Raw genomic sequence first — 72,089 nt, forward strand, 5'->3', positions numbered from 1 at the left:
TCAAACACCATAAACCACACTTTCAATGGATAAAATTCAACAAAATTGTAATTATCAAAATCTACAAATTCTGAATTAGTCTAAAACAAACTAGAGAACTAACCTTAGGCTACCAGGAATTATTATAAAACTAATTCTATTTAACCAACTAAACTTACCTACTGAAAACCTAAGAACAGAATTGCAGCTTCTCATTGCAGAACACAACTCCACAAAAGCTTAACACTACATCCAATTAATTGCATCAGAAATTAATAAATCCATTAAACTAACTAAAATCTATTAAATTGACTAGCTTATCATCTAATGGTTCACTAGAATAAAAATTACTAACAAAAACTTAGAATCCAGAATTGCAGGAATTTCTACTGAGCTAAACGGAACAGAACAGAGAGGTGAAGAATAAAGCTATGCAATAAAAAAATTAACAACGAATCTATAATATGAAGTGACGAATTCAGATTCAATTGCAAAAACAAAAATATCTACTCTAAGGAATCAAACTTTAATGAAACTAAACATCCCTACAATCCAAATCTCAGACCAATTCGTCGTCTCCTTGCCGTCGCATAAGGAACAGCAGAGAACGCTCCAACTGGTGTCGGAATGGTATCCTCTAGCTTCAAGATGAACTCAGATTCACCTGTATTTCCATGTAAGTCTTTAGCAAGTTCAGGATTCAAAAATTCTTCTCTGTCGCACGTTGGATTTCTGACGCTGGAATCGCGAAGCTGGAAGGAGAGCTATGAAGGATGGATTGCTGTCGGGAATGGTCCAGGATCACCGGAGGAACGCCGCCGGTAATTCTGTAGAGGAATGGAAGCTCAAACCAGAAGAATGCCGCCAGTCTGAGGAGGAAGATGTGATTCGCAGCTACAGTACTCTTCCCACGAAATTGACTCACTGATAAAGAACGACGATCGAAAACTGGTCGTCGGATGTTGAGGAACTCCACGCCAATAAGGACGAGTTGAATTGCAGATCTAGATGCAGAGAGGAGAAAGTGATCGAACGCAGAGGAAAATGACACGATGAACAGTAGCGCAAGCTCACTGTTCATCGTGCCAGATTTTTTATTAAATACTTACGGTTTTGGCTCAAATTAAGGTGTGACTTGGGTTCAGGTTCAGTTGGGGTCTAGGTTCGGTTAAGCCCACATGTGGTTTTGCACAACTTCACTTGGTTAAATAGACCAAGTCTTCATTTGAATAATGACCCCTTTAGTACCCTACAATATCAACTTCAAATAATAAGGAATAAATCATGCATTAGAAGGAAGAACATCATAAAGCTCATGAAGACTTTGTTTGGTAAACATGATCAAAATTGGAAATTAAAATGTGCAAATATATAAAGATCACCACAAATTAACCTAAAAATAATGTAGCTAATCCTAGCTTATCAAATCCCCCACACTTATTCTTGCACGCCTCGTGCAAGTGAGATAATTAAAATAACAACTAAAATGGTACCTCCTTCTCCTAACTATTCTAGATCATGTTCACAAGATAGTAAAGGGAAGTTACCTGAAATTATTAAGTTTCATAAACTCAAACATTCATGCACTCTATTCTTACCTTGGTTCAACACTTAATAATTTCATCCATTATGAATAAAATGAAAATGATAACATTTCTAATTCTCACAAGGTAATTTGAAGTGACTCTCATCCTAATCTCAATTCTTGCAATGGTAGAGATCACTCAAGTTACTCATAGCAAAACTACTACCATAAGCTTGCTTCTCATCTATTCTTTACCTCTATCACAGATATCAAGGTGCACAATCATGAAATTTACAAACTTTGTATAGGAGAACATAATAAGAGGTGAATGAAAGAATTAACACTAAGAAGGTAAATAAGAAAACAAATTTTTCAAAGGATAAGTAGAAGACATGGAACCAAGATGTTATGTAATGATGCATTTCGGCCAAGCATGAAATTCTGCATTTCTTCTTTCACTGCATCTTGTTGCTGATTTGATCTGAAAACATACCAATCTGCACTCATCCAATAATTCCCACTTCATTTCTAGCATTCAGCTTATCCATTTAGTGCAGATTAGATAGCCTTATATTTTTTCTTATCTTCAAATCCTCAATTTACAACACCAATCTCTCTTCCTCTTATTTCAGTTAGCAACTAAAATTCAATTTCTACAAATTTTTAGTTGCAGATTCTTCAAAATCCCCAATCGAATATGAAATTCTTTGATTTGGTTCATCACATGCTCTGAATTACATCCATTCCTCATCAACACTTTAAAATCCTGATAACTTATAGCTACTGCACAGTGGTGATATGATTCTATCCTTTAGTTTACTGATTCTATTTCAGTACATTTCAGCCAAATTTTCCTAGAGAGTAAACCTTGGAAGAAAGTTCATTAAATAATGAATCAAGTTGGCTTTAATTCCATTCATTTCAGATTAGAATAGCAAGAAAACTTGGCACAAATCAGCAATTACCTATGGCACAAAACTGGACTTAATTAGAATCAGAATTCACTTCCACTTGTAGCTGCATATTCCTTTCTTTCATTTTTTTTTAACATCCTCTTCTGCATTTGACTGGTAGTAAATCTTAACCTCTTTTCCTACAATGGCACAAAAATTCAGCTTGTACTTGAACTTCCTGCATGCTTTAATTAAAGTCCAATACCAAAGCTACAGATTTAGTTCAGTCTTCAGTCTCCAGCTTTATTTTCCTGTTTAGTATCAAATTTCTTGTCTAAAGGTCTTGTAAACTCTTGAACTCCAATTTGCACAACAAATTGCTGATTTCAGTTTCTTCATATTCTGGACTTTGTATCAATTTATCACTGTTTATTTCCAGAAGACTTCAATACTTCTTCATCTTGTCTCTTAAGACCCTTTACAATGCATATCCGTGAGCTTTCCAATTTCCAGCAGCTCTAACTCATCACAATTCTCTTCCTAAATTGGCACAGAAATGCCACATTACTTGTGCTGTGTAATTTTGCATTTTCTGAATTCTTAATCTCTGTCATCTCAGCAAACATTCCTTTTTGTTTTCATTTGTTCCATTTCAGATATGGAATTCCATTGCCTTGAATTCAGTATCACTCACAGCTTGAAGTCCATCTCTGTCTTCTTGAATTCAGTATCACTCACAGCTTGAAGTCCATCTCTGTCTTCTTCTATTCTTCTCATCATCTGGTATCATCCTTCACTGCTATCAAATTTCATTGCTCTTCATCTTTTCAATAAAATACAACTTATAGAAGTTAATGATACCTGAAATCCATTGTTGCTTCATGTTACAAAACTTCATGTAATCTTCTCCTTTTCCTGATTTCATTTCTGAATTTTTTTGATACTCCCACAGCTCTTAACTTTTATAGAATTTCCCAATTCTGCATTTATCTCACAGAATTCTGAATTCTAGATTGGTACACTTGATATCCACATTTGATGTTACTGCTTTCTCACTTCAAGCTTCAATAATTTATTACCATAGAACTTTACAATCATTTAATCAAATAATAGCTTGAATTCCCGTTTTGTCTCAGCTTACTGCAACTTTAGAATCCAGCAATTTGATACTTTCAGAATTCTGTCCAGCAAGTTTGTAAAGAATAGAAAGGAAGTAAACAACAATTGATGTTGGAAATACAAGAGTTTCAATTAATTCCCAAAGACTTCAATGGCTAGACACACTTGATACCACATGTAACTAAATGTTGTTTCTAGCATTTTCGCCTCACTATTTAAAGTACCCATTGCTGCCATTTTCTTCAACTTTCCCAAGTAAATGATACTATGTTCAAGTCTTTGTTGATGAAATAATAACCACCAATTAAATTCCCCATTAAAGTCCTTTGTGATCAAATTTCAATATCATTTGTTTTCAGCATATTTTGCAGATACAAAACTGATGCAGAATGCACCTCCATATTCAACTCTGCATTTCAATTTCTGCAACTTCCCCAAGATCTATAAAAACTGACCATAGCATCAGTTTCCGGAATTCCAATCTATTCACAATCAAATGTATCAATTATTGAAACAAGACACACAATCAACAACTTCCATTGAACTTCCTCTATCCAGCAGAATTCACTTTCTCCAACAAAATAAAAGAACTCAATCAAAGACTAAACACCTCCCCCACACTTAATCTTTTGTGTGTCCCGTCCAAAATAAAATCATCACATAATATCCAAGGTAACCACATCCAAAGAAGTAAGACATGAGAAAAGAATAAAGATATGATGATTCATGATAAGAAAAAATAGCAAAGATGATTGTGGACAATAGGATACTGGAGTAAACTTCATAAAAATGACTCAACACTACTTTAGTGGTATTAAACAGATTTAAAGCAAGTTCTAGAGTGATATAAGCTACAAGTGCATCACTCAAATAGGCTCAAACCTCACTAAGTAAATAAAAGTTATCAACACATTCCATTAATCAAGAATCCATCACTTAGTATTAACCTCATGCAATCCTAGAGTCCATTCATGCTATAAAGTCTCTAAACTCAATAATCAAATTTAACATTCCTTTTCAAATCTCTAAAAATGATGCAAAGAATTGTCAAAAGGAGGAAGTACCATTTATTCCTAAAACAAAGACTACTAAACTTAAGGAAAAGGATAATTAACCTAAAGTTCGAAAAAAAATAATCAAGCAAGCATAACAACTACTAATGAGACTACAATTTATTAATGCAAAAAGAGAATTCTAAATGAAACCAAAAACTTTATCTAAAGAAATAAGAAGACTACTAAAATCCTAAAATTTATTCATTTTCAAAGAAAAAAAATAGAGTGAAACTCCCCTTTAACTCGGGTAGATAGTATCAATATGGTCCATTTCCTCCACCACCAAACCATTAACTCCTTCATGAAACTTCTTAAGCCTATGCCCATTCACTTTAAAAATCCGGTCAGTAGACATTTCCTGAATCTCAACTACTCCATAAGAGAAAACATTAGTAACACAAAAAGACCCTTCCCATCTAGATCTCAATTCACCTTTTATCAATTTGAGACGAGATCGATATAGAAGTACTTTGTCACCAATTTGGAATGCTTTCACCTCAATTTGTTTGTCATGAAATCTTTTGGTCTTTTCTTTATAGATCCGTGAGTTCTCATAGGCTTCCAATCTAATCTATTCAAGTTATTGAAGTTGCAATTTCCTTTCTTCTCCAACCGTGCTGCTATCAAAGTTGCATGCTTTAACTGCCCAATACACCCTATGCTCAATCTCCACGGGTAGATGACAAGCTTTTCCATACACAATCCTGTATGGAGACATTCCTATAGGGGTCTTGAAAGCAATCCTATAAGCCCACAGTGCATCATCAAGTCTTTTGCTCCAGTCCTTCCTATCTGGTCCCACAGTCATTTCAAGAATTACTTTTACTTCCCTATTAGACACCTCTGCTTGCCCATTTGTTTGAGGGTGATAAGATGTAGAAACTTTGTCTGTAATCCGATACTTATGTAGCAAAACTTTCATGTGTCTGTTACAAAAATGAGACCCTTGATCACTTATGATCGCCCTGGGTACTCCAAACCTGCAAAATATGTGAGACCTAACAAAACTAACAACAACAGAAGAATCATCAGTCTGAGTGGAAATGACCTCCACCCATTTGGTAACATAATCAACTGCCAATAAAATATATGCAAATCCAAAAGAGACAGGAAATGGACCCATAAAGTCAATACCCTAAACATAAAAAATCTCACAAAATAATATGAATTGTTGAGGCATTTCATTTCTAAGTCCTATGTTCCCAGTTCGTTGACACCTATCACATGATAGATAAAAAGCATAAGCATCACAAAAAAGGGTAGGCCAGTACAAACCACATTCTAATACTTTCCTAGCAGTTCATTGTGGTCCAAAATGCCCCCCACACTCAGAAGAATGACAAAAAGTAAGTACAGACTGAAACTTATAATCATGTATGCATCTCCTAATGATCTGATCACTATAAAATTCCCACAGATAAGGATCATCCCAAACATAGAATTTTGAATTACTTTTTAATTTATCTTTTTGAGCTTTTGAAAATTGTTTGGGATAAACATATGCTACCAAGAAATTAACTAGATCCGCATACCATGGTGACTCACCATGCAGCTATAGAAGCTGCTCATCCCTGAAATCATCAACAATAGTCGTATGATCCAAGTCTCCCTCAATTCTGCTCAAGTGATCTGCAACCAAGTTCTCCTTCCCGCTCCTATCACGTATCTCTACGTCAAATTCTTGAAGTAGAAGCATCCATCTGATTAACCTAGGCTTTGCATCAGGCTTCTTGAGGAGATATTTCAAAGCTGCATGATCAGAAAACACAACAACATGAGAGCAAAGTAGATATGATCTAAACTTATCTAAAGCAAAAACAATAGAAAGAAGTTCTTTTTCTATCGTGGTGTAGTTTGCTTTAGCTGAATCTAAGGTCTTAGAAGCGTAGCAAATAACGTGTGGAGCTCCATCCACTCTCTAGGCAAGTACAGCTCCCATTGCATAATTTGAAGCATCGCACATCAACTCAAAAGGTAAGGACCAGTCCGGGGGTCTGATAATAGGTGTTGAAGTAAGAGCCTCCTTCAATCTGTCAAAATCCTTTTTACACTTCTGATCAAAATGAAATATAACATTCTTCTGAAGCAACTGAGATAAGGGCAGAGCAATCTTACTGAAGTCCCTAATAAATCTCCTGTAAAATCCTACATGGCCAAGAAAAGCTCTAACATCCCACAAGCATGCGGGGTAAGATAAAGAAGATATAGCGCTAACTTTAGCAGGATCTACTTCAATGCCCTTCCTAGAGACTATATGACCTAAAACAATGTCATGCTCTACCATAAAATGACATTTTTCAAAATCAAGCACCAAGTTTGTCTCAATACATCTATCTAAAACCCTAAACAGATTTTCCAAACATGCATCAAAAGATGAGCCATAAATAGAAAAGTCATCCATAAACACCTTCATGCAATGCTCTAATAACTCACCAAAAATACTCACCATGCATCACTGGAAAGTCCCTAGAGCGTTACACAGTCTGAATGGCATCCTACGATACGCAAATGTACCGAAAGGGCAAGTGAAGGTAGTCTTCTCCTGGTCCTCTCAGTCGATGCAAATATGAAAATAACCAATGTAACCATCAAGGAAGCAATAATGTGACTTTCCTGCTAGCCACTTTAACATCTGATCAATGAAAGGCAAAGGATAATGGTCCTTTCGACTCGCTTGATTTAACTTCCTATAGTCCACACAGACTCTCCAAGAATTCTTCACTCTTGTGGGCACTAGTTCATTCTCTTCATTAGCTACCACTGTCACTCCTGATTTCTTCGAAACCACATGAATGGGACTTACCCATTTACTGTCAGAAATTGGAAGCAATAATGTGATCAAAGGGCAAGTGAAGGTAGTCTTCTCCTGGTCCTCTGGGTCGATGCAAATATAAAAATAACCAGTGTAACCATCAAGGAAGCAATAATGTGATTTACTTGGCAGTCTCTCCAACATCTGATCAATAAAAGGCAATGGATAATGGTCCTTTCGACTTGCTTGGTTTAACTTCCTGTAGTCCACACAAACTCTTCAAGAATTCTTCACTCTCGTCGGCACTAATTCATTTTCTTCATTAGCTACCATTGTCACCCCTGATTTCTTCGGAACCACATGGATGGGACTTACCCATTTACTGTCAGAAATCGGATAAATAATACATACCTGTAAGAGTCTAGTCATCTCTTTCTTTACCACGTCCAAGATCAAAGGGTTCAGTCATCTCTGTGGCTGTCTCATCGGTTTCACATCCTCCTCCAAATAAATCCTGTGCATGCAACTGGAAGGACTGATCTCAGGAATATCTGCCAGAGTCCATCCAAGGGTCTTCCTATACTGTCTCAGAATCTCTAACAATCTTTCCTCTTGATACGGTTTCAAATTCTGAGCTATAATGACAGGTAGCTGCTGATTCTCTCCTAAATAAGCATATTTCAAATGTTGAGGCAATGGCTTCAACTCATCCTACGTTTGATCAATAGTAGGTGATCCTAGGGGTAATGCTGCTAAGCACTCCCCTACACATACTTCTTCTTCTCTGAGCGATTCTAGGGGTAATGCTTCTCCTAAGTAATCCCCTACGCATTCACCTGAACTAGCATTCACTCTCATATCTAAGATATCCTCGAACAATAAATAAAATTCATTACCTTGATTAACATCAGTAGTATCTGAATCTGAATCTATTTCCGAAGAAAAATCCATGCCATCCAGCTCCTCTGAGATATCCAAGCTAAGTATAGAATGATCTTCTCTACGATGCTTCATAGCCTCAAAAATGCTGAAACGAACCACTGTATCTCCTATCTCCATGGAGAGAGTTCCTGCATGTACATCAATCTTTGTTCTCACAATCTTCAAGAATGGATGTCTAAGAATAAGTGGAGACCTATTTGCAAGCACATCACCCTCCATATCTAAGATATAAAAATCTATAGGAAAAATTAACTCCCTCACTTTCACCAATACATCCTCTATCAAACTAGTTGGGTGTACTTGACTTCGATTAGCTAATTGAATCACTGCACCTGTAGGTTGCAGAGGTCCAATTCTTAATGATTGAAAAATTGATTTCGGCATCACATTTATAGAGGCTCCAAGATCTAACATTGCATCCTCAAAAATACAATCTCCTATAACACAAGGTACTGTGAAAACTCTTGGATCTTTACATTTATGAGGAACTGGCCTAAGTAATACTGAGACATTTTTCCCCATACTAATCAATTCATTTCCCTTCAATTTCTTCTTGTGCACAGAAGGATCCTTGAGGAATTTGGCATATTTCATAATTTGTTTGATCATGGTTAGCAAAGGCACATTCACTTCAACCTTGCTAAATAACTTCACCAAATCTTGATATTCTCTAGCCTTTTATTCCTCCATCTCTTTTCTTGGTTGTATACTTCTTCGAGGGAAAGGTAGAGGAATAGAAGGGTTGGCTACTTGCTGGTGAAGATTCTTGCTCAGATTATGTGCTGAAGTTGAAGCTGAATGGTCAACTGCTGTTGAATTAAATTCCAAGCTGAAATATGCTCTATCAGATTGAGCAAGTTCTGAAATTGCAGGTTGAGTAAAATGTTGTTGATCAACTCCAGTAATGTCATTCTATGTTGCATATGTTTGCTCTGGATTTGCTGGAGAATTCTGGAACCTTTGTGAAGTTGAATCTGTAGCTGGTCTAGGTAAGCTCTGCTGTGATCCAGCTGATAAATTTTGATTTGGTTCTAAAATTGTTTTACCACTTCGCAGAGTTAATGCACTTACATTTCCCTTAGGGTTTGGAGTAGGTTGTGAAGGTAATTTCCCAGATCCTTGGTTCTGCATCTGATTAATGTTACTAGCCAGCTGCCCAATCTGTCTTTCAATGGTTTGCAGTGTTGTATCAGTCCTCTGCTGCTGTTGCATCATTTGTTGCTGTTGTTGCAACATTTGCTGCTGTTGTTGCAACATTTGCTACATCAAATCTTCTATTTTTAAGCTGCTAAAGTTGTTCTGAAATTGCATTGATCTCGAGCTTGAAGAAGATGCCAATGGCTGCTGAAATTGGTGTGTGCTGGTTTGTATTATTTGGTTGTTGGAAATTCTGCACATGTTGCTGAAGCTGCTAAAAATTAGTTTGTTGATTCTGTGGGTTCTGAAATTATGGCTAGATCGCATTATGTGACTGCTGGAAATTCTAAAATGGTGGAAATTGTTGATTTTGGCTGAAATTTTGTTGAAATTGTGGTTGCTAATATTGCTAAAACTGTTGAGAATGAACTGCTGGATGACTCTGAAAATGATGTTGATTCTGCTGATGTTGAAATGATGGCTGAGTAATCTGATTTTGTGGTGGATGTTGATAAAATGTGTTCCCATACCTCAAATTAGGGTGATCCCTCCATCCCAGATTATAAGTTGAAGAATTGGGATCATATTTGTATTGTTGATATTGAGGCCTTGAAATGGTTGCAACAGATTCATCTTGATGTAGGTTAGGATAATAATCTGAAGAGTGATCTTGGCTTGAACAAATCCCACATACTTTCATCATTGATAAAGGAAAATTTGAAACTTGTCAAGAATTTTGCAATGCCATTTGCTTCACTAGAGAGGTCAACTCTTGCAAATTGTTCCTAATTTCTTATTGCTCAGTTGAGACCAAATGAGTTTCATTAACCACTCTAGTACTAAGAGCTCTACTCCCAAATTGCCGTGAATTTTCTGCCATATTTGAAATAAGTTCTCTTGCTTGATCTGGAGTCTTATTCACCAAAGCTCCTCCAACTGCTGCATCTATCATGCTCCTATCCATGGGAAGTAGACCCTCATAAAAATATTGAACAAGAAGTTGATCACTAATTTGATGTTGTGGACAACTCAAGCACAGCTTCTTGAATCTCTCCCAGTAATCATAAAGAGTCTCTCCCACTACTTGCTGAATTCCACAAATGCTCTTCCTAATAGTTGCAGCCTTAGAAGCTGGGAAAAATTTCTCTAAAAATGCTCTCTTCATATCAATCCAACTCGTAATGTATTCAGCTGGAAGGTAGTATAACCAGCCTTTAGCTGCTCCCGTCAAAGAGAATGGAAAAGCCCTCAACTTAATGTCTTCTTCTAAAATCCCCTGTGGTTTCATGGTCGAACAAACCATATGGAATTCATGTAGATGCCGGTTGGGATCTTCTCCTGATAAACCTTGAAATTTGGGAAGCAGATGAATAAGTCCTGATCTGAGTTCAAAATCTCCTGCCAAATCTGGAAAAGTGATGCATGAATACTTATAAGCCACATCTGGAGCTGCAAGCTCTTTCATTGTTCGATTACTTTATGTTATTTGATTGTCCATAGTTGAAGAATTGCTTTCAAGAAGTCTTGCTGATCTAGCTTGCTTCCTCAAGGCCCAAAAGGTCCTCTCAATCTCCGGGTCAAGTTCTAGCAATGTTGCAAATGACGACCTAGTCATGCAAGCAAATCAACAATCAAAATTGCAGTAGATAATCAATAAAATCAGTGACACTAAAGCTGAGAAAAAGAAAATTATTCACGATCCAAAACAAACAAACAATTCTAACAAGGCAATGTGTTCCCCAGCAACAACGCCAAAATTTGGTAGCTATCCAAATTAATGTCACAAATAAACTCCCAAATTAATGTTATGGTCGAAAACCCACAACTACACAAGGAAATGTTTTAGTATAAGGGCCGAGTCAAATTTTTCGAGGATTATGCTAGAAACATGCTTGTTTTGGATTTAGAACACTCTTTTTGGGTTTTCTAGTTATGAATTGTGGTTAAGCATTTAAATGAAGTATTAAACTAGAAATGAATTTGCAAACACTACAACTACCTACTACAAAAATAAAGTCTTACTTAATAAGAAACCAAACACCACAAACCACACTTTCAATGGATAAAATTCAACAAAATTGCAATTATCAAAACCTACAAATTCTGAATTAGTCTAAAACAAACTAGAGAACTAACCTTAGGCTACCAGGAATTATTATAAAACTAATTCTATTTAACCAACTAAACTTACCTACTGAAAACCTAAGAACAGAATTGTAGCTTCGCATTGCAGAACACAACTCCACAAAAGCTTAACACTACATCTAATTAATTGCATCAAAAATTAATAAATCCATTAAACTAACTAAAATCTGTTAAACTAACTAACTTATCATCTAATGGTTCGCTAGAACAAAAATTACTAACAAAAACTTAGAATCCAGAATTACAGGAATTTCTACTGAGCTAAACGGAACAGAACAAAGAGGTGCAGAACAAAGCTATGCAGTAAAAAGAATTAACAGCGAATCTATAATCTGAAGTGACGAATTCAGATTTAATTGCAAAAACAGAAAGATCTACGTACTCTAAAGAATCAAACTTCAATGAAACTAAACATCCCTACAATCCAAATCTTAGACCAATTCGTCGTCTCCATGCCATCGTACAAGGAACTGTAGAGAACGCTCCAACTGGTGTCGGAATGGTATCCTCTAGATTCAAGATGAACTCAGATTCACATGTATTTCAACACAAGTCTTTAGCAAGTTCAGGATTCAAAAATTCTTCTCTATCGCACGCTGGATTTCTGACGCTGGAATCGCGAAGCTGGAAGGAGAGCTATGAAGGATGGATTGCTGTCGGGAATGGTCCAAGATCACCGGAGGAACGCCGCCGATAATTCTATAGAGGAATGGAAGCTCAAACCAGAAGAACGCAGCCAACCTGAGGAGGAAGACGTGATCCGTAGCTACTGTACTCTGCCCATGAAATCGACTCACTGATGAAGAACGACGATCGGAAACTGGTCGTCGGATGCTGAGGAACTCCACGCCGATGAGGACAAGTTGATTTGGAGATCTAGATGCAAAGAGGAGCAAGCAATCGAACACCGAGGAAAATGACACGATGAATAGTAGCGCAAGCTCACTGTTCACTGTGCCAAATTTTTGATTAAATACTTAGGGTTTTGGCTCAAATTGAGGTGTGACTTGGGTTGAGGTTCGGTTGGGGTCTAGGTTCGGTTAAGCCCACATGTGGTTTTGTTAGAGTGTATACTAAAAGTCTAGCTTTTGTAAACATTTATTTTGAAATAAAGAATCACATTGGTCAAAAATATCTACATTTATATGCTAAGTGTAGTTGTTCAATTAATTTATATTGTAGATAATATGGTGTGTGGTGTCACACACAGAAGATTATGTTATCGGTTCTTTATAAATTATAAACAGTAGCTCACGACTAAAATAGAAAGGAACAAACCATTGGAATAGTTATAGTGTAATTAGGTATTAGTTTATCTTGACTAATAAATTACACTAGTACACTTTGAGTGTATTGAGCAGGACCATTTAAGGTAAGTTCTTTTTATACTGACTTAATAAAAGAACAACACCTTAGTTATTATGGAAGTTTGTGCTCTTAATCCTAATATAATAACAAGCACATATATTTAGTATTTATTTCTTTAACTTATCAAAGGGTGAGATTTAGTTCGATAAATTAATAGGCCCGATGAGTTGGGAAATGATATTACTTATTGTGTGTGTTGTTGATTATAGAAGGAAACTATGTCCTAGTAATCTAGGTTGATAATGTTTCTAAGAGGAGCTCATAAGGATTGTCATGTTAAACCCTGCAAGTGGACTTAGTCCGACATGATGATAAGGTTGAGTGGTACTACTCTTGGACTAAGACATTAATTAAAATGAGTTCTCAGTAACTCAATTAATTAGTGGGCATCCGATATATTAACACAGGGAGATTAACACACTCATGATAAGAAGGAGCCCATAATATAATTTAGGATTGGTGCAGTAGTGCAATAATAACTTTCTAGTGAAATGAGTTATTATTGATGAACTTGAGTTGTGTGTTTGGGGTGAACACGGGATACTCGAGCTCGTCGGGAGGCCAAAACCAATTTCTCCTCTAGGTCCCTGTCATAGCCTCAATGAAGCTCAAATCCACTCATGAAAAGCCCATCTTGGTGTCCAAGAGGGGGTCGGCCCATGGCTTGGTGACCAAGCCATAGGGTTGGCCACTTCCTTCTCAAAGGGGTCGGCCCCTTGCTTGGTGCCCAAGCAAGAGGGGGGGTCGGCCACTATAATTCAAAGTATGAGGGGTATTTTGAATTTTTAAAATCTTCTCTTTGTAGATATCTACAAGTTTTAATAGAGAGATTTTAAAATTATAAAACTTTCCTTATTTGAATTAGGCCACATGGTTTAAAAGAAAGTTTTTAAAAGTTTTAAAACTTTCCTTTTTAAACCATCTACATAATTTTTAAAAAGAGAATTTTAAATTTAAAACTTTCCTTTTTTATAACCATGTTAAAAAAGAAAATTTTAAATGAGAAGTTTTAAATCTTAAAACTTGTTTTAAAATTTTCTTTCCACGTTAGGAAATTAAAAGAGAGCTTGTAAAATATTATAAGAGCTTTCTTTCTTTGCTTATAAAATTTTTACAAAATATTTTTTTCTTCTTTTAAGGGTCGGCCACCCTTGCTTAGTGCCCAAGCAAGGGGGATAGTCATTCAATCAATTAAAAGGAGAAAAGGAAATTTAAAAGGAGAAAAGGAAAACAAGAGGAAGATTTTAATTTTTATAAAAAACTTTCTTTATTTACCTTGGGCAAGTATTATAAAAGAAGGGGAGGAGAGACCTCATGATGTATCAATTCTTATTCTATTGCTTGTGCTCTCTCTTGTAACCGACCCTCTCCCTTTTCCTTTCCCCTTGCTCTCTTTTTTCTTGGTGGTGATGGTGGCTGAATATTAGAGAAGAAGGAGGAGCTTTTGGGTGGTGTTCATCTTGGAGGATCGTCGCCCACATGAAGTCCAAGAGGAGGCGAGGAATACGGCAGAAGGTCTCGAGGTTATTAGCATACAAAGAAAAGGTATAACTAGTAATTATTTTCCGCATCATGCTAGTTTTTCTTTGTATGAATTCCAAACACAAGAGACATATGATTCTAGAGTTTCGAATTTGTGATTCGAGTTTGTGTTTTTTTTATTTTTTGAATTTGTGATTCGATTGTTCTTTTTGGTTAAATCTAGAGTTATATAAGGAAATTAAATATTAGCTTTCCTTAAAAGGCTTTGTCTAGGCGGTGGTGGATGATCCCATACCCAAGAAGGACTAGTGCCTCACCATGTAGTCCTAGAAGCCAATTTTGAAAATTAATATTTAATTAAATTTATAACATAAGTGGATTTGGATCAATAATGTTAAGCATCATTTGCGATCCAAATCTAAACCATTAAGAATAAATAAGTTAAATTTGGAATCAATAATGTTAAGTTCCATTTGTGATTCCTAATTTAATTTCTAAAGAACACAATAGGTTGTTTAGGAAAGGTTCGACATTTGTACAAAATTTTTGTACAATGGAGCCGGTACGATCTTCGTAGGACCAACCAACAATTGGTATCAGAGCTAGGGTTTACCTCTGTGTATTTTGGTTTTCAGTTAATTATGCACATGTCATACATAATTTAGGCAGGATAATAATAGGATGTGCTAACTTTGTGGTTGCAAGCTCCAACTATTATGGATTATGGTTGTTGTGTGTGATTGGACAATTGGACATGTCAAGGGCATTTTATTGTGTGTGCATGATTGTAATATTAAATATAGAAGGAGCTGTATTAGTTATTAGTATTTTACATTTTTGTTTCGATCTAGATTACATGTATATTCCCTTGTGGAATATAGGATCGATAAATGTAAAATTCTATTTTTGTCGCAGATCGTATCCTTACGAGGCGTGGTACTATTAGAGCACCAGAGACGCAGCAAAAAAGGAAGCAAGATGGATGCGGCGACTGGACCCAATTGCAGTGGCTAAAGATGGCAGCAGCTAGGGTTGGCAGCACACGGAGGACAGTGATAGAAAATGCCATAATAGTTGGAAAAATATTTTTCCATATTTGTTCCTTTATTAGCTGTGATGTGTGCTTGCATAGTTTAAAATTCCTCACCTTAAATAACTAAGTGGGAGAGGTATTTTTAAATAAATTCCATGGTCTCCATTATTGGTTTGTAAGTGATGCAAACAAACTTGCGCGTTGGCTCTGAGTGCCTTCCTCCATATCGGATGAGTTTGTTTGTGGATCACTAGATCAAACTTCCATTTTTGGATGACTATAGGAAATTAATTAGGAGTGTGTGATCTTCCCCATCGGAAGGGGCACAATCTTATTTAATGGACTAAGTGTCAAGTAATGGTATACACTTAAGCACATCTAATAGTATCCTCCCCATCGGAGTCACTACTATTATTTGTGTGACCAAAGGAAAACCAACTATTAATTTTATTTGTCATAAAGTTAGGTTGACAAGAATAAAATTAATGGGTAAAACCTCCTCTTATAAATGTTTGATTTTGTATACGTCCACACTATCGTGGCATGCAAAATTCATGATGATTTGAGGTGTTGGTTAATTTAAATAGTATTGTTTGAGGAATCAATATTATTCTAAATTTAGAGTCTTGACCAAAGTTTATTTTGTGATTCTTAGGATGACTTTCAATCCACTGGCCATTATTCTGAAAGAGAACAGACTTATTGGTCCAAATTATATAAATTGGAAAAGAAACCTGGACATTGTTCTAACTGCTGAAGGCTATAAGTTTGTACAGTCAGAGGCTTGCCCAAATACGCCTAATAGTGATTCTACCCCAGAGAAGATTGAGTATCATAAGAAATGAGTAAAAGCAGATGAGATGGTGCGGTGTTACATTTTGGCTTCGATGTTAAATGTATTGCAACATCAACATCAAGATTTACCAATTGCTTATGATATAATGAACAATCTCAAGGATCTCTTTGGACATCAAGATCGTGTTGGGTTTTTCAAGCCACGAAAACCGCTTTTCGCGTTGCGGAAACCCCGAAACCCCCAACCACGGATCCGTGCGAAGTAAAAACTTTCGAAAGCATACAAGTACGAGTTTACAAAAACCTAGATCTACTCTAGATCTACAAACAAGAAGAGCTTATACCTTCGATGCGTGCCCTTTTCGTATCCCGCTCGTCCAAGGAGATGTCGGATCTCAAGTTGTCAAGGTAGACAACTCTCTATGCGTATCCACACGAACAACTCGATGGAGGGAGAACCTTTGAGTGTGCTAGCATTCCAAGAAGGTCTCGGCAATGGAGAGGAGAGGGAGAGAAAAATTGAAGCAAGGAAGAAGATGAAGGAATCAATGAGAATAACTCACAAAAATGAAACTTATTCCCCCAATTGATGTGGCCGGCCACATTAAGAGGATGTGTAACCTCCATAGAATGCCAAGAGTCACAACTCTTGGTAACTCCCATGAGGTGGCATCCCACTTAAGCAACCATGATGATGTGGAGCATCATCATTGGCCCACTCAATGCCAACTCACCAATGAGGTGGCATAAAGTCAAGTCAAACTTGACTCTTCATCTTCCTCTCAAGTCAAGTCAAACTTGACTTAATCTCTCTCATGGTTGATCTAATCCAACCATTTAATTCAAGGCAATTTAATATAATGAATCTAATTCATTTAATTAAATTGATTCAATGAGTCCTAATCTAAATTAGACTCATTGAACACATGAATCAACTTGAGTCCAACTCAATTAGCCCAATTAGGATTACTCTTAATCCAATTTGATTCATCAAATGAATCTAATCCTCTTGGTTCATCATATGAACCTAATCTCCATCTAATTGTCCTTAGTGTGTGACCCTATAGGTTCTTGTAACGTTGGCAATGCCCCTAAACCCATTTAGGGGCATAAGTAATGAGCGGTATCTAGCAACACATCATCACTACCCAATGTTACAAGAATGTTGAGATCCAACATCACCTTGTGACTACTAATTGTGACTCCTCACAATATATGACAAGTGTCCTTCTATCCTAGACATCTAGATTGATCAATGTGAGGCATAGACCGTGTCATCCTCTGACCAATCTAAATCTTGAACTCCAAGTAGACTCACTCGATCAAATGAGCTCAATATCTCATATTGACTCATTTGGGCATGGCCATGCACTTCGTGGTCTCACTCTATCAAGAATATCGATGTCTCTCCCGTCATATAGGAGGGATATATCCCATCTACATCACTCATATCCCTCTGCATAATTCGTTACATACCCAGTAATCGCCTTTATAGTCCACCCAATTACGGGTGACGTTTGACGAAACCAAAGTACATAACTCCTTATGTAGGGATCCATGGTGACTTCAGGTCCAAAGACTAGTAGTCATACTAATAGCCACATGAGAAAGTATATGACACTCATTTAACGATCCATGATACTTTTTCATGACGGGTCATTCAGTATACATTCTCCAATGCATACCCATGTGTTAACTTGATATCTCTATATCCATGACTTGTGAGATCAAGTCATCAAGTTGACCTACATGCTAGTCTTATTGCATTAACATTGTCCCTGAATGTTAATACTCGACTAGGAATGATTAAGAGTAGTGTTCCCTATACATCTCACCATCGGTTCAACTAACCGATTGATATAGGTGAGAACCTTCTACTCAAGGACGCTATTATACTTAGTTTCTTTGGCACCAATACAAGTAAGTATAATAACCAAAACACATACCTTTATTTATATAAGAATATGATAGAACAAGTCTATAATACAATCATCAAATGATTGACTCTAGGGCTCTAACTAATAATCTCCCACTAGCACTAGTGCCAATCAGTGTAGGCTCTAAGCCCCAATAACCTAGTGTGACCATCATGCTTCCTCTGTGCCAAAGCCTTGGTCAAGGGATCTGCGATGTTAGCCTCTATAGGTACTCTGCATATCTTCACATCTCCTCTCTCGATAATCTCTCGAATGAGATGGAAGCGCCATAGTATGTGTTTGGTCCGCTGGTGTGAGCGAGGTTCCTTCGCCTATGCTATAGCTCCATTATTGTCACAATAGAGCTCAATAGGGTCAGCGATACTGGGAACCATCCCAAGTTCAGTGATGAACTTGTGGATCCAAACTGCCTCCTTTGCTGCCTTTGATGCAGCAATGTACTCGGCCTCTGTCGTAGAATCAGCTACTGTGTCCTGCTTCGAACTCTTCCAGCTCACAACACCACCATTTATGCAAAATACAAACCCTGACTGCGATCGGTAATCATCCTGATCGATTTGGAAGCTGGCATCACTGTAACCCTTTACAGCTAGCTCATCATTGCCTCCATATATCAAGAAATATTCTTTAGTCCTTCTTAAGTACTTAAGAATATTCTTGACCGCTATCCAGTGACTTTCACCTGGATCTGACTGGTATCTGATCGTCATGCTCAAAGCATACGAGACATCAGGTCGAGTACATAGCATGGCGTACATGATAGATCCTATGGCTGAGGCATAAAGAATCTGATCCATGCGGTCTCTCTCCTCTCTAGAAGAGGGACCTTGAGTCTTCGAAAGACTTACGCCATGTGACATCGGCAGAAATCCCTTCTTGGAGTTCTGCATGGCAAACCGAAGGAGTACCTTGTAAATATATGTACTCTGACTTAGGCCAAGCAATCTCTTAAATCTATCTCTATAGATCTGTATCCCTAAAATGTGGGATGCTTCACCTAAGTCCTTCATTGAGAAACATGTCCCTAGCCAAGTCTTGACAGACTGTAGCAAAGGGATGTCTTTCCCAATGAGAAGTATGTCATCCACATACAATATGAGGAAGACAACTATGTCCCCTACAACCTTCTTGTAGACACAAGGTTCATCTTCATTCTTAATAAAACCAAACTATTTGATTGCATCATCGAATCGAAGATTCCAGCTCCGAGAAGCTTGCTTTAGTCAATAAATGGACCTATGCAGCTTGCATACTCTGCTAGTATGTTGTGGATCTACAAAACCCAAAGGTTGTGTCATGTACACATCCTCGAGCAGGTTTCCATTCAGAAACGTGGTTTTGAAATCCATCTGCCATATCTCATAGTCATGGTAAGCTGCAATAGTAAGCATGATCCGAATGGACTTAAACATCGCTATTGGAGAAAAGGTTTCATCATAGTCAATACCATGAATTTGCTTGAAACCTTTAGCTACCAAGCGATCCTTATAGATAAGTCCATCCATGTCAGTCTTTCTCTTAAAGACCCACTTACACCCAATGGGTTTTACCCCTTCAGGTGGATCAACCAAAGTCCATACTTGGTTGGTGCACATGGATTCCATCTCGGATCTCATGGCCTCAAGCCATTTCTTGGAATCTGGTCTCATCACAGCTTCCTGATAGGTAGTAGGCTCATCCTCTATGAGCACAACGTCATCATGGTCAGACAAGAGAAATGAGTATCTCTCAGGCTGACGACGTACCCTATCAGACCTGCGAAGAGGTATGTCTACTTGAACTGGTTGTTGTTCCTCAACTCCTTGTGGAACAACATCATCCACAACACTTTGTGGTTCTAGTTCAACTTCCATCGAGGCTTCAGTGCTATTGTTCACATCTTGAAATTCTTCAAGATCAAACATGCTCCCACTAGTCTTTCTAGAAACAAAGTCCCTTTCTAGAAAGAGTACCCCAGTATTTGCCACAACTATCTTGTGCTGACTGGGAATGTAGAAGTAATATCCCTTAGTTTCCTTGGGTTATCTAATAAAGTAGCACTTGCCGGATTTAGGTCCTAACTTGTCTGAGACTTGACGTCGAACGTAAGCCTCACAACCCCAAATCCTCATGAAAGACACCTGGGCATCTCTCCCAGTCCATATCCTATATGGTGTCTTTATCACGGCCTTGGATGGAACTCGGTTGAGTATAAAAGCTGCCGTATCTAGAGCATAGCCCCAAAGGAATGTCGGAAGATCTGTGTGACTCATCATAGATCGTACCATATCTAATAGGGTATGATTCCTCCTTTCGGATACACCATTCCATTGTGGTGTTCCAGGAGGAGTGAGTTGGGATAGGATCCCACACTCAGCTAGATAGTCACGAAACTCATGGCTAAGGTATTCTCCACCTCGATCTGATCGAAGTATCTTAATACTCTTGCCAAGCTGGTTCTGTACTTCATTCTTGAATTCTTTGAATTTTTCAAAGGATTCTGACTTATGTGTCATCAAGTACACATAACCATATCTACTGAAGTCATCAGTAAATGTGATGAAGTACCTATAACCGCCTCTAGTAGCGACATTGAAAGGGTCATATACATCACTATGTATAAGTCCTAACAAATCAATCGCTCTTTCGCTGTGCCCACTAAAGGGAGTCTTGGTCATCTTGCCTAGTAGGCATGACTCGCACGTCTCATAAGATTCAAAATCAAATGAGTCCAGCAAACCATCCTTTTGGAGCTGGGATAAGCGCTTGTCATTTATATGACCTAAGCGACAGTGTCAGAGATAGGTTTGGTTCATGTCATTTGACTTGAACCTCTTGGTATTTATGTTATAGATAGGACTTTCAAGGTCTAGAATGTAGAGTCCGTTCATCAGAGGTGCACTACAATAGAATATATCTTTTAAATAAACAGAACAACATTTGTCCTTTATTATAAAAGAGAAACCTTTCTTGTCCAAACAAGAAACTGAAATTATGTTCTTAGTTAATGCAGGCACATAACAACAATCATCTAATTTTAGTACAAGCCCAGACGGTAGAGATAGATAGTAAGTTCCTACAACAACAGCAGCAACCCGTGCTCCATTGTCTACTCGTAGGTCTATCTCGCCCTTTGTCAATACTCTGCTATTTCTCAGCGCTTATACATTAGTACAAATGTGAGAAGCACATCCGGTATCTAATACCCACGATGAAGAAATAGAGAGGTTGACTTCTATAACATTTATACCTGAAGTAGAAATCTTATTTCTCTTCTTCTTAAGATCTTCCAGGTATCCTATGCAGTTCTTCTTCCAGTGCCCTGCTTGTCCTCTATACAGTTGACAAAGATGTTCAACCATATCATAAGCGCCCATTAACTCGTGTTGCTTCTGAAGCTCAGAGTTCATGGTCGTGAGCATAAGACAGGACACATCTAATGCATCATCTTGATGCTTCTTGTAAGCATCTCGGTCAGCTCGCATGGCAGTGGCAGGAGGAGCCTCCGGAATGGGCTGCTCCAGAACGTACAGTTTACGTTATTGGGTGAGAACTATTCTCAAGTTCTTGTACCAGTCCAAGAAATTTGCTCCGTTGAGCTTGTCCTTCTCAAGGACAGAATGCAGGGAGAAAGATTTCGTATTCGACGTCATGGTTATCTACAACAGAAAAATGCAGAAAAATAAATATCATATTCTTTTAAATCATTTAATTAGGCCTTTAACTAAATGATGCTCCCACTGAATTCTATAATTCATGTGGGACAAGATCCACATCATACTAACCCTTGAGTTAGCTTTGGCTAATACGCCCAAGACTTAGTATGATCGGTAGGTAATGATTTACCAATTACATCTCTATGCAACTCTTGTTTATAGGATCATTATCCGCAGTTATATTAAAACTTGAGTTAGCTTTGGCTAATACACCCAAGAATTAATATAAATGTGATTTATGTCCTATCTTTCCAACCGTTGGAAGAATGCCTATAGTTGTACTCGATCCAACCGAGTTAACTAGGAATACTCAATCTAATTGAGTTTGTACTCACCCATGCATTGATAAGCGGGACCAAGATTGTCCCTCCGTACCCTACCAAGATAATATGTGTTGCTCTGCTTTGGCAGATTCAACAACACATGTGATCGAGGTAGTGATAGGTATCATGGCACGGTAGGCATTTGAGTTGATACGATTTAGATCTAATCTAATCGACGATGTGTATCATATACTCGATTTAGATCTAATCTAATCATAGAGGAGGTGCATCATGTGCGCGACTTAGATCTAATCTAATCGTCGAGATGTATCATATACGCGATTGATCGAATCGAATCGAATCGTTAAGGCGCTAATTAACTACTTTACTAGCATGCATCAAATACACATACACAAGCAATTAATTATACTATTTGTGATTAGTCATGGCCCTACTACGATCTTCTCAAGCCAATGAGAAGATCGGATGGTCAACCTAGGGTCCACAGCTTCTCAAGCTCCTCCCTTTGACCACCTTGTGTTGCTCGCGCCCTCCTCGTAACTCCGTCTCGAGTGGACCTTCCACGGCTCCAATTTTGTACATTACAATTTTGAAACTCGAGTTATATTCTAGTCTAAACTAATTTACAACAAGAATAAATAGAGAAAGGCACGACGCGCAGGTCGCGTATCAAAAATACAGCACACACAATCACATGACGGCACGCAGGTCGTATTATGAATTACAACACAAAATATACCAATCCAATTGGGTCTTTTTGGGCCATGACTATCATAAATTATACATAATTCTAAATTATGTATTTTTCTATAATTTTTTGTAATTTTAATACTAATTTTTACAATTTTTATGAGTAAAATTTCCCGGCGGTCCCGTTTAGCAGTTTTCGGGCGCAATTGCGGAACGAATCCCCTTGTGGGGCCAGGGGCAGCGCCTCTACCCGCGATCTAACCATCGCGAGTGTCCCTTAGCGATCCAATAGCGCCTTAGCCTGCTGTCCCAAAAAGGTTTGGGGCGAAACCTTGCCGTTTTGGAAAAAACTTCTCGGTAATCGAAGCCTACAAGTGTCGAAACACTTATGCTTCGTTTCTACGAGAAAAATACCCATAAAAACTATAAAAAACCAAAATTTACAGAAAGTTACAGAACCTATATTTTTCATAAAAAATCAAATTAAACTCATACAAGTCTTCGCACGTGGCTCTGATACCACTGTTGGGTTTTTCAGGCCACGAAAACCGCTTTTAGCGTCGCGGAAACCCCGAAACCCCCAGCCACGAATCCGTGCGAAGTAAAAACTTTCGAAAGCATACAAGTATGAGTTTACAAAAACCTAGATCTACTCTAGATCTACAAACAAGAAGAGCTTATACCTTCGATGCGTGCCCTTTTCGTATCCCGCTCGTCCAAGGAGATGTCGGATCTCAAGTTGTCAAGGTAGACAACTCTCTATGCGTATCCACACGAACAACTCGATGGAGGGAGAACCTTTGAGTGTGCTAGCACTCCAAGAAGGTCTCGGCAATGGAGAGGAGAGGGAGAGAAAAATTGAAGCAAGGAAGAAGATGAAGGAATCAATGAGAATAACTCACAAAAATGAAACTTATTCCCCCAATTGATGTGGCCGGCCACATTAAGAGGATATGTAACCTCCATAGAATGCCAAGAGTCACAACTCTTGGTAACTCCCATGAGGTGGCATCCCACTTAAGCAACCATGATGATGTGGAGCATCATCATTGGCCCACTCAATGCCAACTCACCAATGAGGTGGCATAAAGTCAAGTCAAACTTGACTCTTCATCTTCCTCTCAAGTCAAGTCAAACTTGACTTAATATCTCTCATGGTTGATCTAATCCAACCATTTAATTCAAGCTAATTTAATATAATGAATCTAATTCATTTATTTAAATTGATTCAATGAGTCATAATCTAAATTAGACTCATTGAACATATGAATCAACTTGAGTCCAACTCAATTAGCCCAATTAGGATTACTCTTAATCCAATTTGATTCATCAAATTAATCTAATCCTCTTAGTTCATCGTATGAACATAATCTCTCTCTAATTGTCCTTAGTGTATGACCCTATAGGTTCTTGTAACGTTGGCAATGCCCCTAAACCCATTTAGGGGCATAAGTAATGAGCGGTATCTAGCAACACATCATTACTACCCAATGTTACAAGAATGTTGAGATCCAACATCACCTTGTGACTACTAATTGTGACTCCTCACAATATATGACAAGTGTCCTTCTATCCTAGACATCTAGATTGATCAATGTGAGGCATAGATCGTGTCATCCTCTGACCAATCTAAATCTTGAACTCCAAGTAGACTCACTCGATCAAATGAGCTCAATATCTCATATTGACTCATTTGGGCATGGCCATGCACTTCATGGTCTCACTCTATCAAGAATATCGATGTCTCTCCCGTCATATAGGAGGGATAGATCACATCTACATCACTCACATCCCTCTGCATAATTCGTTACATACCCAGTAATCGCCTTTATAGTCCACCCAGTTACGGGTGACGTTTGACGAAATCAAAGTACATAACTCCTTATGTAGGGATCCATGGTGACTTTAGGTCCAAGGACTAGTAGTCATACTAATAGCCACATGAGAAAGTATATGCCACTTATATAATGATCCATGATACTTTCTCATGGCGGGTCATTCAGTATACATTCTCCAATGCATACCCATGTGTCAACTTGATATCTCTATATCCATGACTTGTGAGATCAAGTCATCAAGTTGACTTACATGCTAGTCTTATTGCATTAACATTGTCCCTGAATGTTAATACTCGACTAGGAATGATTAAGAGTAGTGTTCCCTATATCATCTCACTATCGGTTCAACTAACCGATTGATATAGGTGAGAACCTTCTACTCAAGGATGCTATTATACTTAGTTTATTTGGCACCAATACAAGTAAGTATAATAACCAAAACACATGTCTTTATTTATATAAGAATATGATACAACAAGTCCATAATACAATCATCAAATGATTGACTCTATGACTCTAACTAACAGATCGGGCTGCTAGGCAGGAAGCTATGAGAAAATTAATGACAACCACCATGTCTGAGGGTACTCCCGTGAGGGACCATATCCTAAATATGATGGGTTATTTGAATGAAATACAAATCCTTGGAGGTGAAATCGATGGGAAAACCTAGATCGATATTATTCTCCAAACACTACCCAGAAGTTTTGAGCAATTCTGCCTAAACTATAATATGAATAAAAGGTTGTATTCATTAGCGAAACTACTGACAGAACTTCAGGCAGCAGAAGGGCAATTTCATCATAATTCTCAGATTCTCTATGCTGAAAATGGTTCTACTTCTAAGTCGAAAGGCAAGAAGAAGAAGAAACGAGTTATCTCAGCAAAGAAGGTGAATAAACCTCTATGTACTGGACTAAAAGATGGAATGAAGAAGTCGAAGGGCAAGTGCTTCATCTGCAAGCAGTCAGGACATTGGAAGGCAGACTGTCCTCGTAGGAAAAAGAACAATAAATGTATATCTCATTCTCTAGTAGTTGAAACATGTTTAGCGGTGTTATCTACTAGCACCTGGTGTGTAGATACGGGAGCCACTGATCGTGTCTACAACTCTTTACAGGGGTTCCAGGAATCCCGACGACTATTTGAAGGAGAGATAACTGTCTACATGGACAATGCTACTAAGGTGACGGTTGTTGCAGTGGGAGACATCTACTTATCTTTTGATAGGAATAGAAGTTTGGTTTTAAGAAATTATCTTTATGTACCCAATTTCAGAAAGAATTTAATTTCAATTTCTAAATTATATTTGGATGGATATTCTGTTTCTAGCAATGTGGTTATAAAGAGAAATAGGGTTATTATCTGTTCTGGTGCATTGGTTAGCAATTTATAAACTTTAAATCTAATTTATTTCACAAAGCAACAAATGAAAATTAATAACACATCTTCTAATTCCAATAAGAGAAAGGAACCTTCGGAGATGAACCAAACATATCTTTGGCATCTAAGCCTTGGTCATATTAACTTAAGTAGGATTCAAAGGCTTATAGCCGATAGACTCTTGGGTTCATTAGTGTTGGAAAACTTTTCAACTTGTGAATCTTGCTTGGAAGGTAAAACGACTAAAAGACCTTTTAAGGCCAAGGGGTATAGAGCCAAAGATGTACTAGAACTGGTTCATTTTGATTTGTGTGTTCCTATGTCTATCCAGGCAAGAGGTGGTTTTGAATACTTTGTCTCCTTTATAGATGATTATTCGAGATACGGATATATTTACTTGATGCACCGCAAGTCTGAGTGCTTTGATAAGTTCAAAGAGTACAAGGTTGATGTGGAGAAACATCTTGGTAAAAGTATCAAGACACTACGGTCTGATCGTGGTGGCAAATACCTCTTAGGAGAGTTTAGGAATTACTTATCAGAGGTTAGGATTCAATCCAGTTATCCGCACCTGGTACACCCCAATAGAATGGTGTGGCAGAATGAAGGAATATGACTCTTATGGATATGATTAGATCAATGATGAGTTATTCAGAATTACCAAATTCGTTTTGGGGATACGCTCTGGAAATAGCAACGCACATTCTGAACTTGGTACCTTCTAAATTAGTACCTTCTACTCCCACAGAATTATGGAATGGGCGAAAGCCCAGTCTAAGACATATTCGGATTTGGGGTAGTCCAGCACATGTGCTGAAAGCAGATGCTGATAAGATAGAATCTCGTACAGAAGTTCACGTGTTTGTGGGTTATCCTAGAGGAACGAAAGGTGGTTTATTTTATAGTCCTAAAGACTAGAAGGTCATTGTTAGCACCAATGCCCAGTTTTTAGAAGAAGATTATATAATGGACCACAAGCCTAGAAGTAAAATTGTTCTAGAAGAAATGAGAGAGGACACGTCTACTTCAGTACCAACAGTACAAGATGAAGTACCACAAGAAATTACAACACGTGTTGCAAATGATGTACAGTTACAAACAGTGCCTCGTCGTAGTGGGAGGGTTGTTAGGCAACCTGAGAGATTCATGTTTTTGGGAGAGTCTTTGGACTTGATCCCGGGTAAACATGAACTTGATCCCCGGACATATGACGAAGCACTCCAAGATAAAGATGTAGCATCTTGGCAAAAGGCAATGAATTCTGAAATAGAATCTATGTATTCTAATAAGGTCTGGGAGCTTGTAGAACCACCAAATGGTATAAAAGCCATTAGATGTAAGTGGATTTACAAAAGGAAAAGAGGGACAGATAGGAAGGTAGAAACCTTCAAAGCAAGGCTTGTTGCGAAAGGGTAAACTCAGAAAGAGGGAATCGATTATGAGGAGACCTTTTCACCGGTAGCTATGCTTAAGTCTATCCGGATACTCTTATCCATTGCTGCTTATATGGATTATGAGGTTTGGCAAATAGATGTCGAGACAGCTTTCCTTAATGGAAGTCTTGAAGAAAACATTCATATCAAGCAACCGGAGGGGTTCATTGAAAAAGGCAAAGAACATCTAGTGTGCAAGCTCAATCAGTCTATTTATGGACTGAAGCAAGCTTCAAGATCTTAGAACATCTAGTTTAATGAAGTAATCCAGTCATATGGATTTATTCAGTGTCTAGATGAGTCTTGTGTATACAAAAAGTGTAACGGAAACGTGGTGGTATTTCTTGTACTATACGTAGATGATATTTTGTTAATTGGCAACAATGTCAAAGTGTTATCAGACGTAAGGGTATGATTGTCCAAATAATTTAATATGAAGGACTTAGGAGAATGTGCACACATTCTTGGGATCAAAGTCATAAGGGACCGCAAGAAAAGGATGTTGTGTCTATCTCAAGCTTCATATATAGACACAATCCTTGCTCGTTTTAGTATGCAAAACTCCAAGAAAGGTTTCTTACGTTTTAGGCATGGAGTAGCTTTATCTAAAGAGATGTCTCCGAAGACATTAAAGGATATAGAGGACATGAAGGCAATTCCTTATGTTTCGGCTGTGGGAAGCCTAATGTATGCAATGCTGTGTACGAGACCATATATCTGTTTTACCGTGAGCATGGTTACCAGATATCAAAGTAATCCTGGACAAGGACATTGGACTGCTGTAAAGCATATATTGAAGTACCTAAGAAGGACTAGAGATTATATGCTAGTTTACCAAACAGATGATTTACTCCTTGTGAGTTACACGGATTCAGATTTCCAATCAGATAGGGACAACAATAAGTCTACATCAGGTTATGTGTTTACTTTAGGAGGTGGAGCCATTGCATGGAGGAGTGTTAAGCAGAAGTGTGTTTCTGACTCAACCATGTAAGCTGAGTATGTGGCAGCCTCTGAGGTAGCCAAAGAAGTTGTATGGCTTAGGAACTTCCTAATGGACTTAAATGTGATTCCTAGTTTGCCCAAAATCATCACAATTTATTGTGATAATAGCGGTGCAGTTGCAAACACGAATGAACCACGAGCCCATAAGGTGAGTAAACATATAGAGTGCAAGTACCACCTGATACGAGACATCATCAAGCGAGGAGAAGTTGTTGTCGCCAAGATTGCATCAACAGATAACCTGGTAGATCCTTTCACTAAGGCCCTTTCGGCAAAAGCTTTTGATCGGCATGTGGAGGGAATGAGAATCAGATGTATGGCAGCAGATATGGCAGCTTAGTCTTTTAGTATAAGTGGGAGATTGTTAGAGTGTATACTTAAAACCTAGTGATGTGCATAGATTTTATATACTTTTATGCATGTTTTGACGCACATTTACATACTTTGAGCTTGCTTGATCTATGCATTTTTATACTTCCAGCTTTTCTTTTAGCATATTTACTCTTTTTGTTCAGAGATCTACTTTTTGTGCATTTTTTGTACACAGGAGTCGAATTTGGTGAAGATTCTACATTCTTGGACGAACGTATGAGCTAAGCATTGGAGAAAGCACTTGGCCGTGTGCCACACACGGCCCTGCCTGGGTGGAGTGCTCTGGTCGTGTGGTCAACCAGGAGAAACAGACAAGGAACTTGGCCTGGCCGTGTGAACCTCACACGGCCATGCCAAGTTTTGAAGCAAATCAGAGTTCAATCCTTACATGGTCGTGTAAGGTTTCCAGAGACCAAGAAGGACCTGGCCGTGTGCATCACACGGTCGTGCAGGGTTCCCAGCGCTTAAAAGTGTTCTGGCCGTGTGCACCACATGGTCGTGCCAGGTTTCCAGAAGCTGGGGCAGTCCAGGCCGTGTGGATCTACACGGCCGTGCTTGGAGGTCTTGATGGGAGTTATCCACGACCGTGTACACCACACGGTCATGTATGGATGGCAGAGAGGGGAAAGGCTTTGGTCGTCTGAACCTCACACGGCCATGCATCGGGGTCGTGTGGCGCCCGAAAGCCCCCCTCTATTTAAAGCCTCTTTGAAGATTTGAAAGGGGGTCTTCTCCCCTTTGGGAGAAAGCAAGATTTGGTGGATTTCTCCCATTCTTGGGAGGATTTTTGGGCGATCTAAAGGGAGATCTTGGCAAATTCGACTCTGGGAGCGAGGATTGGATCCGAAGATGGAGTTATATTGTAGATAAGTTTTCTTTCTCTCCTCTTCTTGGATTGGGATTGAAGAAATGCTTGTAATCTTCTTATCTTTGGTTTTCTTTCTTCGTTTTATGAAGTAGATCTTTTTGTTCTAGGATGGAGGGAGTATTTGTGAGATAAATTGATGTAAACTCTTGTGGATTTGCCATTTCTTTATTTCTATGATGTTGCCTAGTTTGTATCAATTGGATCTTGAATGATTAATTGTGATTAGGGCTTAATTCTCATTCTTGATTGATTGTTTGGATATCTTATAAACTTTGTAGAGATTAACTCTCACTCGATTTTCCAAGGGATCCACGTGATAGGTGCAAGCCCGTGTAAGGACATTTGAGGGATAACCTTGAAGGGGAAATGAGAATATTCAAGAGGGTAGGATAGACTTTATGATTCAATCCTTGTATCTTTATGGGTTAAGAAGCTATGAACTTCTATGTTGATATCCGAGGGAAGCATAGTAATAGGTGTAATCCTGTGTAAGGACAACATAGGTTCATATCTAATTGATCACATTTAGGTACATTTTTCAGTCCTAAGCTGGTTATCTATTGCAAGAGAGAACCGACAACCTTCTACAAATATTAGACAATTGAGAAATAAGAATTGGTAAACCATATACATTCAAGAGATCTTACAAAGAAATCAAAACTCCTAGAACCTCCCTCTATCATAACTCAAACCCCAAACTCTTGTTTGTTAATCTTTCATTTTAGATTTGTTTTTCATCCTTAGCATTTGAAACCAATTGATTAGTTGTTTAGCTAATTCGCTTTGAGATATTTTTAGTGCTTATTCCAGTCCATGTGGATACGATAATCTTTTATATTACTTGCGACATTTCCGTACACTTGCGGAGAGCGAACAAGTTTTTGGCACCGTTGCCGGGGACTGCGCTATAACATTGGAGATTATCAATTGAGTTAGACTAAACATAACATTTCTATTTCTTTTCATTTGTATAGTTGAAAAATAATCTTTAGAATTTTATCTTCGTAATTATTTTTTTTCTTGTACGATTTAAACATGGTATGCAGGTCATTAGGGGATTATGGAGCTCCAAGGTCCGCAAAAGAATTGGGACCAATTGTCTACCCTAATATACAAGCAAGAAATTTTATACTCAAACCATCTTTTGTTTCAATGGTTCCGAAATCTCAGTTTGGAGGATTGGAGATTGAGAACCCTTATTCACACTTGATGGAGTTTTATAGATATTGTTATACTCTGAAATACGAAGAGGTTCCATCTGATGTTATACAGCTGCTTGTTTTTCCTTTTAGTCTGAAGGATGCTGCAAAAAGATGGTATAATTCTCTAAAATCTCAAAGTATTAAAACATGGGATGAGTTAGAGCAAAGATTCCTGGACAGATATTTCCCTCCAAAGAAGACTACTTATTTGAGAAGTCAAATTTTGAATTTCAAGCAATTAGATGGAGAAGAATTATATCAAGCTTGGGAAAGATATTCTTCCCTTTTGCAATTATGTCCACATCATGGAATTGAGAACTGGTTAATAATGCATTTGTTTTATGTTGGGCTTTCTTTCTCAAATAAAAATCAACTGGATATAGCATCTGGAGGATCATTTATGAAAAAGAGTTTAGAAGAGGCCTACGAAATAGTTTGTAGAATTACACAAAATTCCAATGATTGGTCAGAGCAAGATAACTCATTCCTAACAGTTGATATTATTGGAGAAAAGGAGAATGGTGAAAAAGGGCTTATTTTGAATCAAAATGATTTTCAAACATTATTCCCTTGGTGATGTGAATCATTATCAAAAATATTTGATGAAAAAGAATTTTCAACAGAAAAAGAGGAATGTCTTTGTGATTATAGAGAGGAAGATCTGTTTTTAGAAAATGAAGAGTATTTAGAAGAGAGATTGGTTAAGGAGGAGATTAAGTTGATAGAACAAGAGCTAGCTTTACCAGAAATAGTACTGTTAGCTAGAGCCCTAGAGCCAATCATTTCATGATTGTATTTTGGACTTGTTGTATCATATTCTATATAAATAAAGGCATTTGGTTTTTGGTTATTATACTTACTTGTATTGGTGCCAAATAAACTAAGTATAATAACGTCCTTGAGTAGACGGTTCTCACCTATATCAATCGGTTAGTTGAACCGATAGTGAGATGATATAGGGAACACTACTCTTAATCATTCCTAGTCGAGTATTAACATTCAGGGACAATGTTAATGCAATAAGACTAGCATGTAGGTCAACTCGATGACTTGATCTCACAAGTCATTGATATAGAGATATCAAGTTGACACATGGGTATGCATTGGAGAATGTATACTGAATGACCCGCCATGAGAAAGTATCATGGATCGTTATATGAGTGTCATATACTTTCTCATGTGGCTATTAGTATGACTACTAGTCCTTAGACCTGAAGTCACCATGGATCCCTACATAAGGAGTTATGTACTTTGGTTTCGTCAAATGTTACCCGTAACTGGGTGGACTATAAAGGCGATTACTGGGTATGTAACGAATTATGCAGAGGGATATGAGTGATGTAGATGGGATATATCCCTCCTATATGACGGGAGAGACATCGATATTCTTGATAGAGTGAGACCACGAAGTGCATGGCCATGCCCAAATGAGTCAATATGAGATATTGAGCTCATTTGATCGAGTGAGTCTACTTGGAGTTCAAGATTTAGATTGATTAGAGGATGACACGGTCTATGCCTCACATTGATCAATCTAGATGTCTAGGATAGAAGGACACTTGTCATATTTTGTGAGGAGTCACAATTAGTAATCACAAGGTGATGTTGGATCTCAATATTCTTGTAACTTGGGTAGTAATGATGTGTTGCTAGATACCGCTCATTACTTATGCTCCTAAATGGGTTTAGGGGCATTACCAATGTTACAAGAACCTATAGGGTCACACACTAAGGGCAATTAGATGGAGATTAGGTTCATTAAATGAACCTAAATGATTACGTTCATATGATGAACCAAGTTGGATTAAGAGTAATCCAAAGTAGGCTAATTGAGTTGGACTCAATTTAGTTCATGTGTTAAGTGGGTCTAATTTGGACTTAGACTCATTTAATTAATTTAATTCAATGAATAGAGATTCATTAAATTAAAATTGACTTGAACCAATGGTTAGATTAGATCAACCAAGGGAGAGAAGTGGTCAAGTTTGACTTGACTTAAGTAGGAAGATGAAGAGTCAAGTTTTGACTTGACTTTGACTTGACCAATGCCAGATGATCAAGGCTTCTTCATTTGGTCAAGTTTGACTTGACCAAATGCCACCTCATGGAGGAGATCAAGAGACTTGACTCTTGATATTCCATGGGGGTTACATGCCTTGAAGTGGCTGACCACTTTTAGGTGGAATGAAAAATTGATTTTTCATTCAAGTGGTTGTAACTCCATCTTCTTCTTCCTCTTAAGTTTTCTTCTTGCTCTCCCTCTCCTCACTGCTGATCTATAAGGTTGCTAGCACATCCTTAGAGATTTTTCTCCATCTCTTGCTTGTGTGGATACACATAGAGAAGTGTCTACTTTGACACTTTCGAGATCCAGCGAACCGAGGACAAGCGGGATTACGAAGGGCTTCGCATCAAGGGTATATTCTTTCTTCATGTAGATCTAGGAGTAGATCTAAGTTGTAAACTCGTACTCATAAATTTTGTTCTATACTCTTTGCACGGATCCGTTGGCTAGGGTGATTCGGGGTTTCCGCGACGCGAAAACACGGTTTTCGCGGCCTGAAAAACCCATCAAGTACCACCTCAACTTGAACTTAAACCATTACCACCAAATCTTAAATATGAATTTCTTGGGCCAAATTCTACTTATCCAGTTATAATTAATGCTCATCTAAATGAATTTGAAACAAAGAGACTGATAGAGGAATTAAAGCTACATAGAAAGACAATTGGATATACGATTGATGATATAAAAGGGATTAGTCCTTCTCTCTATATGCACAGAATCTTACTTGAAGAGGGGTACAAGAATTCAATTGAGCATCAAAGGAGATTAAATCCAAACTTAAAAGAGGTGGTAAAGAAGGAAGTACTTAAACTTCTTGATGCAGGGATCATTTACCCAATTTCGGATAGTGAATGGGTAAGTCCAGTTCATGTGGTTCCAAAGAAAGGGGGAATGACTGTTATCAAGAATGAAGATGATAAACTAATTTCAACACATACAGTAACAGGGTGGCGAATGTGCATTGATTATCGGAAGTTGAATAAAGAAACTAGAAAGGATCATTTCCCTCTACCATTTATTGATGAAATGCTTGAAAGATTAGCTAAACACTCATACTTTTGTTACTTGGATGGATATTCAGGATTTTTCCAAATTCCAATTCATCCTTAAGACTAGGAGAATACTTTTACTTGTCCCTATGGCACTTTTGCTTATCGTCGGATGTCGTTTGGGCTTTGTAATGCTCCAGCCACTTTTCAGAGATGTATGATGGCAATTTTTTCAGATTTAATAGAAAAAATTATGGAAGTATTCATGGATGATTTCTCAGTTTACGGAAATGACTTTGATTCTTGTTTGTCAAACCTTTCTACTGTTCTTTAAAGATGCGAAGATACAAATCTAGTGTTAAACTGGGAAAAATGTCATTTCATGGTTAAAGAAGGAATAGTTTTGGGGCATAAAATTTCAGAGCGTGGTATTGAAGTAGATCAAGCAAAAGTGGAAGTAATAGAGAAGTTACCCCCACCCATTAATGTAAAAGGAGTTAGGAGTTTTTTAGGGCATGCTGGTTTTTATAGACGTTTTATTAAGGACTTCTCAAGGATTTCCAAGCCATTAACTAATCTATTGATTAAAGATGTTGAGTTTTGTTTTGATAGTGAATGCACTGAAGCTTTCAACAAAATAAAGAGTGCTCTTACAACAGCTCCAATTATTCAAGCCCCAGATTGGGATCTTCCTTTTGAAATAATGTGTGATACTAGTGACTTTGCTGTAGGAGCAGTTTTAGGACAAAGAAGAAATAAGGTTTTACATGCAATCCATTATGCAAGTAAAACACTTGACGCAACCTAAGTAAACTATTCTACTACATAGAAAGAACTCCTAGCGGTGGTATTCGCTATTGATAAATTTAGATCTTATCTAGTGGGTTCAAGAGTAATTGTATATACTGATCATGCAGCTATCCGATATTTACTGGGAAAGAAAGATGCTAAACCTAGGCTCATCAGATGGATTTTATTACTACAAGAATTCAACCTTGAGATTAGGGATAAGAAAGGAGCTGAAAATGTAGTAGCTGATCATTTATCCAGAATATCTCAAAATTCAGAAAAAGAAGTAGATTTTGATTTACCTATTGATGACATTTTTCTGGATGAACACTTATTAGCTTTATCAAGTGTTAAAACACCTTGGTATGCAGATTTTGTGAATTTCCTTGCTAGTGGAGTGTTACCCCCGAATTTCTCTTATTAACAAAGGAAAAAGTTTTTTTCAGAAGTTAAGAATTATGTTTGGGATGAACCTCTCCTATATAAGAAGTGTAATGATGTGATTTATCGAAGATGTGTGCCTGAAGAAGAAGTTAGGGATATCCTTTTTCATTGTCATTCTTCATCTTATGGAGGACATTTGGGTAGTTCAAAAACGATTACAAAAATTCTTCAAGCAGGATTTTATTGGCCAACCTGTAACACCCCACCCTCCTCGCTACTAGTCTATGAGGGCGGAGCGCTACTGGACTACTAACTTTACTTAATTAGAGTTGTTCACATGTAAAGATCAATACATAAACTCTCTAAAAATGCAATTAACTAGCATCGGAAAACTAAATGACTCATCTAATACATTCTTAATAAATGGCAATTTTACTAAATCCTTATGCTAGGTCCCAAGGCTTCTATAGTCCAGGCATCACACATCCATCCGCACCTCCTTGTCACCTTCCTTTGCTATAACTTTTCCTTTCCTTTATCTGCAGTAAGAGGAAAATGCAACTATAAGCAAAATTGCTTAGTAAGCGCTATCTAACTCACAAAACTCGAATATGCATGTAACTGGAAGAAGTCTAAAACTGAATGCTCAGAAAGAAATACTATTCATACTCATCTACTAATAAAAGAACAAGACATGCTGAAATGCTAAACATGTAAAGCTACTCATGCTCAGAAAATAGCAAAGAACAGTAAGCTAATCTAAATAACATGCTAGCATAAAAGAAAACTCAACTTGCTGATTTTAAAACAAAGTGAAACTTAATTCATCTGTTCTAAACTTATTCTTTAATTCACTTGTTTAAAACTTATTCTTTAATACTTTATAGTTATGTAAAAATTGCTTTACTTGTTCAAAAACTTATACTTATAATACTTCAAAATAATAATCAACTTCTCTTGGGCCCGGTAACTGTGTTTTTACTTTTGTAACGACCCGACCCATTCGGCGGCCCATTTGGCGGCCCATTTGGCGACCCTATGGTCGTCACCGAGCCATTACTACGAGGTTATCTAAACCTAGGGACGACTATGGGAGCCCAACCCAAGGACAACTGAGAGTCCAGCACAGTGCCACTGATAAAAGTAAAATACTTGTTATCTTTTAATACTTCTATATAATGCCTCGGCATTTTCTTTAGCACCTTGTGTGCCAAAATCCCTAAAGTATTGACTTTGGGATCTACTTAAGGCCTTGGCCTTCTTCTTTCTTTTCTTTATCTTTCTTATACTTTTTTTAAACTCAAAATACTGATAGGGAACTCAAATTTTGTAATTGAAATGCATAATGAAAAATCTACACTACAATGCTTAATTAAAATCTGCATTATAAGCTTACATAAAAATCTGCACTTATAAGCTTAATTAAAATCTGCACTATAGGCTTAATTAAAATCTGCACTATAAGCTTAAATAAAAATCTGCACTATAAGCTTAATTAAAATCTGCACTATAGGCTTAATTAAAATATGCACTATAAGCCTAAATAAAAATCTGCACTATGAGCTTAATTAAAATCTGCACTATAAGCTAAATTAAAATCTGCTCTATAAGCTTAATTAAAATCTGCACTATAAGCTTACATAAAAATCTACATATGAGCTTAATTAAAAATCTGCACTATAAGCGCTCATCATGCTTCGAATTCAAGAAGAACAAAGGTCCGAAACTACTCCTACTGTAGGTGAGAAGCACTTACTTTGATTCTTGGACTCACAACCAAACAAAAAGGGCATCTAGGACCTTGGCCGGCCGCCGGAGATGATACCCTAACTCCCTTTCATTTTCTGCCCGAGCTCCGCCATCGTACGCAGAAGAGAAGGAGAGAATGGTTTAAGTCACGGGAAAACAGAGCATCAACTTATCCCCTTTTATAATCCAATATTCTGTTAATTATCTTAAACAAATTTGCTACTTTTTCTAAACAAACAAATCCAACATCAACTTATCCCTTTTATAATCCAATATTCTGTTAATTATCTTAAATAAATTTGCTACTTTTTCTAAACAAACAAATCCAATATCAACTTATCCCTTTTATAATCCAATATTTTGTTAATTATCTTAAATAAATTTGCTACTTTTTCTAAACAAACAAATCCAACATCAACTTATCCCTTTTATAATATTCTGTTAACTATCTTAAATAATTTCGCTATCTTTTCTAAACAGAAAAATCTGTTTGCACACCTGGTCAGCCGGGTTTTGACCGAGTCAAAGGTCATGGGTTCAATTCTCGGCTTGGATATTTTTTTGTCGAAACTTCCTTCGTTTAGTAAAAATACCAAACGACCTCCAAAAATTACATAAAAATACTCTAAAAATTTCTAAAAATCCCTAGAATATTTCTATAGCATTTTTAAATATTTTTAAATTAATTTTAGGACTCTAATTGAGGAAATTTGAGTCGTTACACAACCTTATTCAAAGATGCTAAGATGTTTGTTCAGTCTTGTGATTAGTGTCAAAGAACTGGGAATATAACTAAGAGGAATGAAACGATGTTAAATTACATTTTTGAGGTTGAGCTATTTGATGTATGGGGAATAGATTTCATGAGACCTTTCCCTCTTTCATATGGGAATAGGTTTATTCTTGTGGAGGTGGATTATGTGTCCAAATGGGTAGAAGCTGTAGTATCTCCTACGAGCGATGTGAAAACAGTTATCAAATTATTTAGGAGTATAATCTTTCCAAGATTTGGGGTGCCTAAGGCGGTCATTAGTGATGGAGGATCGCACTTCATAGAAAGATAGTTTGAAAATTTACTCAGAAAATATGGAGTGAAGCATAAAGTAGCAACACCTTATCATCCTCAAACTAATGGTCAAGCAGAGATATCTAACCGGGAGATTAAATCCATATTAGAGAAGACCGTATCCACCTCAAGAAAGGATTGAGCACTAAAATTAGATGATGCTTTATGGGCATATCGTACTGCCTATAAAACCCCCATTGGAATGACTCCATTCCGGTTAGTTTATGGAAAGCCTTGCCATATTCCAGTTGAGCTAGAACATAAGGCTTATTGGGCAATTGCAAATCTGAACATGGATTTAAAGGAAGCAGGGGAGAAAAGGAAGCTTCCGTTAAATGAGCTTGATGAATTAAGGATGGATGCATATGAGCATGCTAAATCTTACAAGGAAATGACGAAGAAATGGCATGATCAGCACATTCTTCGTAAAGATTTTAATGTAGGAGATTTAGTTTTGTTGTTCAACTCAAAATTAAAGCTTTTTCCAGGGAAGCTTAAGTCAAGGTGGACAGGTCCATTTGAGGTAAAGAAGGTTTATCCTTTTGGGGCTGTAGATATTTGGAAAAAAGAGCTTGGGATAATTAAGGTAAATGGTCAACGCTTGAAAAAATATATTCATGGTATGGAATTAGAAGAGGTACAAAGGTTGTATTTTTCTGAACCTCATCCTACAGATTGATTCTTTTAGTTAGTATAAATTCATTATTGTGTTTTAGTTTGTTTCTGTTTTGTTTTCAGGTTAAAATCTACTTCCATGAGCTGGCCATGACTTCTTCATGGGCATGGAAGTATTGGAGAAGTGGATTAGGAGAATAAACATCAAATGGAATAAAACAAGGCATGGTCGTGTGCTGTACACGGCCAAGTAAATGAAGCAGTGAAGGAAAAGGATCTGGCCGTGTCTACCAGATACGGTCGTGTGGAGTCTGCAGAGAAGGAAGGGAGCATGGTCGTGTTCCAGACACGGCCGTGTGAAAAATCCAGAGAAGGAGAGTTCTTCGGCCGTGTTCCAGACACGGTCATGTGAGGAAAGCCGAGAAGAAGGAAGTTGTGGCCGTGTCCCAGACATGGGCGTGTGAAGAATTCCAGAAAAGAAGATGGGTATGGCCGTGTCTTAGACACGACCGTGTGATGGGGCGTGAATAAGGCCGTGTAATGAAACACGGCCCAGTCTATACCCTCTAAAAGGGTTAGGGCAAAGGGTGTGGGCGGTACACGGCCGTGTACCGCCGCACATCCTCTTCTTTATCCTCTTTTCTCATTTTTCTATTTCTAAGGTTTCAAACTACTTCTTCTAACTTTTCTTTCTCATTCTTCCTGAGAAGATTGAATCATTTCTTCATGGCAAATGTGATTAAGGAGACTTCATCCACGGGAAAAGGAAAAGAGAAGATGGTTGCAATAAAAGGGAGGAACTCTTGTTTTAAAGGTATCTATAATAACTTTGATATCATTTTCTCTAGTGAAGAGCAACAACTTAGATATACTTCTTTATGTAAACGTCCTCTTGTGAGCACTAAGTTTATTGATGAAGTAACTTTGGAAACTCTAGGGTTTAGGGATGATTTGAATTGGTTATTTGAAAGAATAGGTTGGAATGGTTTAATGAATATGAAATACCCTACCTACCCTAGAATTGTTTTTGAATTTTTAAGTTCTATAGTAGTTGATAATGTTCAAGGTGGGGGTAAACTAAGTTTTCGGCTATTTAATGATAATTATGAATGGACATTAAGTGATTTTAACACTTGTTATGAGTTGCCTCAGAATGATTTGTGTACAATTTTACCTCAGTTTGAAAATTCACGTTTTTGGCAACACATTTCTGAACAATCACATTTTAACCCTCATAATTCCAGAGCTCTTCACATTATTAACTCGATTTTTAAATATGCTTATTTAGTCATGAAGAATACCATATTTGGAAGAGAAGATAAAGAGGGATCGGTAAGACTTATGGATTTGTATTGCTTATGGGCAATGGTTGAAAATGCACCAATTAATTCTGGTTATTTCTTTCTTAAACATTTGGTGAAATTAGGAAAATCGGATTCTACTACACCTATTGTTCTAGGAGGATTACTTACTCAAGTGGCTTTAGTATTAGGGTGTGATTTAAGTGAATTGGAAATGGTTGAAAATTCTTGTGGATTGGATTTAGATTCATGTTTAGCAATTAAAATGATTAAGTGTGAAGAACATGGATTCAGTCTAATTATTAAAAATGGTTTTCCTTTGAAATTGCCTAATCATGATCTTACTACCATCCATGATAAAGAAAATTGGTGTTTGAAATTAGCTAGGCAACAACCTAGAACATTGTCATCTTTTACTCCAAGGAATGTTCCCAAGGCTAGTCAAGATGTCCATAGTTTTATTTTCCAAGAACTTCACTCTGTTTTAAACAATATTCATAATGATCTAGACTCGATTAATGAATTCATTACAAGTAAGGAACACATGGAAGAGGAACAATTTAAAAAGTTACAAGATTGTTTTAGGAGTGAGAGGGAATTGTGTGAAAAGATTTCTCAATTTATGAATTCCTATAGGACCCATTTTGAATTTAATGAAGATTTTCGGGGGTATATGAGGTTTTTCCAAGATGATGTTGACAAACTTTTCGAGTATCATATGTTTGTTAGAAATGAAGTAAGGTGGTTTATGGATTATTTCCCTTTTATTCTGCCTGAATTTTCTGATCTACCTCCACCTCCACCATATTGATTTCATCGAGACGATGAAAAGTTTGAGTTTGGGGGGGTGTTAAACCTAATTTCTTTTCGTTTCAGTTTTTGATTGTTTTCTTATTTTCTGCATGTGTAGTTTTTGTTTTGCATTCTATTTTGATTGTCTTGCTTGAGTGTTTGTTTTGATAGTCATTTGATTATCTTTTGAAATAATTTTGGCAAACATCTTGAGAACATCAATCTTCACTTTTATGCTTTCTTGTCTTCAAGATAAAATGTTAGCACGTTCATTATCTAGATTCATGATGTTGTAAATGATGCTAGTAGTAAGCTTTATGTACTTCTTTTCTCTATCTTGGGTAGCATGAAATAAGCTAAGAATCATATGGAGGAGTTTTAGTCTGGGCTTGACCTTAAGAATCTTGCTTTCACTACACTTTGACTTGATGCTTGAATGGTTGATATCATTGAAATAGTCATGATTCATCTTGTTTGCTTAGTACTTGGTTTCCATGGTGATTTTTCAAACTTCATTTTGGTTACTAGATGAGGCTCATCTCATGCAAGCTCATTTGGAAAAATCAAAATATCCCAATATTTGTGCTAAAAGTACACTTGTGAAATAAGATTTGCCCAATGCAAATACTTATGAAAAAAAAATTGAAAAAGAAAAGCAATGAAAAAAATAAGGGATATAAAAAACAGTTGTCGTGAGTGGAATCTAGCAAGTCACCCCTTTGAGACCGAGTTAGGTTACTGGGGAAATGACTGCTTAGCTTCTCTTGAGATTGAGCATACCTTTGAGACCTTAGGTTGGTTGAGAAATATGAACCAAGTGAGTGGCAAGTAAGTGCCTATCACTGGTTACTTATCTCTCACCGGAAATATTAGGAATTCAAAGTTGATGACGAGTTGACTAGGACATAGATTGAAACTTGAAGGGTTTTTGAGTTACTTTTACACTGTGCACAGGATACTTAAGCTTGAGTCATACTTGATTTGTTTTCATGATTATGCTTGTTATTGGAACTCTTTGATAGAGTTAGGAAAGTACATTAGGGTTTATGAATGCGTTGTAGAACATATGAATTTAGATTGCAGTATTTTGCTTGAGGACAAGCAAAGGTTTAAGTCTGGGGGTGTGATGTGCGTAGATTTTATATACTTTTATGCATGTACCTACAAGAATTTTTGCATTCAACAACACCCAATAGACAACGCTTTTTAATAAAAACGTTGTCGTTCTTTGTTTTACAACGCTTTTAGTGAAAAGCGTTGTCTATGGTATTTACTTTTTACTAAAGACAACGGTTTTTAATGAAGTGTTGTCTTTAGTGTTGTTGTTTATGGTCAAAGACAACATTTTTTTAAAAAACGTTTTTTAAAGTGTTGTGTATGTTTCCCCTAAACTCACTTAAAATAAATTCGCAGCCCTCGCTTTGCTAAACTCTAAACCCTCAACGCGCGCGCGCCTTCTCCTCACCACTCCTCTCCACGAGTTCTCCTCTCCACTCCTCTCCACGAGTGCCTTCTCCTCTCCTTCTCCTCTCCACGAGCGCCTTCTCCTCTCCACTCCTCTCCACGAGCGCCTTCTCCTCTCCACGAGCGCCTTCTCCTCTCCTTGCCGCGTGATCTCCTCTGAACCCTAATCTCGACCCAAACTCCTCACGCAAAACTCCTCACGCCGGCCCAACTCCTCCAAGTCGAGATCCCTAATCTTGCATTTCCCCATCTCCTCAATCAAAGTCAGCTTACCCTTCCTAATCTTCTCACGGCTCCTCAACTCCTCTGAACCCTTCGATCTTAGTTCCTTCCTCGCAGAGCAGATTCGAGAGTAGGAGGAACGGAAGAAAGAAAGGTAAAATTTCTTCCATCCCTCTAGAATGAGATTTGGTTTATTTTTGATTATTTTCCGAACTAGCCATTTTGCCGGATTCATACTGCATCAATTTTCCCCCTCCCCTGATTGTATTTTCTCATGATTTAATCTGGAATTTTTAAACGTTTAGCTATAGACTTTGGCAGTAGGTATTAATCCTTAAAAATAGCATGAAGCATATAACATGCTATCCTTTTTTCTCAAATTCAGTGTGAAGTTGTTGGCCAAGTTGCAGATATTATTCACATTCCAGCCTTTCTTTGTCGTCAGGTATAATGTGCAGCTTGAAATTAATCAATCTCTAGTGTTATTCTACTATTATTTTTATTGTGTACCCTTAATGCGCAGAGAATATCTCTCATTTTTATTGTATCTAAAACTTGTGTTCTGCATTATCTCATCTTAATTCTGGGCAGTGACTTGTGCCTACTCAGTTTGTTGAATTTATATCAACTACTATTGTTATATTTATGTCACTTGCCTTCTAAGAGCTTAATGGCTTAAGTATGATTTAATACATCATGCACTATTGCATTGAGTTGCTTATGTTGATGTCCCTTTGAGGAAGTTGCAGATTCTCAAGTGCTAAAGAAACAAAGTTGCTTATTATAAGTTATAATTCAAGCATTTTCCTGGAATGGTTTCATTTTTCAACTAAAGGTTAACATGTTTCAATAGAGAATATGTTTTGGTGAATGCTCCAATATTATATGACTCTACAATTTATACCAAGGCAAAAGTACCTAACTACCTATACGTAGACTCTAACAAACATGTACATATGGATAATATAGATAACTAGGTTATCTCCCCAAGTGAGAAATTTGCTATTGGGATTGCATTTTGATGAGAAACCTGTATGGTCAAAAATTTTCAGGTAGAAATACAATTTTGATTAATTGTTTAAATATTTTGTTATAGTTTCACACTATTGTTTGTGTTAATATTTTTAGGTATTAGCTCATTGTTGATTGATTAGTTATAAAGAATGGACAAAGATTGGATGTCAAAGGATAGACTATCACGTGAATATGAGAATGGAGTTGAGTCTTTCTTGCAATTTGCAATGGAAAACACTAATGATCCGAATATGGGAATATCTTGCCCATGTGCAAAATGTGGCAATCTAAAGAAGAAAAATATACAAACTATCGGGGCACATATTGTAACGGTATAGATATGACATATCATACATGGATATGGCACGGCGAAAGATCTACGATAGGGATTTCACAAAATGAAAGTGACCAAGTAGGGCCAAATGAATATGTTCGTGAGGAACCAATAAATATGGTTCATGATGCATATGATAGTTATGCTGAGAATCCAACCCAATTCAATAAGCTTCTTGAAGATGCCGAGACACCTTTATATCCGGGATGCACTAAATTTACAAGGTTATATGCAATTGTGAAATTATTCAACTTGAAGGCCAAATATAGTTGGAGTGATAAAAGTTTCACTGACCTACTCAGTTTGTTAGGAGAAATACTTCCAGATGACAATAAATTGCCTTTATCTCTGTATGATGCAAAGAAAAGCTTATCTGCATTAGGGATGGATTATGTAAAAATTCACGCTTGTCCTAATGATTGTATCTTATACCGGAAGGAGTATGAGGATTTAACTAATTGCCCTACTTGCGGGATGTCAAGGTGGAAGTTGGGAAAAAAAATATGATAAATGAAGGAATTCCTGCCAAGGTTTTGTGGTACTTCCCCCCTATTCCAAGATTTCAAAGAATGTTTCGGAATAAAGAGATATCTAAGGAGTTGACTTGGCATGCCGAAAAAAGACTTTGTGATGGATATTTACGCCATCCAGCTGATACACCTTCTTGGAAAATAGTTGATCACAAATGGCCAGATTTTGGTATTGAGGCAAGAAATCTCAGATTGGCTATATCAGCTGATGGGATGAATCCTCATGGTTTAATGAGTTCTGCATATAGTTGTTGGCCAGTTTTAATGATTACTTATAATCTTCCTCCATGGTTGTGTATGAAGAGAAAATTTATGATGCTCACATTGTTAATTTCTGGTCCCAAACAGCCAGGAAATGATATTGATGTTTACTTAGCACCTCTAATTGATGACTTAAAATGCTTATGGGATATAGGTGTCGAAGCATATGATGCATATCGCCAAGAAACTTTTATGCTTAGGGCTATCTTATTATGGACGATCAATGATTTTCCTGCATATGGGAACATGTCAGGATGCATTGTGAAAGGATATCATGCATGTCCTATTTGTGGTGAAGATACCTATTCAACAAGGTTGAAGCATAGTAGGAAAATGTCTTATACAGGTCATAGAAGGTTTCTACCTGCAACTCATCCTTATCGAAGGCAACGGAAGGCATTTAATGGGAACCAAGAATTTAACCCTGCTCCAAAACCATTAAGTGGCGATGAAGTTTTTGAAAGAGTTGAAAGAATTAATTGTCATTGGGGAAAAATGAGTAGAAAGTCTCAGTCGAATGATGATGTAAAATCATGCTGGAAAAAATCAATTTTCTTTGAACTTCAGTATTGGAAACATCTATACATTCGACATGTTCTTGATGTGATGCATATTGAAAAGAATATTTGTGAAAGTCTTATCGGAACGTTACTTGATATTCCAGGAAAAACAAAGGATGGAGTAGCAGTGAGATTAGACCTTTTGGAAATGAATGTCAGGACAGATTTGGCACCAAGGATGGGGGAGAAGAAAACATTTTTGCCAACAGCCTGTTATACACTTAGTAAGGATGAGAAAAGGAAAATTTTGAATTCTTTGTTTGGAATACAACTTCCATCATGTTACTCATCTAATGTTAAAAACCTCGTGTCGTTGAAGGACTTAAAACTTATTGGCCTTAAGTCACACGACTACCACGCTTTAATGCAACAATTGCTTCCTGTGGCGATACGTGGTGTTTTGCCCAAACATGTTAGAGACACTATCACTCGCTTGTGTTTCTTCTTCAATGTGTTATGTAATAAAGTGATAGATGTTTCAAGGATGGATGATATGCAAAGAGAGATTGTGACAATATTGTGTTTACTTGAAAAGTATTTCCCCCCTTCATTTTTTGATATAATGATTCATTTAAGTGTTCATCTTGTGCGGGAGGTGAAAATGTGTGGACTGGTTTGGTATAGGTATATGTATCCATTTGAAAGATACATGAAGATTTTGAAAGGTTATGTGCGAAATCGCAATCGACCTGAAGGGTGTATGGCTGAATCTTATATTGCTAAAGAGGCTGTTGAATTTTGCTCAGACTATCTGTCTAGTGTGCACACAATTGGGATCCCATCAAGTCATCGACAAATAGAACTTACTAAGCCTTTATCAGGTGCAGTAGTCTACTCCACTACTCACGATGAGTTGACGCAAGCACATCGTTATGTATTGGCAAATGATGCTGAGATTGATCTCTATATCGAGTAATGTATCTAACTTATTAATATTTTAATGTGGTTTGCTTACATTCTGTTGGTTTATTTATACCAAATAATTTGATTAGGGAACACATGACGTATTTGAATGCAAGATTTCCTCGTAAGGCTAAGTCCAAGAAGTGGTTACAAGATGAGCATAATCGAACGTTTATTACTTGGTTGCGTGATCGTGTAAGTTTCTTTAGTATTACATATTGGCATACATTCATTTTCATATTTATGCATAATTAAAAATTTATTGCATAAAAAATTTAGGTTGTTGATGTAGTTGACCATTCCACTCATCAAGTTTCAGAAAGATTGATGTGGATAGCTCATGGGCCTAACAAGCAAGTACTAAAATACTCTAGCTATTTGATTGATGGGGTTACTTATGCTACAAAAGAGCGTGATGCTATACGAGTTGTTCAAAACTCCGGAGTCAGCTTAGTTGCAAAGACAATGCAAGTTGCAAGTGCAAAGGATAAAAATCCTATTGTGTCAGATATGATTTTTTATGGAGTTATAGAAGAAATATGGGTAGTTGATTACCATAAATTTCAACTTCCAATGTTTAAATGTAATTGGGTGGAGCATAATAACGGCATTAAAGTAGATGATCTTGGTTTCACATTGGTAAACCTCAATAGACTTGGATTCAAATCTGACGCTTTTATCCTGGCAAGCCAAGCAAAGCAAGTATTTTACATTGAAGATCCTGAAGATCCTTTATGGAGTGTTGTACTTGCAACACCAAACAGAGACTACTTTGAATACCTAAAGGGTGAAGAGTTAGAGGACACTGCTATCCACTATCAATGTTTTAGTAGGGGGTTACCATCAATGGATATTGACGGAGAAGATGATAATGAACCACCATGTATTCGTGAAGACTGTGATGGAAGTTGGATTGACAATATTTAATTGCTGAATTTTTGCTTTTGAATATAAGTGTGTAAACAATTTACCTATGAGGATGAATTTGTGGACAATATTAATATGTTATATTCCTCACTTTAATTCGAATCAGATATGTTGTGATGTTGCTGCAAGTTTATGCTTTTATCTTTTATTTTTTTTCATACTGTTGTGAATTTGTTGGTGTAAATATATCATCTTGCTGTGAGTTTATGCATGTTTCTAACTAAACTTATGTTGATCAGTCTAAGTTGTTACAGATCAATGGATTCTACTAGAAAGAGTAAGAGAATAGGGCAACTTGCAAAGTTGGACAAGGGTAAAGAAGTCATTACAGCTGCCCGTGAAGAGAGTTGCGAGGGTGATAAAGTGTTGGATTCCAAAGACACTATCTCCTCAAGAACTTCTAGAGGTCGCACACAGTTGGATAAGATTACAAAGCAAAGAATGCAAGGTATTAGAAATGAGGTGTCATTCAATAATTTTGGACAACCGATAGGACCAGCTGCTGTAGCCATGCAAAGTTACATTGGTGTCTTGGCTCGACAAAAGGTTAATATTAAATACAAGACATGGAAGCAAGTCCCAATTGCTGTCAAAGAATTAATATGGGAATCAGTCAATGTAAGCAAGTTAGCATGTTTTAACAATTATAATATTTCACTACTAATGATAGATATATTTTATGTTTGTCTTAATTAATCTTATTAATGTTTTCCACTTATTTGATGTACAGTTGATTTATAATGTTGACTCAAAGTGGAAAAAGGGATGTTTGAGGTCTGCAAACAGTAAGTGGAGGCAATACCAGACCCATCTCACCCAAAAATTTATTTTAAGCAGGCGTGACAAACCTGAGGAGTTGAATGAGCCACCTGTTGGCTTTGAAATTACAAGAGAAGATTGGCGTGTGTTTGTCATTAGTCGCATTTCTGAAGATTTCATTGTAAGATTCTAAATTTTTTCTTTTGAAACTATTCGATCATAATTCATTATGTATTATTCAAATTTGATATGTCGTCTGTTTGAAATAACTAGAAACTCAGTGATCAACAAAAAGAGCGAAGGAAAAAAAATAGATATCCTCATCGACTCTCACGCAAAGGGTATGCACGCTTTGCTGAAGAAATTGTAAGTATTTTTAAAATATATTTCCTCTAAGAACCCTCTAATTGATTCACATTAAATTATTTCACATTTGTTATTTGATTTTTCTTTGTTGTAGGGGACTGAATTATGTGATGATAATGACATCAATAGAGCTATTATGTGGAAGAAAGGACGCGCCAACAAAGGAGGAGAGTTTGAAGGTGAAGATTTGGTGGACACAGTACACAAGATTGTAAGTAAATTTTCATGTTCTTCTGATAATGACTTCAATATATCTTCTAGTTTTCGAGAGTAAAGTTGCATGCATGCATACCCTTTGCGTGAGGAAGCCAAGGCAAGCAGTGCAATGAGGAGTTTAACAACCATTCCTTGCATAGCTTGAATTCTCAGTACTAGAGCATGTATTGAGGAAGTAAATGGTGAATGAATGCATTGAGAGCTTAGAGGTGACGGGTTTATATAGAATAGATGTGGATTTACTAGGTATCTAGGTTTGAAATGTTCTTACTTGGAGAAGAGATCAAGTCGAAAAGTCTATTACATGCAGTGGTTTCCTTTTGCTGCAATCAATTAATGGTGAATGCATTGAGAACTTAGAGGTGATAGCTAGAGTTTCTATAGAACAGATGCAGATAAATCAACCAGGTTTGAAACGTTCTTGGCAGTAAGCAATTTGTAAGCTTCAGTAACCCAAGGGCCAGTAAAGTTGTTCCCCAGACCACTGCTCTGAAGCTTCTATTATGTTTTCCCACTTGATTGGTGACAAATAAAGCTCCTTGTCTCCTTGAGCATTCTCTTTGTGCTGTTTTAGTTTGAATTAAAGCATAAGATTCATGAATCGGAACTTGAGAGGTTGGGAACAACTTTACTTTTGATTATTCTTTCCTGCAACTCTAGACAATTAGCTTCAATTATGTGGTGGTCCTCTCTTTATGGGTTTGTGTAGTGAAAATTTATTAAAATTTTGTCATTTTATTAAACTTGTAGTCAATTGCTCAATCAAATATATGCCTTTTTTAGAACTGTGCAGAAGTAAATATATGATTGAATGCCAAAAAAGGAAAAAATATTTCAAAGTCAACTTCATATTTGTTCAATATGACTTACTAAGCACTTGACTTGAGCTATCACGGGAAGAACCGACCTGGACATCAGTATTTTTTAAACCAATATTGCATATCCTTGGTAATTATCCTTGGTAAAGTACTGATAATTCTTTTTAATGTTGCATTACAGGATGAATATATACAGCAAAAGAGGGAGGGTAAGCTGCAATGCGAAGGAGCAAAAGAGGATATTCTTACCAAGGCACTTGAAACTCAGGAATATTCTAGGCGTGTCCGGGGTATCGGAGGTCATATCAACCCAACAATCTATTTCAATGTTGGTAGAACAAGGAAGAAATATGATGTTACCCTAGATATAATCGCTGAGCATAAAAGGGAGCTGAAGGAGACGAAGATGCAAATTTTAGAACAAGATGTACGCATCCAAAAACTTGAAGCATTAATGCATAAAAGGGGTGCATGGGACAATTCAATTGATGACAAAGGCAGTTGCTCGGTGAAGTTTCATCAGAAGAATATTGAAGAAGATGACGTACAGATTGTGGGTAAAGACGAAGTTTTACAGGTAAAATACAAGTTATAGTGATATTCATTATTATTATAGCATTATAAACTAAATATAATCAACATGTTTTTTTTTAATATTTTAGGGTCAATCAGTTGCATTGACATTGGAATCTTGCTCAAATATTACTGCATATGGTACAATTGTTTGTTTCAATGGCATGGAAAAAATGCTTCATGGTATTCCATTTCCCAAGAATTGCATTCAAGTCTCCATTGATCAAGCAGTGGACAAATCCGCTCCTTTGCCATATCCAATTCCAAGTGAATGTGAAGTAATTGGTGATGCCATAGGAACTGTTGTGGCTTGGCCTGAACAGCAGATTGTGAAGCAAGATGAGGTATATGAGATATTATATTTCTAATTATATTGTCACTTTATTATTATATTTCTAATTATATTGCCACTTTATTATTATTCAACCTAGCTATCTAACTTGTTTATATTTGAAATTATTAGAAGCCTAGAAGGAAGAAGTTTGAACGAAAAAAATCAAAACCTACTTTGTCAACAAGTGTCCCAAGAGCATTACATATGTTATATTGTTACAGTAAGCATGCTCTAGATGGAGGAAAATGTATATCAATGTGCTTAGATAATGAAGTGTTTGATGAAGATTGTGAACTTTTTCTTGACCTTGAGGACATCAATTCTTTGTATCATTTGGAGTCAATTTCAGGAAATTTGATCGTTGCCTACATATGGTAAGTAAGTTTATTTAAGCAATTTCAGCAACTTTTTCATCACATGTTTGCTTCCCAATTTTAGCAACTTATTATGGTTTATTGTTACAATTTCACCAACTTATTATGAGTGATCATTATTTTTTAATCCACATGATTGTTTTGTATCTAAATTTTATTATTTAGTATCTAAATATTATTTTCTCGGTTGCAACTGCATTGCTTTACTTATGCTGGGAAATTACTGCATTGCTTTATGTTTGCTGGGAAATTCTAATATCTAGCAAGACAGAAAATCCCTGATTTGAACTGCAAGAAGTTTACTAATATTGTTGTGTGAACAAGTTTACTCTTGAAAATTCAACTTCTAGTAATTTTCTCATACCATGTTATTCTCATTAAGTTAATAGTTCATCATTTCTATTGAGAGGTTTACTAATATCAATTGATGTGGTACACTTTACATAAATATAGCTCATTCATTTTCAACCGGCCCTTAATGTTTGCCTTCTGCCATTTGTTCTTCTAGACAGGAAGTACTTTGCTCATATCTTTTTTCTTGTATATTTTTAAGTATCTTAAATGTGCTTGTCCTCAAGAAATAAAAGAATTTGCATGTATACATTTCTGGTATGTTTAATATGCAAGACTGTTCATAGTAAGTTCTCATGTATGGATGTTACTATCATCAACCATAACTTAGTGTTATGAGTGATCATTATTTTTTCCAACTTATTATGAGTGTTTTGTATCTAAATTTTATTATTTAGTATCTAAATATTTTTTTCTTTGCAATGATAGGTGTCTGTATAAAAAGATGGTGAAAGATACCAAGACAAAGAAATTCAGATTTATGAATCCTCACAAACTCCCATATCTGGCAAAAACGGCACAAGACAAATCAGTTAAGCTTGAAACCCTGAATCAAAGGGCAACTCTTTTAGCAGATAAGCTGACAAGTGCATCAACAGATCAACTAGTGTTAGTGCCATGTAATGTCGGGTAAGCAAGAAGTAAAACATCACTTTCAATTGCTTCCTTTCGATAATTTATTCAATTTTATGATCTAATCCTATGTATTTGCCTAGTTTCCATTGGAATCTTAGTATTATTGAACCTTACAAGGATGCTATTTACTGGATTCCCTAAGTTGCCGCATTCGCGATGATGATTCAAAATACGTAATGGAAATGTGAGTTCAGATTTCTTTTAGTAAATATTTATTATAATAAAAATCTTATTTAACAAATATTCTTAACGTATGAAGGGCCTTAAAATTGTTTAATTCAACCAAGGGAAGGAAAGGTAGGAAAAATGTTAAGTGGGAAGTAGTTAAGGTATGTGTACTTTTGTTTAACATATATTGTAATGTGTATAATTTTCATTAACAATTTGACTCTAATTACTATATATAGGCTCCTCAACAACCGGATGCGAAACAATGTGGTTTTTTTGTGATGCGATTTATGAGAGAAATTATTGAAGAAGTTGAGACTATTGAGAGAGATTCGCTGCAATCAATAGTAACATTATTTAGCTTATCTCAAATTATTTGACATAAACTATTTAAAATTGCAAAGTGATCAGTGTTGATTATTTTTCCATTAACATAAATTGTGTATACTCACAGTTCACAAAAATAGGGTACTCTCGTGAACAAATTGATGAGGTTCGGTCCGAGTTGGCGGAGTGCATACAAGATCATATTTATGAATAGGTATGGAATGATAGTTGCCATAATTCTATTTAGATTTAAGTTCATGGAATGGTGGTTTTTTTGGTGGAATCATAGTTAATGCCAATTTTTTGATGCAGTGCATAGTTACCAGATCGACCTTGAGCAATTGACCCCAAAGAAAAGTTGTCACTGAAGTTTAAAAACTTGTGAAAATTTTAGTGAATGATGATGTTTTGTGAATGATGATGTTTTGGAAAAATTGTCACTTAGGTGAAAGGATGTTTTCTGGATTAATATGCAAGTACAAAGCAATGTATTATATGTTATTCGTAAAGTTCTATCGGTGTAAATTATCTAGTTTCTTTATCTAGCTTTTGTTCCACTATTGGGTTTGTTTTTCTAATAATTACTCGTGCAGCAAAATATTGAGCAAGAAGTCGTAGATCTTATAATCAGGTAAAGTAGAAAAAGTTAACTACTTCATTATGCTTTCATCTTAGTATTTGTATATTTGATTTGTCTTCTTTGAACCAGCTTCAAGTCAAAAAGCCAGATCCTCTAGATAGCTGTTAAAAATAAGGTATTATTTGGTTTGTCAGTGATCTTAATATTTGGTAATATTTGGTCTTTGATGCTCACGACAGAGTTCCAACGCTGCATGATTACCTTGTTCAAGCAGATTGCTCGCTGCCTCAGTAGCTCGCATTTTCAGGTTTGTTTCATCATTGATATTCCTTCTTTTTAGTGTTCTATATTAAAAGGAAATACTAACTGTCGATGAGATTGTTATCCTCTTGGTTGAACATGAACCAAAGTATATAAATTTGACCTTTTGATCTGAAAGTATAAAAAAAAGTTAATTGGATACTAGTTTTTTATTTTTTTGCAGTTGCATTTGTTGTATTTTCATATGTTTCTCAGTGAACTTCTAAACAATTCTTTTTTCATTAATTTATTAAGGCTTATTATAAGTTTCAGTTTGATGGTGCAAATTGTTTTCTTTTGTAATCCATCTGTTTCTTCTTTGGTTTAGGAAAGTTGAAGTGAATCCCTTGATAGTTGTTTCATAGGTTTGTTCCATTATTTTCCGAGACGTATGGAATCACTATCAATAGCCATCAAGGACTGTTTACAACCTTGCAATCAAATTAATTGGACTTATAATCTAATGTATGGTCATCTGGAGCATGAATATTGGAGGATTCATGAATGACTCTTCGGATGATGAATGTATGTCATTTAATATTGGTTCATGTATTTATTTAGATACATCTTGAGTATTCCTATAAATACCCTATGTATTTAACAATTCAAAGATGAAGAAAATCAAGTAGTTGAACACTAACACTTGGACGCCAACATTTTTGAGTTGGCGCCTAGATTTGACCATCTAATAGACACGGCTAAAGGATCAACTTCTATGAACACCCTTAATAACTTATACAGATATTTGTGAACAATTAGGTTGGTGGCTATCATTTATCCTCCCTTTTTGTTGTTTTTTCCATGTACCCAATGCAGCTTTCATTTCAAAGGTTCCAAGCTGATGAACAAGGATGGGTGGACACAATCCTTTTGATAATATTTTATTTCCTCAATAAGCTACAGTGTCTGAAGTGCTAAAATGTATAAAATTTTCACGTTAAACCCTCCTATTAGGGAACTGATTTTATTGTCCTAGTGGGTTGTTTACTACTATTAACATAATCTTCCTGTGTCCTAAACGATTCTTCCCAGAGATCACTCTTTAGGAGATACAAATATTCTAGTGCATATGTATTATTGTGCTGGACCTTTTCGTATGTTAATGTTTCTGCTCGATATTACAAATGTCAGAAGTTATCTGGTAAAATCTGAAGTCTCTCCTACACAGTCTCTGCTATGTAGTCCTGTATTTCAATGTTTTGCTTCAAATGTTACATGCTATAAATTGCAGGTACTATACCGATCCATCTGGCACATTCTGGCAATGCAATGCAAAAGCAATAGGATCTGGATCCGAAGGAGCTGATAGTTCTCTTCAAGAGCAATACAACAAGGTAGCTACTATGGCAATTTTAGATATACATGGCTGTGCAAGGCAAATTTGCTTTGACGGCAGCCTTCTCTATTGTGGCTACTTAGATCTATAGTAATTTTCTGTTTGTGGTATTGTGGTGGCGGTGATGAGAATAATTTCATGAGGGCGCTTGTTTATCCAGGACCTGTCCCTTCTGGAAGCTGAAACTATAGCTCTTTCCATCCTGAAACAAGTCATGGAAGAAAAGGTATATTTCTTGTGGTTTTTCTGTATCTACCTGCTTTAGAAGATAGATAAAGCATCCCTGTTATCAAACCTGGATTAGGTTCATTCAGGCTCCTGGTTAATGAATTATTACTTGGTCTATTTGGATAAACTAATCGGGTGTGCTTAGATGTTTACTTCTAAATCATATAAACACTGCATTTAAATATGATAAAGAGAGAATACACTATTCAATCTGGTACCAGCTGACCTGAATGTATGTTTTGGGTACTTTTGTATTAGACGGGTAAATTGGACTGATGCTTAAGGATCCAGTTCTAGGGTTTCATTTTGTTTTACATAAATTGCAGAGTATTGCAACTTTTACATTGCTAATTACTCATTTGCATTAACAGGTAACCCCTAATAATGTTGACATTGCAAAGGTGGCTCCTACTTACCATCTATATACACCTGCCGAGGTTAAAGATGTCATTTCTCGCCTTTGATCGGCAAGGCCATTTATCTTGTTATCTGCGTTTCTTCGTACTTCATACTACTTGCTAGATTGCTGTTTAATTGTGCTGGATGTTGTGACCTTATTGTGTTCTGGTTGCTTATCCACTGAACCATATTCCGTTCAAAGAAGTTTAGTAATGTCATCTGCAATTTCTCTAAAAGTTTTATTCCCTTGGAGTCTATGCTGTGAAATTATAATATGTCATCTCTCATTTTTCACATTCGCAGTGAAACAATTAATAGCTCACAAAAAATAGCTGAAGGTTGAATTTTAGTTTGCAAGTGTCTTGTACTTTGACTGGTTCCAGAATTTTGCTCTCAGGGTAGTTCACATTTTTATTGTTTTTTAAAGAAATTTGATATGGACAACTTTCTTGGGGGCCTTTGCTAATATTTTACCTCATTTACTGGATGTTTTTCAATTTTCACCAATGTAACCAATGTAATAGGAGACTTGGAGAAGAAATACTACAAGTGTTCAAGTCAATGTCACATTTAAATGCGATATTGTTGGATATTGTTGGAGAATTGCTAGTCCAGTTTATGCGGAGAACATTGTGAACGAGGAAGTGGACTGTTTAACTAGCCCTTTTTGGTTCTCATACCTCAAAGAGGTTGAGGGTATTAGGGTTTAGGGTTATGTTAGGTTGTTGATTGTGTTATGCGAATATTCTATGAATCTATCTATTAAATTATTATGCTACAGAAAGAACAACCTGAAACTATTGCCGAAATTATGCCCATTAATAATTAATCTATGCAATACTGCATACAAGATGATATTATCTTGGTCTAAGAGCTGTGCACTTCTTCAGCTGACTGAAATGAGATGCAAGGATGTGATGGCGAAGGTAGATATAGACGGAAAAGCTCATGCTAAGTTGAATTTGTACTTCATCTAAGATACTTCAAATGAGGCTGGGATACTAGAGATTTGAGCAACTGCTCATGGGTTCCATCACGTAGGCTTTGTTCCAAATATTTATGGAATGGCAAATGGACTTTTAGCTTTCCAGCTTCTAGGGTCCTATAGGAAGCCTTTGAACCCAAGATCTGGAAAACTCCTGTTTCTGTCGATCCTTATGGACCGAGCAGAGTATAGAATTAAGGAAGATTTTGCTTGTAGAATTGGAATGGAGAAAGGCGCTCTTTCACCGATTACAAAATGATCGGTTAGTAACACATTGATGTGGGCAATCAACTTAATAGGAGTGTTGCTCAACACATCGATAATGATAAGTGGAGGTACGCCATACAACCTTTTGCTTCCCATTTGTCATTGCCATTATAGGCCTTCCACACGAAGTAACATTTGGACAACTTTACAATCTCATGCGAATTACTAGACGCAATGACTCATTGTTCCTTCGGCTGCGAAGTCTACTAGTCGTAGCATAAACAAAAGGGTTACGACAAATGTAGAATGAATAAAAAAAAAACAACATCAAGTATTACATTGTGCCTGGCTACAAGAAGACCGGGGCCGCAAAATCCAATAAAGACAGGTCAAACATCAAGTAGCATTTTCTAACTTATTCCTCTTAGGTTATATGCTTGGTTAATATATATGCTTAGAACTTATAAAGACAGGTCAAACATTAATATGCTTGGTTAATATATCCATCTACAGCACTCCCGCTTTTTCCTCTAAATATGATTTTCATTTAGCACAGAACTAATGCCAATTTTTTTATTTTGATGCAGTGTTTAAAGAGCTTGAGTAGAAGTTGGCCCTAAAGAAAACTTGTCAGTTACGATATAAACACACTTACGGTATGAATTACATGTATATATAACATTGACATATTATTTAGTACGAGATTTACATGTATGAAAGTTTTCATACAAAATTTCTTGATTGCCTACAACCCCAGGTGTGCTGATGACAAGTTGAAGAAGATGGCTCTAAGAGTGATAGCTGAAAGCCTTTCAGAAGAAGAGATTGTTGGACTTAAAGAAGCAATTCCATGCGATGGACACCAACAACAACGGTTAGTCAATGATGAGGTTTTGTAAAACTTGTGTGTTTGAAAAATTATTGTCATGAAGTTAAGGATAACTTGTATGATACAAATTTAATTTGTGGATCAATATGTATACATTTTGTTTGTATAATATAAAGTTTTATTTATTTGTTAAATAGTCTTATTATAAAAATGATTGTGGTTGTGGATATTCAATTATATGTAAATTTTGAGTATTTTTATAATTTTTGCTATTAAGAAAACACTATTTTTATAAATTTTAAAAGACAACGTTTTTAAGTAATAAAAGACAACGCTTAAAAAACAATGTCTTTGAGACCAACCACAACGCTTTTAAAGCGTTGTCTTTGATATGTGCATTTTTACAACAGCATCTTTAACAACGCTTTTTAAGAACGAATAGACAACGCTTAAAAAGCGTTGTCTTTGTGACCAACCACAACGCTTTTAAATCGTTGTCTTTGATATGTGCATTTTTACAACAGCATCTATAACAACGCTTTTTAAGACGAAAAGACAACGCTTAAAAAGCGTTGTCTTTGTGACCAACCACAACGCTTTTAAAGCGTTGTCTTTGATATGACTTTCTACAACACCATCTACAACATCACTTTTTAAGTACATACGACAACGCCAAAAAAGCGTTGTTGTTTAGCTTTTTTCTTGTAGTGTGTTTTGACGCACATTTACATACTTTGAGCTTGCTTGATCTATGCATTTTTATACTTCCAGCTTTTCTTTTAGCATATTTACTCTTTTTGTTCGGAGATCTATTTTTTGTGCATTTTTTGTACACAGGAGTCGAATTTGGTGAAGATTCTACATTCTTGGACGAACTTATGAGCTAAGCATTGGAGAAAACACTTGGTCGTGTGCCACACACGGCCCTGCCTAGGTGGAGTGCTCTGGCCGTGTGGTCAACCAGGAGAAACAGATAAGGAACTTGGCCTGGTCGTGTGAACCTCACACGGTCGTGCCAAGTTTTGAAGCAAATTAGAGTTCAATCCTTACATGGCCGTGTGGATCTACATGGTCGTGTAAGGTTTCCATAGACCAAGAAGGCCCTGGTTGTGTGCATCACACGGCCGTGCAGGGTTCCCAGCGCTTAAAAGTGTTCTGGCCGTGTGCACCACACGGCCGTGCCAGGTTTCCAAAAGCTGGGGCAGTCCAGGCCGTGCTTGGAGGTCTTGATGGGAGTTGTCCACGACCGTGTATGGATGGCAGAGAGGGGAAAGGCTTTGGTCGTGTGAACCTCACATGGCCATGCCTCGGGGTCGTGTGGCGCCTGAAAGCCTCCCTCTATTTAAAGCCTCTTTGAAGATTTGAAAGGGGATCTTCTCCCCTTTGGGAGAAAGCAAGATTTGGTGGATTTCTCCCATTCTTGGGAGGATTTTTGGGCGATCTAAAGGGAGATCTTGGCAAATTCGACTCCGGGAGCAAGGATTGGATCCGAAGATGGAGCTATGTTGTAGATAAGTTTTCTTTCTCTCCTCTTCTTGGATTGGGATTGAAGAAATGCTTGTAATCTTCTTATCTTTGGTTTTCTTTCTTCGTTTTATGGAGTAGATCTTTTTGTTCTAGGATGGAGGGAGTATTTGTGAGATAAATTGATGTAAACTCTTGTGGGTTTGTCATTTCTTTGTTTCTATGATGTTGCCTAGTTTGTATCAATTGGATCTTGAATGATTAATTGTGATTAGGGCTTAATTCTCATTCTTGATTGATTGTTTGGATATCTTATAGACTTTGTAGAGATTAACTCTCACTCGATTTTCCGAGGGATCCACGTGACAGGTGCAAGCCCGTGTAAGGACGTTTGAGGGATAACCTTGAAGGGGAAATGAGAATATTCAAGAGGGTAGGATAGACTTTATGATTCAATCCTTGTATCTTTATGGGTTAAGAAACTATGACTTCTATGTTGATATCCGAGGGAAGCATAGTAATTTGTGCAATCCTGTGTAAGGACAACGTAGGTTCATATCTAATTGATCACATTTAGGTACATTTTTCAGTCCTAAGCCGGTTATCTATTGCAAGAGAGAACTGGCAACCTTCTACAAATATTAGACAATTGAGAAATAAGAATTGGTAAACCATATACATTCAAGAGATCTTACAAAGAAATCAAAACTCCTAGAACCTCCCTCTATCATAACTCAAACCCCACACTCTTGTTTGTTAATTTTTCATTTTAGATTTGTTTTTCATCCTTAGCATTTGAAACCAATTGATTAGTTGTTTAGCTAATTCGCTTTGAGATATTTCTAGTGCTAATTCTAGTCCCTGTGGATACAATAATCTTTTATATTACTTGCGACATTTCCGTACACTTGCGGAGAGCGAACACCTAGCTTTTGTAAATATTTATTTTGAAATAAAGAATCACAATTGGTAAAAAATATCTACATTTATATGCTAAGTGTAGTTGTTCAATTAATTTATATTGTAGATAATATGGTGTGTGATGTCACACACAGAAGTTTATGTTATCAGTTCTTTATAAATTATAAACAGTAGCTCACGACTAAGATAGAAAGGAACAAATCATTGGAATAGTTGTAGTGTAATTAGGTATTAGTTTATCTTGATTAATAAATTACACTAGTACACTCTGAGTGTATTGAGCAAGACCATTTAAGGTAAGTTCTTTTTATACTGACTTGATAAAAGAACAACACTTTAGTTATTATGAAAGTGTGTGCTCTTAATGCTAAAATAATAACAAGCACATATATTTATTATTTATTTGTTTAACTTATCAAAAGTTGAGATTTAGTTTGATAAATCAATAGGCCCGATGAGTTGGGAAATGATATTACTTATAGTGTGTATTGTTGATTATAGAAGGAAACTGTGTCATAGTAATCTAGGTTGATAATGCCCCCAAGAGGAGCTCATAAGGATTGTCATGTTAAACCTTACAGGTGGACTTAGTCCGACATAACGATAAGGCTGAGTGGTACTACTCTTAGACTTAGACATTAATTAAAATGAGTTGTCAGTAACTCAATTAATTAGTGGGCATCCGATATCTTAAATACAGGGAGATTAACACATTCATGATAAGGAGCCCATAATGTAATTTGAGATTGGTGCGGTAGTGCAATAATAACTCTCTAGTGGAATGAGTTATTATTGATGAACTTGAGTTGTGTGTTCAGGGCGAACACGGGATACTCGAGCTCGTCGAGAGGCCAAAACCAATTTCTCCTCTAGGTCCTTATCGTAGCCTCAATGAAACCTCAAATCCACTCATGAAAAGTCCATCTTGGTGTCCAAGAGGGGGTCGACCCATGGCTTAGTGACTAAGCCATAGGGCCGGCCACTTCCTTCTCAAAGGGGTCGGCCCCTTGCTTGGTGCCCAAGCAAGAGGGGGGCCGGCCACTATAATTCAAAGTATGAGGGGTGTTTTGAATTTTTAAAATCTTCTCTTTGTAGATATCTACAAGTTTTAAAAGAGAGATTTTAAAATTATAAAACTTTCCTTATTTAAATTAGGCCACATGGTTTAAAAGTAAGTTTTAAAAAGTTTTAAAACTTTCATTTTTTAACCATCCATATGATTTTTAAAAAGAGAATTTTAAATTTAAAACTTTCCTTTTTTGTAACCATGTTAAAAAAGGAAATTTTAAATGAGAAGTTTTAAATCTTAAAACTTGTTTTAAAATTTTCTTTTCACGTTAGGAAATTAAAAGAGAGCTTGTAAAATTTTATAAGAGCTTTTTTCTTTGCTTATAAAATTTTTACAAAATATTTCTTTCTTCTTTTAAGGGTCGACCACCCTTGCTTGGTGCCCAAGCAAGGGGGCCGGCCATTCAATCAATTAAAAGGAGAAAAGGAAAACAAGAGGAAGATTTTAATTTTTGTAAAAAAATTTCTTTATTTGCCTTGGGGAAGTATTATAAAAGAAGGGGAGGAGAGGTCTCAGGATGTATCAATTCTTATTCTATTGCTTGTGCTCTCTCTTGTGGTCGACCCTCTCCCTTTACCTTTCCCCTTGCTCTCTTTTTCCTTGGTGGTGGTGGTGGCCGAATATTAGAGAAGAAGGAGGAGCTTTTGGGTGGTGTTCATTAGGGGTGTAAATGAGCCAAGCCGTTCGTGAGCTATTCGAAGCTCAATTCGATAAAAGCTCGTTTGAGCTCGTTTAATGAGGCTCGTTAAGATAAACAAACCAAGCTCAAGCTTCACAATATTCAGCTCATTAGCTCGTGAACATGTTCGTTAAGCTCATAAATCAACTTTTAAATAAAAAAATAATAGTTTTGATATTGAATTTATAGATTTTACACTCTATTTATGAAAAAATGGACAAATATATTAAATTTATTTATTAGAATAAAATTATAAATTTTAACAAGAATATTATAATTTTTTAAAAATATATATTTTAGTTTTTAATGAATATTTAAATTTATAATTTATATTTATGAAACTCATTTAGGCTTGATAAAAGCTCGAATAAGCTCGTGAGCCATGAATATATTCGTTAAATAAAGCTCGAGCTCAGCTCGATTATAAACCAGCCAAACTCAAACATCCAAGAGTTCGGCTCGGCTCGACTCGATTACACCCCTAGTGTTCATCTTGGAGGATCGTCGCCCACACGACGTCCAAGAGGAGGCGAGGAATACGGCAGAAGATCTCGAGGTTATTAGCACACAAAGAAAAGGTATAACTAGTAATTATTTTCCTCATTATGCTAGTTTTTCTTTGTATGAATTCCAAACATAAGAGGCATATGATTCTAGAGTTTCGAATTTGTGATTCGAGTTTGTGTTTTTTTGGTTTTTTGAATTTGTGATTCGATTGTTCTTTTTGGTTAAACCTAGAGTTATATAAGAAAATTAAATATTAGCTTTCCTTAAAAGGCTTTATCTAGGCGGTGGTGAATGATCCCATATCCAACAAGGACTAGTGCCTCGCCATGTAGTCTTGGAAGCCAATTTTAGAAATTAATATTTAATTGAATTTATAACATAGGTGGATTTGGATCTATAATGTTAAGTATCGTTTGTGATCCAAATCTAAACCATTAAGAACAGATAAGTTAAATTTGGAATCAATAATGTTAAGTTCTGTTTGCGATTACTAATTTAATTTCTAAAGAACACAATAGGTTGTTTAGGAAAGGTTCAACACTTGTACAAAATTTTTGTACAGTGGAGCCGGTACGATCTTCCTAGGACCAACCAACAGCTTTTGCACAACTTCACTTTGTTAAATAGACCAAGTCTTCATTTGAATAATGACCCCTTTAGTACCCTACAATATCAACTTCAAATAATGAGGAATAAATCATGCATTAGAAGGAAAAACATCATAAAGCTCATGATGACTTTGTTTGGTAAACATGATCAAAATTGGAAATTAAAATGTGCAAATATATAAAGATCACCACAAATTAACCCAAAAATAATGTAGCTAATCCTAGCTTATCAATGCGCGCAAAGTGGTACAATGTCGGGCCCAAGCAAGTTTATTTTTATTTTCACTAGTTATGTAATATAAAGTTTTCAAACTTCGTTGTTTATCTTAGTAGAAGCCTTCTTAAGTTTGAGAACTTGAGTTATGAAGTGTAGTATGGATGAACTCTATAGTATGGCAAGATTTATGTTTTCATTGCATGTTTACATTGTTAGCATGATTTTAAGTTGATGTTTTGCATGATAAACCTATTTAAAAATGCATGTCATGTACGGATTTCTGAATTATGCGTTTTAGCGTGAATTACTGTCAAGTGCGAGTTTTGTGTTTTCCCCAAGTGATTTTGAATGCATGTTCCTTCTTTTTATTCTTGTTTTGTGAGTAGATGGTACTTACTAAGCATTCACTTATAGATTTGCATTCCCTTATACTGCAGATAAAGGTAAAGGAAAGCTCGAGTAGGAGGAGGCAGGAGGAGCGGTGTTTTGTGTGTGTGTGACGGAATAGTGGAAGGAGATCTGGGAACTTGTTATTGTATGGAATATGTTAGAACTTGATGCTAAAGTATTTTCTTCTCTCCGCTCTACAGCAAATACTGTCACTAGTTGCTTAGGATGAATTTATCAATTTGGTTGTAATTAGAGTGGCAAAGAGGGAAGATCTAGGGTCTCCCCAAAGGGAGGACCCCTCTTCAAGCAATGGAAGAGAACCCTGTTGGTTGCTACTCGGAAAGCCTAGAGGTTCTACTGTGCAAAAATTTTGTACAAAGGTCTGAACCTTTTCCTAGCTACCATGTGTTCTTTTAAATTAAATTTTGGATCGCCTGCGGAACTTAACACGTTTGATCTAAAACTTAATCTATTTGTTCTTTTAGGTTTTGACTTGGATCTCTTGCAGAACTTAACACGTTCGACCCAAATCACCTTAAGTTATTAATTCCATTAAATATTAATTTCCATAATTGGTTCCCAGTACTGACGTGGCGAGGCACATGACCTTCTTGGATATGGGAGCAACCACCACCGACTAGATAAAACCTTTTATAGAAATCTAATATTTAATTTCCTAAAATAACTTTAGGTTAACCGAAAAGAACAATCAAATCACAAGGAAAAGAAAAACAAAAGAACACTATATCGAAAATAAATTCGAAACACTAGAATCGTATGCCTCTTGTATTTAGTATTATTTCCAAAAATAACTAGTATGATGCGGAAAGAAAAATACTAGTTATACCTTTTAGAAAAACCTCTTGATCTTCTACCGTATTCCTCTTCTAACCTCGGACGTTGTGTGGGCAACGATCTTCCGAGATGAGAAACCACCAAAGCACCTTCTCCTTTCTTCAAATTTCGGCCAAGCACAAAGCTTCCAAAAGATGAAGATCTTTTCCACCAACCAAGTTTCAAGGGATGTAGGCTTTCTCTCCTTCTTCCTCAAGCTAGATCCGGCCACCAATTAAAACTCCATGAGCATGAAGAGGTTCGGCCACAAAGAGAAGAAGAAGAGAAGAAGGAAGGGTCGGCCACACTACCAAGGAAAAGAGAAAGAAAAATAGAATAGAGTCGTTAGCATTGAAGCCTCCTCTACCCCCTCTTTTATAATCCTTGGTCTTGGCAAATAAGGAAAATTTAATAAAAACTTCCTTAATTCTTTTTCCATTGAAAAGGAAAATTTATTTAATTAAAAATAATTTTCTTTCTCAATTTTATTTGGCCGGCCATATAAAAGCTACAAACAAGGAGAGTTTTAATTAATTAAAACTTCCTAATTTGTCTCCAGAAATTTATAAAAAATTTCTCCAATAATTTTTATCCCTTCATGATTGGTTTATAAAAAGGAAATTTAATAAATTAAAATCTTTCTTTTAAACATGTGGATAAAAAGAAAGTTATCTCTAAAAATTAAAATCTCTTTTAATCTACAAATAAGGAAAGATATCAAATCTTTTCTTGATCTTTTGTAGAAACTTATAAAAGAGAATATTTAATTTTAAACTCTCTTTTAAATCATGAACATGATTAAAAAGGAAAGTTTTCTTAAAATTTAAAATCCTCCTTTAATCAACAAATAAGGAAAGATTTCAAATTTTAAACTCTCTTTTAAACATGTAGATGATTTACAAATAAGGAAAGTTTTTACCAAAAATTAAAACCATCCTTTTAAACTACAAATAAGGAAAGAGATTAATTTCTTCTCTTAATCTTTTGTAGAAAGCTATAAAAGGAAATTTTTAATTTTTAAACTTTCTTTTAAAATCATGATATCCACATAAGAAATAATTTTAATAAAAATTCTTTTTAATATTCTAGTGACCGGCCACCTAAGCTTGGGACCCAAGCTTTGGCCGGCCACCTACATGACTCATCCACTTGATCTTGGCCGGCCCTAGCTTGGGTTCCAAGCTAGCTTGGCCGGCCCCATTGGATGGGTAAGAAGGTGGGTATGCGGTGGGTATAAATCTCTATACACTAGAGGCTACGATAGGGACCGAGAGGAGGAATTGGTTTTGGTCTCCCGATGAAATTAAGCATCCCGTGTTCGCCCCGAACACACAACTTAATTTCATTAATAATAATTCATTCCACTAAAAAACTATTATTGAACTACCACACCAATCCCAAATTACATTTTGGGCTCCTTCTTATTATGAGTGTGTTAGTCTCCCTGTGTTTAAGATAACAAATGTCCACTAATTAAGTAAGTTACTGACAACTCACTTAATTAATATCTAGCTCCAAGAGTAGTACCACTCAACTTCATTGTCATGTGGGACTAAGTCCACCTGCAGGGTTTAACATGACAATCCTTATGAGCTCCTCTTGGGGACATTCTCAACCTAGATTACTAGGACACAGTTTCCTTCTATAATCAACAACACACACTATAAGTGATATCATTTCCCAACTTATTGGGCTTATTGATTTATCGAACTAAATCTCACCCATTGATAAATTAAAGAAATAAATATCAAATATATGTGCTTGTTATTATATTAGAATTAAGAGCACACACTTGCATAATAACTGAGGTCTCTGTTCCTTCATAAAGTCAGTATAAAAGGAACGACCTCAAATGGTCCTACTCAATACACTCTAAGTGTACTAGTGTAATTATATAGTTAAGATAAACTAATACCTAATTACACTACGACCTTCCAATGGTTTGTTCCTTTCCATCTTGGTCGTGAGCTACTGTTTATAATTTATAAGGTACTAATAACATGATCTTCTGTGTGTGACACCACATACCATGTTATCTACAATATAAATTAATTGAACAACTACATTTATCACAAATGTAGACATTTGACCAATGTGATTCTTGTTTCTAGATAAATGTTTATACCAAAAGCTAGGCTTTTAGTATACACTCTAACAATCTCCCACTTATGCTAAAAGACTAAGCTGCCATATCTGCTGCCATACATCTGATTCTCATGCCTTTCAAAAAACTCTTGCCTTAAGGACCTTAGGTTATCATCTGATGCAATCTAGGCGGCAACAACTTCTCCTCGTTATACAATTTCTCGTATTGGGTAGTACTTGCGCTCTATTGTGTTTACTTGCCTTATAGACTCATGGTTTCTTCGAGTTTGTTACTGCACCATTATTATTACAATAAATTGTAATAATCTTTGGACAAACTAGAAATCATATCTAAGTCTATCTTGAGGTAATTAAGTCATTCAGCTTTTATGGCTACCTCAGAGGCTTGCCATATACTCAGCTTCTATGGTGGAGTCCAGAAAAACACCTATGCTTATCACTCTTCCATAGTTATGACTTTTCCTCCTAAAGTAAACACAAAAACCCCGAGGTCGACTTATTATTGTCCCTATCCGATTGGAAGTTAAAATCCGTGTAACCCACAGGGACCGAATTAACTGCCTTGTAAGCTAGCATATAATCTATAGCGCCTCTAAGGTACTTTAATATATGCTTTACTGTAGTCCAATGTCCTTGTCTAGGGTTACTTTGATATCTGCTAACTATGCCCTTGGCAAAACAGATTTCTGATCTCGTGCATAGCATACATTAGGTTGTCTAACTGCCGAAGCATAAAGAACTGCCTACATGTCCTCAATCTCCTTTGATGTCATCGGAGACATCTCTTTAGATAAAGACACTCCATGCTTAAAAAGTAAGATACCTTTCGAGGAGTTTTGCATGCTTAAAACGAGCAAGGATTTTCCGATGTATTAAGCTTGGGATAAGTAAAATATATTTTTTCTTTCGATCCCTTATTATTTTGATATCAAAAATATATACATTCTCCCAAGTCCTTTATATCGAATTATTTGGACAACCATACCCTTACTTCTGACAACATTTTGATATTGTTTCCAACTACCAAAAATGTTATCTACGTATAGTACAAGAAATACCACCACGTTTCCATCACACCTTTTGTATACACAAGACTTATCCGTTTACTCAATAAATCCATAGGTCTGGATTACTTTGATAAACCGGATGTTCCAAGACCTTGAAGCTTTGCCTCAGTCCATAGACTGATTGAGCTTGCACACAAGATGCTCTTAGCCCTTTGCAATGAACCCTTCTGGTTACTTTATATGGATGCTTTCATCAAGACTTCCATTAAGGAATGTTGTCTTGACATCCACCTGCCAAATAGATAAAAGAATCTGGATAGACTTAAGCATGGCTACCAGTGAAAAAGTTTCCTTTTTCATCAAGCCTTGCTTTGAAAGTTACTACCTTCCTTTCTATCCCTCTTTTCCTATTATAAACCTTTTTACACCCAAAGGCTTTTACACCATTTGGTGGTTCTACAAGCTTCCAGATTTTATTAGAATACATATATTCTAATTCTGTTATTCATTATTCTATGTCAAGATGTTGCATCTTTATCTTGGAGTGTTTCGTCATATGTCCGGAGATCAGGTTCATGTCCTCCAGGGATCGAGTCCAAAAACTCTCCCAAAACATGCTCTTTTTAGGTTGTCTAACAACCCTCCCACTACGACAAGGCACTTTCTGTAATTGTGTATCATTTGTGATACGTGTTGCAGTTTCCTTGTGGTATCTCATCTTGTACAGTTGGTACTAGATTAGACATGCCTTTTATTATTTCCTTAAGAACAAATTTTCTTATGGGCACATGGTTTATTACATAGTCCTTTTCTAAAAATCAGTCATTGATGCTAACAATGACCTTCTGATTTTTAAGACTATAAACCTACTTTCATTTCACTAGGATAACTGTAACGACCCAACTCCGGGGTACTAAACTGTGAGCCGGATCGCTACATTAACTACTGAAACTATACTGTGCGGAAAGCTGGGCTAATTAAAATTTTTGCTAACTAATTGATTCTTATAAACTAATCGCCTTACAGACCGATCTACTGATACTGGTACGGTCACAAGACCCTGGATCGGTCTGCTGTCCGATCCTGAAGCTTCATTGCTTCTGTTCCTGGCTGGATCGGTCTACAGACCGATCCAGGAGTGCCCTGATCGGTCGGTAGACCGATCGGTGACTTCGACTCTTGGATCGGTCGGTGACCGATCCTTAAACCCGCAGAATCTGGGTTCGCTATCGTCCGTCTTTGGATCGGCCGTGATCGATCCAGCGAATCGGCCGGCATCGATCCAGATAATCGATCGGCCTGGCCGATCCGAGCACTCGCAGCGCCCTGGAGCTATCAGATCGTCGGATCGGTCGCCGGCCGATCCAGAGGATCTGATGTATCTCAGATCTCATCGGATCGGTCGGTGGCCGATCCGATCCAGCCTCCGATCGGTCAGACCGATCGAGTTCGATTTCAAGTCCGGACTCGATCCCGACCGTTTCGTACAAACCCATACACCGCAAACATTTAAGCATAATACACATCCTACTAACATGTGACTAACATTCTAACAACCTAAACTAGTAATCTAACTTAACATGGGGCATAGTTTAGGAATTCATGGCAACCCACAACTACAAGTGCATAGAACATGAAAGTCACAACCAATGGGTAAAATGCTAAAGTAAATGCTAATGAGTCAAATGCTCAATTCGCTATGTCCCCTAAGACCTTTTATTCCAGTTCCTGCCACACACACCACCTTCGCATTGACCCCCAGCCTCCACTGCTAGTCCATTTTCCTTTTACCTGTATCTGCAGTATAAGGAAAATAGTATCTGCAACGAGCTTAGTAAGAAACCATCTACCTCACAAAAACATGCAACGATGCAATCATGGATTTAAATCATGCTATTTGAAAACATGCACTGAAAAGCTAAACCATGGCATACTGAAATCTAATGGCATAACATATAAGCATGGCATATACACTGGAATCATGGCATAGCAAGTAATAACACTAAGCTAATCATAAGTTAAGCTAACTGGAACTAAAGCTGTAACTGAAACAAACTCCACTAGCATATCTGATTTTGAGTTTGAAACTAATACATAATAAGTGAAAATAATAAACATGCTGTAGGGCCCGGCAACCGTACTTTGCTGTGCGCGCATCCCTAACTAGACCCGGGTTTGCAAGTCCCGAATTTAGTAGGGTTAACTAGGTTATCTAAACCTAGGGACGACTGTGGGAGCCCAACCCAATGGATATCTAATCCAGTACAGTGCCAACTGAAAGTAAAATACTGAATAGCTAATCTGTTTTGCTGAAACTAGGTTATCTGAACCTAGGACTAGGTTATCTGAACCTAGAGGCGACTATGGGAGCCCACCCATTGGATATCTAATCCATATAAGCTGAAATAACTATTTTACTGGTTTAAATGCTTCTAATGCATTTATCTAAGCTGTTAAAATGCCTAGGTTGCATTTTAGCTGATCTAATCATTTTATCGAACACTTGGTGTGCCTAAACCCTCCTCTCCATTAGGGAATCGCTTCTAGGCACCCAACAGCGTCTATGATCCCCAACTGAAGGAGAATAGACGTATTCGACCCATCTAAAAGCGCTAAACTAATCCCTAATTGGCGAAGAGAGCTAAATACACCCTAGGTATCGATAAAAATCTGCATACATCCTAACTAGAGCATAAAAACTCAAGCGGAAACTATTATACTGCAGGTGAGGGGTTTCTTACCTCTTGATCGTAATTTCTTACGATTCTATCCGCTAGGTTTTCCGGAAAACTGATCCTCTCGACGATCCGTTCACGTCTTCGCGTTCCTCTCGCTGAGATGAACCTTTTTCGTGTTGGAGTCCTCGCCGGAAAGTGATCCGAGAGCCCTTGTGGCTTGGGCGCCGAGAGAGGAGGAGGAAGAGGGGTGTTCGGCGTTGAGGGTTTGGAGAGGATCGGCGTGAGGTTTTTGTGAGGGGGAATTGCCGAACCAACTTAAAATAAACCAAACCCCAACTTAAGTTCTTATTTATATTAAGTGGGTAACTAGGCCCAACTCTAATATAAATTAAATTGTTCCCCTTTCCTTTCAGCACGGCCCTGCTGGGTTCACTGGTTACTAGCATTATCCCTCAACCCATAGGTCTCGGGTTCGATTCCCGCCTAGGCCATTTTCGTTTCCTAATTGTTTTTGCTACTTCCGCTACTCGGAAAATTCCGGAAAAATATCTAAAAATTCCAGAAAAATCATACTATATTTCTAAAACAGTTTTGAGAATTTTTCGGGCGTTACAATCCCCCATACCTTATAAAAAGTTCGTCCTCGAACTTAGAACAGCCTCTGTCTCCCAAGTCGCCTCTCCTGCTGTGTGATTTTGCCGGGTGACTTTGACTAATGGTACTTCCTTGTTCCGTAATTTCTTTACTGCTCGGTCTATTATCTGAATAGGCCGACTGTCATAGCTGAGATCATCACGGACCTGTACCAACTGGGGCTCAATCACCTGGGTGGCGTCTGGAATATGCTTCTTCAGCATAGAGACATGAAATACATTGTGGACAGCTGACATCTCCTGAGGTAGCTCTAGCTCATATGCTACCTTGCCCACTCTCTTCGTGATAAGGTATGGTCCCACATATCTGGGAGCTAGCTTGCCCTTCTTCCCAAAACGCATGACTCCCTTCATGGGAGCTACTCTGAGGAAAACTGTATCCCCAACTGAAAACTCTAGGGGTCTGCGGCGTGTATCGGCATAGCTCTTCTGACGGCTCTGTGCTGTTTCTATCCTCTGGCGAATCTGCTGTATAGCTGCTGTGGTATCTGCCACTAGATCTGTCTGAAGCTCTAGCTCCTTCTGTTCACCACTCTCATACCAGCAGATTGGTGATCTGCACCTCCGCCCATAGAGTGCCTCATAAGGAGCCATGCCGATAGTGGCCTGATAGCTGTTGTTGTATGCAAATTCTGCTAGACTCAGATATTTGCACCAACTTCCCTTGAAATCTAGGGCACAAGCTCGGAGCATATCTTCGAGTACCTGATTTACTCGCTCCGTCTGACCATCTGTCTGAGGATGGAAAGCTGTGCTGAATTTTAACTGGGTGCCCATAGCTGACTGAACACACTTCCAGAAGTGTGATGTAAATCTGCTGTCTCTGTCTGAAATGATGGTTCGTGGGACTCCATGTAGTCTGACGATCTCCTGGAGATACAACTGAGCTAGCTTCTCCATGGAGTAGGATATCTTGATAGCTAGAAAGTGGGCTGATTTAGTCAACCTGTCAACTATTACCCAGATGGCATCAAAACCATTTGTGGTTCTGGGTAGCCCCACTATGAAGTCCATCGAGATATCCTCCCACTTCCATTCTGGAATCTGTATAGGCTGCAGAACTCCTCCTGGTCGCTGATGTTCTGCCTTGACCCTCTGACAGGTGAGGCAGATGCTAACATATCTGGCGATGTCTCGCTTCAGCCCGGGCCACCAAAAGTGTTTCTTCAGGTCTTGATACATTTTGGTGGAGCCTGGATGCATCGCGTAGGGAGTCCTGTGAGCCTCATCTAAAATCTGTCTCCGTAGCTCCTCGGAACACATAGTCTGTCATCAAAATACAACACCCCGCCATCGGACACTCAATTCTCTACTCGATTTCGCTGGCCTTGCTTGATTCTCTCAATCTCGGGGTCCCGATCCCGAGCCGATCAATATCACCAAGCAAGGTAGACTCTAGGTCATAGTAGAGAGCTGTCCCACGATGAGCTCGAGACCGAAATCCACGATCTCCTACGTAGGGCGGCGACATGGTGTGAGACAATAAGGTAGCTGATTTCGCTAAGTGCATCCGCTACCTTATTGGCTTTCCCCGGATGGTAGAGGATGTCTATATCGTAGTCCTTGACCAGCTCAAGCTGCATATTCAGATCCTTCGAGTGAAGAAGTACTTGAGACTCTCTGTATACACTCTGCACCGAGCTCCATATAAGTAATGTCTCCAAATTTTGAGAGAGAAGACGATCACTGCAAGCTCAAGGTCATGAGTAGGGTAATTCTTCTCATAATCCTTGAGTTGTCTGAGGCATAGGCGATCACCTTGCCGCTTTGCATCAATCGCTCCTAGTCCCAACTTAGAGGCATCACTATAGATGTCAAAGCTGTCGTCTGGCAGAGCCAAAATAGGAGCACCGTCAATCTCCTTTTAGCTCATTCTCACGATCCGTCACCGGAATTTCCTGTTCTTCGGTAAGAGTCGCTGTGGGAGGCTACCCCGAGAAATCCTCTACAAACTTCCCGTAATATCCTGCCAATCCCAGAAAGCTCCTGATTTCGCTGGCGTTCTTCGGCTGCTTCCAGTTACTTACTGCTTCTATCTTGCTGGGATCTACCATAATACCCTCCTTCGAGATGACGTGACCCAGGAAGGACACCTGATCTAGCCAAAATTCACATTTCGTGAACTTGGCGTATAGCTGGTTCTGCTGAAGTGTCTGCAATACTAGTTTCAGGTGCTCTGCATGTTCTTCCCGAGTTCCTGAGTAGATAAGAATGTCATCGATAAACACAATAACAAACTTATCTAGATACTCCCTGAATACTCTGTTCAT

At 37.1% G+C, this 72,089-nt stretch overlaps 1 protein-coding gene across 1 annotated transcript; it reads left to right on the forward strand.

Annotated features, from left to right (window-relative positions):
* Positions 1-12,185: 12,185 nt before the first annotated feature.
* Positions 12,186-54,806, forward strand: LOC121972334 (proteasome subunit alpha type-5-like). Its single transcript, XM_042524015.1, has 4 exons — positions 12,186-12,318; positions 53,885-54,036; positions 54,199-54,264; positions 54,638-54,806. The coding sequence occupies exons 1-4, from the start codon at positions 12,186-12,188 to the stop codon at positions 54,728-54,730; spliced, it is 444 nt and encodes a 147-aa protein (XP_042379949.1). The 3' UTR covers positions 54,731-54,806.
* Positions 54,807-72,089: the final 17,283 nt, after the last annotated feature.

The sequence above is a fragment of the Zingiber officinale genome, chromosome 4A (assembly GCF_018446385.1).
Source record: "Zingiber officinale cultivar Zhangliang chromosome 4A, Zo_v1.1, whole genome shotgun sequence".
NCBI classification, from domain to species: domain Eukaryota; kingdom Viridiplantae; phylum Streptophyta; class Magnoliopsida; order Zingiberales; family Zingiberaceae; genus Zingiber; species Zingiber officinale.

Bases quoted from the DNA above. Each gene is read 5' to 3' on its own strand.
- LOC121972334 (XM_042524015.1), top strand. From the start codon at position 12,186: ATGAAGGATGGATTGCTGTCGGGAATGGTCCAAGATCACCGGAGGAAC. The intron at 12,319-53,884 runs GTACTCTGCCCA...TCTGCTATGTAG, and splicing joins AGACGTGATCCGTAGCTACT to TCCTGTATTTCAATGTTTTG. The intron at 54,265-54,637 runs GTATATTTCTTG...TTGCATTAACAG, and splicing joins AACAAGTCATGGAAGAAAAG to GTAACCCCTAATAATGTTGA.